Below are 72089 nucleotides of genomic sequence, written 5' to 3' on the forward strand. Positions count from 1 at the left end.
TGTGCTATACAGGAGGTCTGCCTAGAGGATCACAATGGTGCCTTCTGGCTGCAGAATCTATGAATAAGAATTACACCGAGGCAGTGAAATCCTGGCCCCATTGATATGAATGGGAGTTTGGGGATTGACTTCAGTGGGGCCAGGATTTCACCCAGGAAGTAAAATTTTGCAGTGACTCCCAGGATTTATCATTCCACTGTCTCAGAGAGCCACAGGGTAAGAGTCCAAAGCACACTACTGAGTAATGGTCATGCATAACATAAGTAATAAGATGCTATAAAATATTATGAGCCATTGACTTCAAGTGGAGTTACACCAGAGATGAGTTTGGCCCAGCTTTCTTAGGGCCCAATTCTGCCACCCTTACTTGCAACAATCATCACCTTAACTCCAGGAACAGTCCCATTAAATTAAAAACAGGACAGTTCCTGGAGTTAGACAGCATTCAGTGTGAGTAAGGGCAGTGGAATGTGTCCCATAGTACTGCCCATAAAAGCAGCTGTTTGCATTCTTGCCATTAGCCAGAATTTCCTCTCCCACATTGCTGCGTGTGTGCTCCCACCCAGAGGTGGCTGCACTTCAGTGGTGCTGTGTAGATGACAGCGTGGTATAATACATTGCATGTGAAGTCCTTAGGGATCTTTCAGGATGGAAGACACTACATGAATGTAAATTATTAATTATTATCATTACTAATTACCTACCCCCACTGGCAGATAGCTTCTTTATGTTACATAGAAAAATGCTCTCCTCTATTCACTGGGCTAGTCTGGGTGGGGTTATTCAGTGCAAACAAATAGGAGGAAATAAAATTAAGCAAAGAAACCGATAAAGGGTTCAAGAGCTGGGGAATAAAAGGAAGAATGGTAATAATGGGGAAACCATCTGAAAACTCCAGCAAGTTGTATGTGGGCGAAGTTTGTGAGGGGTTTGCGTTTACCAGAAGCATCGTGAAGCCAGATAGGAACTAAAAGTAAATGAATCTAGAGAGATGTCAACATCTTGGACTTTACCACAACCCATTGAGTAAATGAAAAACAGTGGAAGAGGAAGAAAGCTCAGAGAGGAGCATTTAGCAGCTTGTTTAGAAGAGACTAGAGAGACAAGGCAGAGGAGGAGGGAGAGAGACAAGCTTTCACGTGTAACCCTTCTGCTCGTCAGAGTTGGCAGCAACAAGGGCCGGGTTCAATATCTTAGGGGATCCATTCCAATAACACAATGCAAACCGGCTCGAGCCCCCACCCAGCTACCTGGGACAAATATATACCACCCCCGCTGAGCGCCTCCAAGAGGCAATACTTCCCCTCTCGCAAGCACATAGTCTGAGTGTAGCAAAAAGCCTTTTAATAACAGAGAGAAACAATGTGGCATTATGTTGGGGAACCACCACCAACAGGATTCATAACACAACCCATGAGCAAAAAAAACCCACCCCAAGCAAATTGGGGCATGCCCTTTCCCTTTGGTTCTTGAGTCCAGCAACCCAAAATCACCCAAAGTCCCAAAAGTCCAATGACCCAAAAGTCTCTGTCCCTGGTCAGGGCAGCCCCAGAGTTCGAAAGTTTATCTGCAGAGCTTTACCTCCCAACCCGGGTGGAGATGGGGAGGGGGGGGAAGAGAGAGGTAAGGGGCACCTTACATGATCTGAAGCTGACCGCCCCACAGCTCCATAGGCCTTCGCTCTGCTCCACCAGCCGCCCCACGAACTGCTTCGCTCGGCTCCGCTCCGCGTCCCACAAGCAGCTCCCGCCTATGAACTGCTCCACCAGCCTGTCCACAAGGCACTCCAGCCATCCCACAAACTGCTCCACAATATATCTTCAGGCTCCCCCACTACTTAACACCACATGCAGTGATTTCAGCTCTTAGTCAGTTCAGCTCTTTGGTGAATTCAGCTTGTAGAAGGGGAGCCTCAGTGCTAGTGCACCATTAGCCCAAAGTGAGCTCAGCAGCCTGTAACTAGACTCCTAATAGAATCAAAATTAGCTTGATATTCCACAGTGGAGAGAGGAGGAAGTGCAATTAGCATGTAAGGCCCTCACCAAGGGACCCATGCCACCAAGTATTAATACTTGTCCCTAACCTCTCTCAATTCACAGAGTTTTGGAACCCATGACCCTTGCCTAGCGAGTGCTACTTAGTTGATGGTGAGTCCCTCCATCATAACAAAAGGCCAAGTACAGTTCCAAGCACAGTTCCCATAATCAGGGTAATAACAATTTATTCTTCCTGCCCCAGTAACAGAGATACTGGGGATCCCACAGCAGCCAAAGTGACCATTTGGGCAGCTATGGCCTCATTCTAGGTGGGGTGGGTGTGCCTATGCAAATGAGATCAGCCCCTGAAGTTCTTTTCCACAACTTGCCACACCTCACCACCAGATGTCAGAGTGGAGCTCATCCTGACACTGCTTACACACGCTTACCCAGAGCTCTTTGTCAGGTCCGGACTTAATGTAAAATTGTTATGGGGGAGGATGAAGTGGATGAGTTTGGTGATGTGTTTGGGGTGGATATCGGAGGGTTGTCTATTGTATTGTAAATGTTTGAGGGATGTTGGCGAATAGGGAAGTGACATCCAGGGTGGCTAGGATGGTGTTCTGCGGGAGGTTGTTAATACCGCAGAGTTTGTAGAGGAAGTCAGTTGTGTCCTAGAGGAAGCTGGCCCTTTGTGCGGTGAGTTGTTTAAGGATAATTTCTATGAGTCCTGCTAGTCCTTCAGTAAGAGTGCTGTGGTCAGATATTATGGATCTGCCTGGGTTCCCTTGGTTGTGCATCTTGGGAAGCATGGAGAAGGTTCCTGGGGTGGGTACATGGGTGATGAGTTTGTAGACTCTCTCTTGGAGTTATTTGGGGAGGGTTTGAGGATATCCTTAAATTTCTGGATAAATTGTGGTGGAGGGTCTTCTTTGAGTTCTTTAGAATAGGAGGTGTCAGAGAGTTGTCGGCTGGCTCGAAAGCTTGTAATCTCTCACCCACAGAGATTGGTCCAATAAAAGATATTACCTCACTCACCTTATCTCTCTAATATCCTGGGACCAACACTGCTACAATTACACTGCATATAACAAATGCTAGTTAATTAAGACTCACAGCTTCACAGTGTTGTTATGCCTGTTTCACAGACAGGGAACAGGCACCCAGAGGGCAAGTCATAGACAGAGGACTTGCCTACTCGGTGAGTCAGCAGATGGCAAGATGGGGTGTGAATTTTCAGGGCACTAACTTGCCAGGTGGACCCTGCTACAGTGCACTACAAGTTTCACAGGGTGCTTTGACACACTCCCATTTCAAAGCAGTATGGCAAAGCACACTACAGACCTTTTAGTGTGCTGTAGCAGACCCACCTGGCAAGTTAGCATGTGGCAAGCTAGCACACTGTAGATTCACACCCTGGCTTGCCACAAACTAAAGATATGTCTAAGGATATGTCTACACTACCACGGTAAATCGGCCTAAGTTACGCAACTCCAGCTACATGAATAACGTAGCTGGACTTGACGTAGCTTAGGTCAACTTACTACGGTGTCTACACCATGCAGGGTAGATGGGAGACACTCTCCTGTCGACTTACCTTCTCATTCGAGGTAGAATACCAGGGTCAACCAGAGAGCGATCTGCAGTCAATTTGGCGGGTCTCCACTAGACCCACTAAATCGACCCCTGGTGCATCAATCGTCAGAGCATCAATCCAGCGGTAGTATAGACGTAGCCTAACTTGCTGCGTAGAGGTGCCCAGATTTGGGAATAGAATCCACAAACCCTGACACGCAGCCCCTCTGCACTAACATCACCTGAGAAAATCAGCATGAGGGCTGTATCTAAGCACTAGGGTCCATGGATTTAACTGACTATATAATTAGGATGAAAATTAAAACAAACAGGAAATAGGATGCTGAACCAGTAAGATTCAGCACAGAGCAGCAAGCCCTGAGTGAAACTGATTGGGATGGTGCACTAAAAGCGTGGGCTGTGGGTGAACCACGGGCTTAGGGAAGCTAGCCCCCAGCCTGGCCCACCCCTTCTGCCTGAGGCCCCTCCCCCCTTCCACCTCACCAAGCCCAGAGCCCCTCCCCCCCAACAGCCACCAGCCCCCCACCAGCCATGGGTTGCCTGAGCACCCCCAGCCCCAGAGTGCCTGGCGGGCGGTGCACAGCCCCCGCCAGCCCCAGAACACCCGGCAGGTGGCACGTGGCCTCCCCCTCAGCCCTGGAGCACTGGGCAGTGAGGCCCCAGCGCTGGGCAGCCCCATCCCATCCACCTTAGCCCCAGCTGGCTTTCCTTCCCAGAAGAGGAGCAGCCTGCCTGGGCTGGGGCCAACTAGCAGCAGGAAGGGGCCTTGGGGCGGAGCGTGGGGAACCACGCAGGGCTGTTTGGGGAAGCACAGCCTTCCCTAGCCTATTATACCTTCCACCCATGACTAAAAAGGGAAAGGGCACATAGGATTAAAGGTAAATTCATACACGCCTAAAGGTTACACATGCCATCCAGCCACCAATACATCAGAGGTAAGCAAAGACCAAAATAATAAGGAAGCACATCAAATAAGCAACAGCAGCAAAGCACCCTAATGCTTTACCTATGTGTGCAGAGGAGGTCTGCAAAGATGACAAGGTGATGTCATCTGCAAGAGCATACACAAGCCTGATAAGAAAAGCCAAGGAGGCGCATGAAAAGAGGATTGCACAAGAGAAGCTAAGGTAAACAATAAATTCTTCAGCAGGAAATGTTCCAAGCAGAAACAGGTCAGTGGGAGTCTACAGTTTCTGCAGATAAGAAATGTATTGAGAGAAGAGGCAGAGAGACACAGCTTAAAAAAAAATGGAGATCTTTGCCTGTTCGCAAACAAAGGAGAATGCCTGAAACAGAGCATTGTTTCCACTACTTTGTACCTGAGTTAGTCATTTACACCTGATTTTGGCACAGTTTACACCCATTGGACCAAATTCTCTGCAGTTGTAAGTGGACAGCCCTCCACTGGCTTCAAAGGAATTTCACCCATTTATACCATCGGATGATTTACACTTGTGCAGAATGGTGCAACTAATAATGATACCTAGCTCTTCCATAGCATTTTGCACCAGTAGATCTCAAAGTGCTTTACAGAAGCATTCCCCTTTTCCAGACGGGGACACTGAGCCACAGAGAGGGGAAGTAACTTGCCCAAGGTCACCCAGCCAGCCAGCTGTAGAGCTCGGAATAGATTCAAGGTCTCGCGTCCCAGTCCAGTGTTTTGCCCCATAGGCCACCCTGCACAACGCATAAGGCAGTGGAAAACCAGACCCTATATTTCCACCTGATGCCTTTGGGGGGCACACTTTGTCAAGCCTGCATGCAGGAAGCTGCCTGTAAATCACAGTTGTATTTTACCTAAGCGTATCATTCCATTTTTGCATGTCAATCGCTGTCAAAATACCATTTTAAATAACTCTAAGTTTCAGGTAACAATAATATCAGGAAGGAGCTCAATAAGGAGAGGGAAAAGAGGAACACCCACAGCGGGATTAAAGTTAAACACGATCAATGACAGCTATCTAGATTGTTGTTTGATTCAAAAATCCCTTAAGCATTAACATGTAAGACAGTGTCAGCTGCCATGTTAATTTCATACTAGTTCTTTCTAAGTCAAGTTTGCTTTCTAAAAGGAAATATCTCCAGAGCCTCAATTACCTTAAGCAAGGGATCCCAGCAGGAAAAGGAGCATGTTAGACATTCTTGAAACGTCAATAACCTAACTCAGTTGTTTTATTATTTTTATGGCAGCAAGCCCAGCAGGCTCCAAGGCCGACATGCTTGTCTTCTTCAAAGCATACAGGCTCCAGTTCTGCTCTCACTCCCACTGTTTTTACACCAAAGTAACTCCATTGACTCCAGTGAAGTCACTCCTGATTTACACCAATGTGAGTCAGGTCCAAAGCATGGTTTTAGCTATGAAAAATGACGGTAAACATGGCACAGTTTATTCTTGGTCATTGACGCCACAGCAAATTTATGCTGCTCACTAGTAAAAAGGTGCTTTTTTCCTAATTGCCAGCACCACACTGCCAACCTGGGATCTGAAAGTCAAGCTGGGTTCTTTCCTTCTCATTCATCATGGCTTCCAGCGCAATAAAGGCCCAACTCTGCCTTGGGTTACAGTTGCACAATCAATGTGTCCTTACATTTGTCCCTGTGCATTTTAGTTAATAACTCCATTGGTGATGTGTAAATCTTAACAGAATCCAGCTCACTCTTGGCTGTGCGGTGCTACTAGGATTTAAAAAGGAGTAAACATTTATTTTTGTCTCTGAAGTCAGTAGAAGTGACTGGATACACACAGGGGGCAGGTCTGTGGTGTAAAGAAGCACAAGTTATACATATTCATTTCATTTCACACACATTTCTTTGTAGAATCTCACTATAGTCTGTAGCAAGAGATTATAATTATTTGCAGTGTTCGTTGGAATCAATGGTTAATTAAAAGCTGTGATTGTAACATATACTGTCAAGGCAAAGATGTCCATCAACTTCAGTAAGCTTTGCCTTAGGCCCACAATGAGTGATTTACTGGTCCCGCAGTTATTGTGCATACAAATTTGGCAGTTATGTGCTCAGCAATATTTCACATGCAGACTCATTGTATCAGTCGCCAGTACAGGGGAAGTGCATGTGTTTGACGGATTGCACAAGAAACTGGCAAAGGGCCTCAAACCAAAGATTCTTACAGTCTACTCCACAAAATTACATAATCTAATAACAGATCTGTCTCCCAGACCAAGTGCTTAGTAAAGTACTCTCCATGTTCCACTAAAAGTCTTTCACTACCCAAATATTTCACCAGCATCTGCAGTAAAACAGAACTGTTGAAAGGAACAGTTGACCATCTATAGTCCTAGAGTCCATGGAACCCCTTTTTGAAGTCTTAAGAGGCGCTTATGTAGCCTAAAGGCCAAATGCTGGCACTCTGCCCTGGTGAATTTGACTCACTACTGATTCAAGCCTCCCAACACTACTATTAGTATATAAAAGGATTTGGGGCTGTTTGTGTATCTTAGGGTCTGGCTATGTTAGGCAAATGTACCATTGCAGGGATGACCAATGCAGGTAGGCATTGCTTCACAACACTTGTAGTTGTGAAGCAATGCTCACAAAAAGAATGTGGTCCAAGGAATGGAAAGAGAACAAATGCAGCAGGTAAAATAGAAGCAAAGAAAATAACCTTGAGATGAAAGGGTTAGTGAGTAAATGAGCTGAAATTGAACAAGGGGGACTATATGACAGGAGGGAGATCAAAGACAGGGAAGAAGAGAGGAAATTAAAAAGGCAGCATGTAATAATAGACAGTGTGGACCCAATCCTACATCCACTGAAGTCAAGAGTCTGTGTGATCAGATCCTATGTGTGTAAGAAACTGAAGTGCAGAAAATGATCTCATGTTTGCAAAAGAGATGTTGAACGCAAGCAATTAAATATAAATGTTATCTAAAAGCCACATTTAAAGTTGATTGTGCTCAATATTTCAGCCTGAAAAACTCAGAGGAAAGGAACAATTAATATTAATAGTTGGAAAAAAGTTTACAAAAGGAGACAACCATTATTTATTTCAGCAATAGCAGTTTTTCTGAACTGGGCTGAGTTTTGTAGATGCAGATTTTAAGCACAGAACTTTTAGTTATACGGTATTTTTAATAACAATCTTATTTAAATTGCTTACTTTTAGTAATTTTTTAAGGCCACAGCAGTAAAAATGTACATCCATTTCCCTATACACTTTGATTGATTGATTAATTTCACTGTCTCCACAAAACATAAACCTCAGTAACCTCTCTAATTACAGCAAATGACCAAAAGTCAGTGGTCTAGCTAGAAAAATTCTACAAACAAACAAGTCAGGACAAAATTTAGTAAGGATTCGACTTTACAGCTGAATTTCCAAGTTTGGTTTGCTTCTGAAATGGTTCATTGAGGAAATGCCTTAATACTTTATGTTCAACACAGCGAGATTAAAAAAAGAAGCCTCGTTGAGACTCTTATTAATGCCAGTGGTATAAGAAGCAAGTATTAATTTAAGTGAATAGTCAGCTAATCACATCAGCCACACCATCAGAGGCTCATTCACCTGCACATCTACCAATGTCATATATGCCATCATGTGCCAGCAATGCCCCCCTGCCATGTACATTGGTCAAACTGGACAGTCTGTACGTAAAAGAATAAATGGACACAAATCAGACGTCAAGAATTATAACATTCAAAAACCAGTCGGAGAACACTTCAATCTCTCTGGTCACTCGATTACAGACCTAAAAGTGGCAATACTTCAACAAAAAAACTTCAAAAACAGACTCCAATGAATGAGAGACGGCTGAATTGGAATTAATTTGCAAACTGGATACAATTAACTTAGGCTTGAATAGAGACTGGGAGTGGATGGGTCATTACACAAAGTAAACCTATTTCCCCATGTTTATCCCCCCCACCCCCCACTGTTCCTCAAACGTTCTTGTCAACTGCTGGAAATGGCCCACCCGGATTATCACTTCAAAAGGTCGTCCGCCCACCCGCCCCCCCCCCTCCCCCGCTGGTAATAGCTCACCTTACCTGATCCCTCTGGTTAAAGTGTGTATGGTAACACCCATTGTTTCATGTTCTCTATGTATATAATTCTCCCCACTGTATTTTCCACTGAATGCATCCGATGAAGTGAGCTGTAGCTCACGAAAGCTTATGCGAAAATAAATTTGTTAGTCTCTAAGGTGCCACAAGTACTCCTTTTCTTTTTGCAAATACAGACAAACACGGCTGCTACTCTGAAACCTAATGTTACTTTGGGGTTTGGGGGAAACTGGGTTTAACAACTCTTTCAAGCCTTTTATCTTAATGTTAGCTTTTCATCATATGTTGAGCATCATATGCCCTTATCTTGCAGAGAGCATTGTATAGAGAGACACCTGGGCCTACACAGAGTGCCATTTGCTCCACCCACACCAAGCTCTTTATAGGATCATCATCCAAGGCCTCCTCTACACTACAGCGTTAGGTCAACATAAGCTGCCTTGTGTCAACCAAGCTGTGGAAGTGTCTTCACTTAAATTTGGCTCCTGCTGGCGTAACTGCCTCTCTGCAGCGATTTAGTAACCAACCCCCCAAGCAGCAGAGAGTCACTGTCGATGTAATTAGGTCGACGCAGCATCTGCGTAGTTGACATGAGCAACGTAGCATCTGTTATTGGCTTTCAGGAGCCAGCTCATAGTGCCCCATGTTGGCAATACAATGGATACAAGCACGCCTGGGGAGGACACACAGTGCCGACATAAGGAGCCACAGGTATGCATGCACAAGCAATCAAATAACTGCAGTGGCTATATGTTGAGGTAAGTTAGACCAAATAGTTTTGTAATGTAGACATGGCATAAGTGCCCAATCCGGAGTGAGGCTGAGCATCTCCTGTGAGCAGCTCAGCAGCCTTCCCCTCCCAGTGAAATGAATGGGGATTGAGGGTGCTCAGCATTAGACTTCAACAAGTTCTGAGCCCTTAAAACTCCTTGCAGGGGAAGCCCCAGGGGACCCAATAGTAGCCTGACCCCAAAGTATTAGAGTCAGTAGGGGCAGAAACAGGCCCCACATGCTCAGGGACTGGGTGAGCCAGACAGCATCCAAATATGGAGAAACTTGTGGGAGGAGGTGAGAGGAGCAGGAGAGCTTCCTGAGATGAGCATCACAGAGCATCCATAGTGCAATGCAATCTGGCCCTGCCCCTTTTGGGGTAGGCGGGGCCTCCCTCTCTGCCCCCCTGTTTAAACATGAGCCGGGATCTGTCCATGAGACAGGTCTCAGATGCCACCCACCCCAGCAGAGAACTGTGGGGGGATGCCAGCAGAGCCATAATGGGGTGGTGGCCATGAGGGCCCACGCCCCACACAAGACTCCTGCTGGGGTGTTGGTAATGAGGGTCCCCACATATGGAGGAACCCACACTCCAAGGGACTGGGGAGGGGTGACCAGTGTTCCCTCCAATGGGGTGTTTCCTGTGTGTGGAACGAATGACTGTCTGAACTCAAGTTTAACTCCGGGAGAACCCTTCCCTCACTCTTGTGCCACAGTGGTAAAATAAGAAGTGGGTAAACTAATCTTTTTGGCATACCAGGCTATGCAGTGGTACAGTAGATTTTACAGGCCACGATGTCTGAAACTGAGCTGTTGCTGAGCGTAACCAGCCAGTAAATAACACACACCCCAGTGTTGGTGGTTGGATAGCCAGGATTTGCTGATCACAAGAGAGTAGGAATGCTTCATTTCTTACAGGACAATTGGGTAAACCCTGTTTACCCGCATTTACCCTCAACGACACTCTTACCTGCCTCCATGTACTCTTTCCTTCATTTCTTCTTCTTCCTCCCTCATTCCCTACCCCACATTCATAATTGCTTCCTTTCCATCAGTCACTCTCGCTCTGTTACTCTGGAGAGGAAGGGAAAGAATGAGAGAACCAAAGTGAGTGATGAGGAAGAAGCCAACCAGGTAAGAATTGGTTGTGTGCTCCCGCTCCCCTCAAGATTGAGGGACTCCTCCACTATCAGAGCAGTGAAGGTAGCAGTCAGTGTGTATTTGCTTGAGAAGGTAGATGAGCAGGCACAAGGCAGCAGGCCATGCCCCATCAGGTCCACTGCACTCTTCTCTTTCTCCTGCCGCACACAGCATCTTCAGTTAGGCTGGTGGTGGGCAGGCCCTCCAGAATCATAGGATTTAGAGATGGATGGGTCAGTTCATCCCTCTCAGAGTTATTGTTGCAGGCTGTCTCTGCATACTCAGACATGCCGGTCTGCATCCACTCCATGTGGGTTGTATTTTCAGTATTGCCAATCCCCAGGGTTCAGAAACAATGATTATAGTTATTGTTTATAAATGATTAATACATTTCAAGCTCTTTTTCTTTGCTTTTTGGTTTGTCAGCTTTTAAGTTGGACCCGGGTCACATTTTCAAGCTTTTCTCTACAACCACAATGGCTAGAAATTATTTTTACATGAAATAGGAGAGCATCATCTAATCACATGACTCCAGGAGCTGAGACTTCAAGGAAAACACCCAAATACCAAGAGACTTGCAATAAAATTGTTAGAGTTGGCAACACTGTGTTTACAACTTTTCTTCCCAGACACAAGGACTAGAAACACAATTTTTAAAAATGAAAGCTGAGATTCTGATGGGATCACATGACTCCAGGAGGTGGGGGATTGGGCATGTGCCTGTAGTGTCAACACCTTAATCCGGCCCTGCCCCTATCTTCTGTTCTATATGTATCCCAGTCATATTGTTGCCTTACATAGTAACATAGGAATTGGCAGATTGGAATAGACCTGAGTTAATATCCAGTCCAGTTCCCTGGCTCTGAGGGGATGTCTACAGTGCATTCAGGAGGTGTGACTGCAGGACATATAGGCATACCCGAGCCAGCTTTGATTTAGCTAAATCAAAGCTGCCTAGCTGCTTGAGTATATACCCAGGGTCCTGGGGGAGTGGTGTCTGCCCGTTCTTCCCCTCATGCTGCCATGGCTTCACTGCTATTGGTACTTGAGTTAGCTAGATCAACACTAGCTTGGGTATGTCTACATATGCTGCAGTCACACATCCTGGCTATAACACAGACATACCTTGACAGGGGCCAGAACCAGATGCTTCAAAGGAAGGTGTAAAAACCCTGCAGTAGCAAATGTGGAATAATCAAACACACACACACACACCCCTCATCCTAATCTCTAATAGTTAGCCATTGGCATAAGCCCTGTAGAACAAGGTTAAATATCCCTTCCAGAATGTGTTGCCATTAAATTCTGATATATGGATAACTCTGGATATTCTAGTTAAGTAACAAATCCCTTTTTGAATAGTATGTTCTTGGCCTCACTTACTTCCTATGGCAAGAAGTTCCACAGTTTAATCACCTTTCATACTGTAACTTTTGCACCTCACCTTTGATTATCTGGGAGCATTTATGTGCAGGATTTACATCCGCTATGTCAATATCTTTTAGCCAGGAGAGCAGAGAAGGTTCAAACAAGAACTGTGGTTCTGAAACTTCTCTCTGGCATCTATACAAGAAAAATATTCACCCAGGAATGATTTGGCTACCTGCCCAGCAGGTGCAGGATGGCTGCTTAATGTGCCTTTGGTAGACTGAAGGGCTACAGGTGCTATTTACTGACTAGATTGGATCTCAGCAAGGTGAGCTTCCCTGTCATTACAGCTGCATGTTGTGTGCTGCATAATATCAGTCATTTATTATGCCCACTAGCATAGCCTTGCCTGTTGTGTTTGATGTATTTGTAGAGCCAATGCTATATAAAAATACAGGAATTATCTCCAGTCTTCTCTGTATTCACCCCTGCTGAGGTGTTTAATACTGCTAGCGAATCCAAGCTGGGTCTAAACAACTCTCCTTTGGCGCAGCTAGCTGGCTGTCTGTGACAGCATCACAATACTGCCAAGTGTTATGTATATTTAGTACCTGCCCTCATTCAATATGCACATCTTTATATGACAGGTTTTAATAGAAGCCCCCTCTAACCGCAACACGATAAAAAGCCAGGATTGATTTGATCATCTCATTATTTAGCTATGCTGCAGTAGCCCCTCGAGGTGTCAGCCAGGTTGGGGTCTCAGTGTGCTAGGAACCATACATACAGTGAATATCAGGCCTTGCTCAAAGAGCTCCCAGACTGAAGGGCAAAAAGCGTCTCTTGATTACTTACAGTCAGGGAACTGTTTTCACTGTACTGCCCATTCTGAAGCAGCAGTTCTTCAACTGAGGTCTGCACGGGGCTGGCAGATCACATGGCCCTGCCTAGCTGCTAAATCACATGAAAAGATGGCTGCAAATACACTCAATACTTTCTTCATATTCCTGTTCCATGTGAGCAATTACTGTAGGGGCCCCAGGAGTGTTCTGCGACTGCACATGGGAAGGGAGGAGGAACATGTGATCACAAGTGTCCCCAAGACACTCTGCTCAGCTGTGGGCTGTGCTGTGAAAAGGTTTGAGAACTTCTGCTCTAAGAAAGAGCACTTCCTATCTCTCTTCTTGATTGTCAAGATCAGCTCTCTCCTGCTGCCCGCACCTGTCTGTCCCAGAGTTTGGGACTGGAAGTGGGAGGGGGTTGTTTGTTTTTTAAACCGCCGTTGCTGGCTGAATTGCCTGTGATTTAAAGTCACAGGAGAAAGCAATTCAATGTAATAGAAGTTGCCGTTTCCAAATGTATATCATCAACTATAGATGCTTCCATGGAGAGGAAGGCTTGTATTGTGGTTAATGCACAGGACTGCATCTTAGGAGACCTGGGTTCAAGTGCTCAGCTCTGCTACTCACCTCCTGCACCATTTAACCTCCTGCACCTCTGTCTTCCCTATTCACATTTTAAGTTCTTCATGGCAGAGGCTGCCTCATGTATACGTACAGCACCCAACACAAAGAGGCTCTGATCTCAGGGGAACACATAGGTGATTCCATAATCCAAATAATACATTGTGCATACACCAACAAGCACTGTGATGGAGAGGGGACTGGAGGAGACAGCTTCATAATAAATGAATCCAAGTGCACCACTCCATCTGAGACAGATTAATTAACCCTTTAATGCTAGTAGGTCAGGCGTCCCCGGTCCAGGGCCATCCTTTGGTATATGCAGCATACGCAGCTGCTTAGGGCACCCAAAAATTTTGGGCACCAGTGGGACGGCAGGTAAGAGTGGGTCGGCTCTCGCACACCCAGCGCACGCTGCAGTCTCCTTAGGCAGGGGCTGTATTCACAGGACCGAATTTGCCAGCCCAGCACATTCAGCATGAGGGAGAGGGTATAGGGGTCTCTGCGGGGAGCTGTGACTCTCCGCCACTGTGAGGTGGGCCAGGTGATTTGGTATCCCTTCTCCCCCCGGGCTGCCGCAGCATCTATTGCATACGAAGCTCAGTGTGTATCAGCAATGGGGGGGGGGGTTCTTCTGGGGGTCCGCTGGCTGTGCCCCCTCAACACACTGAGGTCAGCGAAGCCGGCTGGGGACCGCCTTCAGTGGAGCCCCTGCCTCCCCCGCTCATCCCTCAATATTCCCCCTCAGGAACCCCCACTTTCCCCTCCACCATCCCTCAATATCTCCCCTCAGGTAACTTGGGGGTATACAAGACAAATCAGACTCTTTAAAGGGGTACAGTAGTCTGGAAAGGTTGAGAATCCCCTCTGTAAATAGATCAATGGTATTAGCCAGTTTAATAAGCTGGGTTTCCAAGGAGCAGAGAAGTAGATATTGGTGAAAAAGGGAAAAAAGTTTATGAAAAAGGATGCTGATGTTGAAGTTTTGGAGACTTTGTGGAATTTTATGAATGGTTCATGCACAGCTCTAGAGAAGAAAAAAACCCCAACCCTACTTCTAGAAAGACTTTCTTCATCATTGGACAGTCATTGTAATGGCTAGCCAAACCTGGCATTACAATAAGAATATCATCTGCAAAAATTACTGTAAGGGAAGCATGTTAATCAGTTCATATCCAGTCAAGATTGCAAGTGATCAGAAGTTATCATAATCTGATTACTCAGTTGTCTATGTAAAATGAATAGGTGATGGAAGTTCAGCGTCATAATTGACATTGTTTATCAGAAAGGATGAGTGACAAAACCTGGAGAAAGAAAAGGAGTACTTGTGGCACCTTAGAGACTAACCAATTTATCTGAGCATGAGCTTTCGTGAGCTACAGCCTGGAGAGGGTCCTTCTGTAACAAGGGCACATTAGGTTGGAAAAGAAATTAGCTTGTCTCTGTCCATGCTGCACTAATTTAAGTGGATAGGACTTCTGTAACATTTCTGTCCTACCTTAATCTAGATGAGATGATTCTGTGCTGGCTTCATTTTGGTCACTTTGTGCTTTACCTAGGAATAAAACTAGGGTCCTATTTTCCCCACTGCTTGGAAACCCATCTTATTAAACTGGATAATGCCATTTATCTATTTACATTGTAAGGTTGATATAGAGTTGTAACTAACATTAAGACTGACACTCATTATACATTTAAAACTAAAAAGTGATTTTGTAAAAATGACATGGGTTTCCAACTCTATTCTGTCTCAGTCAGGGTGGAGTGCCTTGTGAGGTGTCTCTACACTAGCTCAAGGTCACAGACTCACGGCTATCCTAGATTAGTTATTTTAAATAATATTTCTGATAATCTGACAATAATTTAAACAGTTATTTCTTTTAAAAAACACCCTTATAAGTTATAATGTCGTATCAAAAACAACTTTTGGGGTCACAAAAAATAAAACGAAAAGATGAAATAGAATTATCTATAAAAGCACAGAAGAGTTCTATACTTAAGTTTGTACGTCATGAAAACAACGAAGTTGATCAAGATCATCAAGTAATTGCTGAAGAAAATTTTTATGCAGACGAAGTTTGAGAAACTCAACAAAACATGGAACAATCATTTGAAACAGATGCAGACACAAAACAAGAAATTTCAACAGTTGAAACTGTACTAGCATGGGATATAGATGACATTGGCTCATGGCTCCAATCTTTAAACAACAAATTACACACCATTATACGTGAGAAAGGCCCTGTGAGAATACAACCTCTGAGGTGAGCCAATCCGCCGATAAGCGCAGGATCCACCAAGGCAGAGGAGGAACTTTGTCACATAGGGTTAAAAAATCAGACAACTCTTGATGCCCAAAATCAAAGATTGGTGGAGTCAGAGAAGCAGCATTGGCGTCATGTTCTTGAACGTCTATTATCTATTGTTGAATATCTATTGACAAACAATCTTGCTTTTAGAGGAAGCAATGTCAAATTATACCAGCCCAAAAACGGCCATTTTTTCGGCCTTGTACAACTGCTGGGAAAATTTGACACAGTGATGAATGAACATCTCCGAAGAGTAACTGAAAATGAAATACTGGATCACTATTTGGGACCAAGAAATCAAAATGAACTGATTATTCTAATGAGTGGTAAAGTGAGAGACAAAATTGTTTCATTGTTTTCTTTGGCAAAATATTCTGCCGTAATTCTAGATTGCACTCCAGACATAAGTGATCAAGAACAGATGTTGTTAGTAGTGAGATTTGTTGACATTAGTGATTCAGCACAGATTCTAGTTAAGGAATCATTTATCATATTTTTAGAAGTAGAGGACACTATAGGTTTTGGACTTCTTCAAGCTCTCCTTGATGAACTAAAATGAACAGAGTTGTCCGTAATGAACATTAGAGGACAAGGCTACGATAATGGTACCAATATGAGAGGGCGCATTTCTGGTGTGCAAGCTAGATTGCTGGCAGAAAATCCATGAGCCTTTTTTGTTCCATGTGCATTCCACAGCCTTAATTTGATTTTGTGTGATATGGCCAAGTCTTCTGTAGAAGCTATTTCTTTTTTTGGTTTGCTGCAATGCATTTACGTGCTCTTTTCAGTTTCCACTCAACGATAGCAAATATTCAGAGCACATGTCAGTGGTATTACCATTAAGCATCTATCTGAGACATGCTGGGAAAGCAGAGTAGAAAGTGTAAAAATGTTGAGTTAATCTGAGGAAGTTTACGAAGCACTGGTTGCTATTTCAGAAGAAGCCAGAGATCCAAAAGCTAAAAGAGAAGCACAGTCATTGGCCTCTGAAATATCCAGCTTCAAGTTTCTAACATGTCGTAATCTGGTATGACATTCTTGTTAAAATCTCAAGTGTAAACAAAATAATGCAGAGTCCAACGATGCAGCTTGATTCAGCACTTACTTTACTAAACAACACACAAGACTTTTTAGTGAAATATAGAGAAACTGGATTCAAAGCACAGGTTACAGCAAAAAAGTTTACAGAACCAAAATTTCCATGTCCAAATGTGACAAGAGTTTCGAGGAAATAAATGGCAAGTGGAATATGAAGGAGCAGATGAGCCCATAGAAGATCCAGAAAAGAAATCGGAAGTTGAATTTTTTAATGTTGTGATGGATAAAGCAATATCTGCCACTGATGAAAGGTTTAATACCTTAAGAGCACACCAAGAACAGTTTGGATTTTTGTATGACATAACTAAATTCAATGAAATAGGAAAACAAGAGTAGCTAATGACAAAGTGCAAGAACCTAGAGAGCCTCTTGAAGCACGGTGATAGTTTCGATTTAAATGGACTTGAACTGTATGAAGAATTGAGTACATTGTCATCAATGTTGCCACATGTAAGGTCAGTGATGGACATTGTACAGTTTATTCATACTAGCAAACTTGTTGACATATATCCTAATGTGTACATTGCCACTCATATTCTACTGACAATTCCTGTAACAGTAGCATCAGGAGAATGGAGTTTCTCAAAACTAAAGCTCATTAAAAACGCTCTCGCTCTACAATGAGTCAGGAACGCTTGACTGGTCTTGCTATTCCTGCAATCAAACAAGACATCAAATTTATTGTTTGTCATAAGATGACATTATTACTGATTTTGCAGCCAAAAAAGCCAGAAAGGTTTCTTTTAATTAAAAAAAAATCCTTGTTTCAATACCTCTTCATAGTAATTTCCAGTAAAATGTTGATACATTTAAAAAATTATATTATTTGCATCATTCTGTCAATAAATCAGAATTTTTTCTATAGTGCTACTTCTTTAGTGCAAGTATAGTCCATCAGCAGTGTGCTTAATTGTTTAAACTGTTTTTAATAAAGTGCATGTGTCAAGTTTTCCAATACGGTAAGCTTATGTTTGTGTTGCTAAGAGCAAGTCGGGCATAGGGGCACCAATTTAATAATACTGCGTAGGGTCCCATAAATCCTAAGGATGGCCCTGCCCCTGCCCACTGTTGTTCCATGCTAGAAAAACCCAGTTCCCACTTCAAAGGGTTAAGTGTGTCCTTAAAGTTTCTGATTGCCTTTGTGTGTGTGTGTAGCATCCCTGCTTGCTAATATTTGCCATCCTAACTGAATGGTTTGCTTTGGTGGAGGGGAGGGAAAGGAAGAGATGTGGGTCAGCCTCCCACTCCCAGGATAAATGTCTTGGCTTTTCCAGAGGGAGTTGGTGGCTCCCAGAAGAACTGCCTGTTACATGTTTCTGTTCCAGAAGCTGTTTTTCGTGCGCTGTCTCTGACCTAAATAATAAATGGGTCACTGGGGCATAGGGGACATTTTTCCGAGATTGAGGGGAAAAGCCACTGCAATCCCTTCACAACACGTGTTTCTGAGAACAAACAAAACACTGTTCCCAGGGGTCCTGTTCCTCCTCAGCAGCCTCTGAGTAACTCTGAGATCAATAGGGGTAACTTGTGTCCTGCTGGAGAACAAGGGGGCCCTTACCAGGGCACCCGACTTGTTTAGAGGGAGCAGCAAGGACAGAGTAGCGTAGGAAAGGGGCAGGGATTTCTTCAAGAGCCTAGATCCACCTCACTTACCCCTGGACAATAATGCTGGGTGCAGGATAGGGTGACCAGACAGAACGTGTGAAAAATTGGGACAGGAGGTAGCGGGTAATTGGCGTCTATATAAGAAAAAGCCCCGAATATTGAGACTGTCCTTATAAAATCGGGACATCTGGTCACCCTAGTGCAGGAGCAGCTCATGAGGACAGGGCTGCAGGCTCAAGCACAAACCCACTTCCTCAAGCTCCTCTTCCAGCATGTGCCAGGACAGCACATGTTGTCTGACCTGCCTGAGCCATCAGTGGGAGCTGCCACCCTGAGCAGCATATGAACTGCTGGGGAGGGGAAGCAGCTGGGGTGGAGGAGAAGAGACACAAAACAAGAAATCAATTAAAAAATACATTAGAAAACATTAAAAGAAAGACAGGAAGAGAAAAGAGGGAGAATGGAGGCAACTGTCTGAGGAGACAGTGGGATATGGGTGGTGATGACACCTGCTTAGACCGTAAACTCTTTGGGGCTGTTTGTAAAGCACCTAACACAATGGGGTCCTGCCCTATGACTGGGCTTCTTAGGCACTACATGCCAATCCACCTGGAGTTGGGGGGTCGGGGGGAAAGCTCTGCCAGAACCACTGAGGCAAGATCACCAGAAGAAGAAAGTTTAGTTTCTAAAGCAGTGGTGAGCAACCTGCAGCCCATCAGGGTAATCTGATAACAGGGCCGCCCGCAGCTCCCAGTGGCTGTGGTTCACCATTCCCAGTCAATGGGAGCTGCAGGAAGCAGAGCAGGCCGCAGGGACACGCTGGCCGCCGCTTCCCACAGCTCCCATTGGCCAGGAACGGCGAACCGCAGCCACTAGGAGCTGTGAGCGGCCGTGCAAATGTAAACAAACTGTCTCGCAGCCCGCCAGCGGATTACCCTGATGAGCTGTGTGCAGCCTGCAGAGTGCCCACCTGTCAAGGTTCCTCCCCCACTCTGAACTCTAGGGTACAGATGTGGTGACCTGCATGAAAAACCTCCTAAGCTTATCTTTACCAGCTTAGGTCAAAACTTCCCCAAGGTACAAAATATTCCACCCTTTGTCCTTGAATTGGCCGCTACCACCACCAAACAAATACTGGTTACTGGGGAAGAGCTGTTTGGACACGTCTTTCCCCCCAAAATACTTCCCAAAACCTTGCACCCCACTTCCTGGACAAGGTTTGGTAAAAAAAGCCTCACCAATTTGCCTAGGTGACTACAGACCCAGACCCTTGGATCTTAAAAACAATGAACAATCCTCCCAACACTTGCACCCCCCCTTTCCAGGGAAATGTTGGATAAAAAGCCTCACCAATTTGCATAGGTGACCACAGACCCAAACCCTTGGATCTGAGAACAATGAAAAAGCATTCAGTTTTCTTACAAGAAGACTTTTAATAGAAATAGAAGTAATTAGAAATAAGAAATCCTCCCTGTAAAATCAGGATGGTAAATACCTTAGAGGGTAATTAGATTCAAAACATAGAGAACCCCTCTAGGCAAAACCTTAAGTTACAAAAAAGATACACAGACAGACATAGTTATTCTATTCAGCACAATTCTTTTCTCAGCCATTTAAAGAAATCATAATCTAACATGTACCTAGCTAGATTACTTACTAAAAGTTCTAAGGCTTCATTCCTGGTCTATCCCCGGCAAAGACAAAATATAGACAGACCACATACCCTTTGTTTCTCTCCCTCCTCCCAGCTTTTGAAAGTATCTTGTCTCCTCATTGGTCATTTTGGTCAGGTGCCAGCGAGGTTACCTTTAGCTTCTTAACCCTTTACAGGTGAGAGGAGATTTCCTCTGGCCAGGAGGGATTTTAAAGGGGTTTACCCTTCCCTTTATATTTATGAAACCACCACTGTTCTAAAGCATCTTCAACACACATGATCCAAGGCTGGGAAAGAAAGACAAGTGAAGGCCATGAACTTCCATCTTTTACAGTCACTGATTAAGACCTGTGAAGATGTAAGAGAGAAGAAGTAACTATAGGAGAGATTAAGGCGCAGAGCCTCAAAGGTATTTAGGCACCTCACTCCCCTTGGTTTCAACCTCGGTGCCAGCTTTAGGGATCTGAGCCTGAGGCTTGCTGCATTAAAGAGGATAATGCTGGACCAGGTAGTTTGGGAGTGACAGGATGGAGGTACAATCAATACCAAAAAACCTCCAAAATAGAGAGCCAGTCTGCCCCTGCAGCGGGGCTATGCCCCAGCGATTTCAGTGGGGCTGCAGTCTTGTGTAACATAGGGCAAGATTTAGGTCAGTGTATTAATCCACACAGGTGTGCTGTGAGCAGGAAGCAGCTGGCTAAATTCTCACATGGTAAAGCAGGAATCTATTAAAGAAATGGATGTAACACGAGAGCTCTGGGCTCAACAACAAAAAAAAGACACAATCCCAGAAGGATATGTACAGTGAGTAACCAGAGCAGAGGGGCTTGCAAAGGCCACATGGAGATATCCCCACAGCAAAGAAGAGGAGCAGAAAAAATAATGAAGGCTTAGGAAGCATTTTAATTAGGTCATGCCTGTGATCCTTAATAAAGGCATGGGCTGAAGAGTCAAATCTGCCATGTGTTATCAGATAGCTGAAGTAACATTGAGTCCATAAACAGACCTTGAATAAGGCAGGATTCTTGGGATGTAGGCCACAGAATCTGAGGGGACCTGGATGGGCTGAGGTAGGCAGCAGTGCATCCACCAGCTGCCTGTTGGGGTGGGCCGAGTTGCCTCACTTTGGAGAAAGATGGACTCTGGAGTAAGAAGAAAACATGATTCTGTCCTAGGAGTCTGGGTGCAAGTGTCTGTCTGGGGGTTTAAGGGAGTGGGTGGGGCCAGGATACACAGTTTGAAAGTCGAATCTGTAATCTGCCCTGCCTGGAAACTGGGTCACGCTTTGCATCTTTCTCCATGTGACTGCTCCGTGTTTTGGAGCTGCTTAAAACCCTGTTGATTCTCCTTGTGTCAGGCACATGGGCTGCGATAATGATGATTATGTTTTATTTATCAAGCGACTGTTTCCTTTGCTCAAGCAACTAAAATACAACCACAATCCTCAGGAGACCATAGCATATGCCAAATACACTAAAAAGAGCGTTTAAAAATATTTTTAAAAAGCAGGGCTCAATTCCTGAAGTGAAGTCTGGATTTCAACACCAGGTAGTGTTTGGATCCAGGATGTTGGCTCATGCTCATTTCTAGTCTTCCAGAAAGAGTGGAGAGATGGGCTGACAATGATGGTCTGTGCACCTTTCAGTCTCCAAAGATAGCAAAACTAATGTGAATTATTTCAAGTTTGTACAGGTTTTGGAGTGAAGCAAGGGAAGAGTGGGAGAAGTTAGGCCAGCCTTGCACATTTCTGCTCGCCCAATCACCTAGGGCAAGTAGTTGTTATTAATGAATGAGTACAGTCTCACTAGTAGGTCATTACCATTAAGTGAAGGTAGGAGAGTTAATTGGGTTTGGGCTGGCATGTCTTTCACGATGCTTTCTCAAGGCTGCATTTCACAATACAATGATCTCTTGGAGGAAGTAGTTTCGCCTTCACTAAGGCTAAATTCACGGCTGGCACGAAAGGGGACAGCTCACGCCCTAAGTCAACAGCTGCCCAAGCATTTGCTATGGAGACCCCCTCAGATGGTGAATTCATTCCAGCAATAAATTGGCAGCAATCCTATCCTATCACACTCCAATGGTTGGAAGTTGAAGTTACACAAATTTCAGACTGGAAATAAGGTGCAAGTTTTTTTTAACAGTGGGAGTAATTACACCCTGAAAAAAACTTCTCATGGGTCTAGCTTTTAACCCTGTGGGTAGGTGTAACAATGCTGGTTCTGGCAGGACCCAACTGAGAGTGCCAATTCAGGACAAACTGCTTAAAACAGAAAAGGGAGTCCTTGTGGCACCTTAGAGACTAACCAATTTATTTGAGCATAAGCTTTCGTGAGCTGCAGCTCACTTCATCGGATGCTTAAAACAGGGCAGTCACAGCCCAAGGCTGGGGTTTTTCCACCTCTAAGGCAAACCAAATCAGCCAGACAGAGAGGACTGTGGTTTTACCCCACTGGCTAACCACAAGTCACACAAGCAATTCCCTTAGACACTCCAGTTTCCCAGTATCACCACCAGTGCCACTCGTTATGAGGACAGATGGTTATAAAAACCAATACCCCAGTAAAAGAAAAAAGTTCTCTCAATCCCAAAGGACCAAGCCCCAGACCCAGGTCAATATACAAATCAATACAATAATACAAATCACACTGTTGCCAATCCTTTAAAATCTAAAGGTTTATTCATAAAAGGAAAAAGATATAGATGAGAGCTAGAATTGGTTACATGGAATCAACTACATATAGTAATGGCAAAGTTCTTGGTTCAGGCTTGCAGCAGTGATAGAATAAACTGCAGGTTCAAATCAAGTCTCTGGAGTACATCCACAGCTGGGATGGGTCATTATTCCTTTGTTTAGAGCTTCCATTTGTAGCAAAGTCCCTCCAGAGGTATGAAGCAGGACTGAAGACAAGATGGAGGAGCTGCAGCAGCTTTTTATATTCTCTTGCCATCCGGTCTGTCTTTCTTTGTTCCAAAGACAAGCTGTCCATCACATGACATGGAAAAACCTCAGTTCTGTCCATAGGCATGTCCCTGCATACCTTGTTGAGTCTTAAGGCGAGTCTGCCTTCTCTCAGTGGGTCAATTGTATAGCTGATGGTCCTTAATGGGCCATCAAGCAGGCTAAGCAGAGCTGACATCAACTTGTCTGGAGTGTTCCCCAGAAGCATAGCACAAGTTTGAAATATAGACAGTATAGAGCCAATATTCATAACTTTAACTATAAAAATGATACACATATATAGACAGCATAATCATAACCAGCAAACCATAACCTTGTCTTAGACACCTCATTTGACCCCCTTTGTACAAGATTTGGTGCCACTACAGGACTTTGGTTGCAACAATGATCTATACGGTCCCAGCTTATATCAATAACATCACAGTAGGCACTTGCCCAGCATGTGGGAGGCCCAGGTTCAATTCCTTCCTCTGCCTAACGTGGATGCCCCAGGGACTTGAATTTCGCTCTCCCCTCTGCCAGGTGACTGTCCCAACCACCAGTCTATGGAGTTATTCTCATTCTCTCTGGCCCACAGACTACTCCATTATTTTATACAAAGTGGAATAGCTTGCCCCCCTCAGACAGATCTGCTGGAACAATTTTCACACATTTCCTGTAGTGCAGGGGAGGTGCAGCATTCCAAGGGAACATGTGTGTTCATGTATCCTCTTTTAGACAAACAAAGTCTTTGAATTAGACAGAGGAGTTGGGTTTTTCTACCAGGTGTTTCCTCTTCCTTCATGATTTGAGACAAGAGCATGACATTAAAACTTTCACAACCCTTTAATTAACTTTTGGAGCATTGGCTGGCTTCCCCTAGTGACCCTGGATGAGTGCATGGGTGTGGGCATGCACTTTAAGAGCAAGTCTTTTCCTTTTAGGCTGATTTCCGTGACCAATCTTATAAACCTCGTACATTGTGTATGTGGCACAGCTGGAATAAGTCCCTAATTAAACTTACGTGATAAGAAAACCACAGTATCTCAGTCTCCTTCTCTTCTGGAATTAGGTTACCAGAACTAGAGTGGACATACTTTCTATGGGCTAGATCCAGCAACTTTATTGGGAGGCATTCCATTGACTTCAACAGTAATTGGAACAGCACAGATTTAACCAAGCTCCAGTACTGCAAAGTTTCTTTTTGAGGCCTTCAGAGGAAAGCCCACCATCCTACTATAGAAGCTGAATGTAGATTTGTGCTAGAACTGGTCTGCCCAATTCAGATAGGGCAGTGAAAACTAGTGAGCTGACCTATGGAAATGGACAGCTAAAAGTACCCCAAGGCCTCCAATTTCATTTCAAGTAGGGAGTCAAGATCATATTATATCTGACTTGAAAACAGAGAAGGTAACTCTGTCCCTTAGGAGCCTCCACTGGGGAAAGAGAAGCTGCTGAATTTGTCAAAGATTCTGAATTCCAAATCTGGAGAAAAAGAAATCAGAGGTTCCCACACTGGGAAAAAAATATTGCAAGTGTGATGCAACTTGGAAGTTGCTCAAAGAAACACAACACTCATTCCTCTGAACCCACAACCCCTTTTGAGAAGTAGCCCGGCCTCTGAACTCAATGCAGTGCCCCTTTCTGGGATGAAAAGGAAGTGCTGAATCCAGCTGAGCTGCTGGAACATAGGAGGCAGACCTAGCAGACAGACTAGATGTTCTGGAGCTATGGATCCAATAATGGATGTTTTAACCAGTATGCTGGGCTCCAGTTATGCACAGTCACAGCTTGACCTGGGCATAATCCACCCCACACCTCAATGAGATATAAACAAATTTTGGAATACACAATCTGCCAGTACACACATTAATAGTTGAAAGAATCACTAGCACTTTCACCCCTTGATCCTGATTTAGCACCTTGCCTCTTACAGGTACTTAGCCACAATATAATATTTACATGCCACTTCTCCACAGACCTTCTTGGTTAACTACATACAAACAGACTTTCAAATACCACCAGCCCTGAACACCCTGGGTTTCTTCATCCACAGATTAGGTACAGTGCAGGTCACACCAGAGATTGCATATGTTTCCTCTGTGCTGCCACACTAAAATGCCTCAAATCCACCATGGCTGGGCCACTTCTAGAGGTGAACAGTAGTTCAGTCCTCATATGCAGTCAACTCTTGGCCTCTGAGACTGCTAATCAGAGCTGTTATAACAGTGTTTTTTGTAGAGGGAACTCCTGTCCAGTAGGCCCTGAATCGAGACAGACAGACAGACACACACACACTCCCCCCGCCAAAAATTAGTTCACCAAACAGTCATCAGATAACAATAAGCACTCACCTACTCCTCTAAATCCTTCCATAGCAGGATCACCTTGCTTCCATCCCAGATGGGAACAGCTATCTCCAGCAAAACCATCCTCCCTTCTCCTTCGCATTAGTGACTGACAGATTGTAAGATCTTCAGGACAGGGAGCACATTCTATAAAGTGTCACATCAATAGACAGCAACATAGAAGTGTTGCAGATACTTCATAATACTAATACCCTTAAGCTACTTGCGGAGAGGGACAGATTTGGATAAGCAGTTCCAAAGTGAAAGGGTTTATATCCTAATCCCTTGAGCTAGCCAATCCTCTACATAGAGCCTGCAAAGACCTTTAAAACATTTTGGCAGCTGCCTAGATAAAAAGGCAATACTTGAATAGATCACCATCATTCTCACCAAACTGCTTACAGAGTTACCGCTACCCAGTAACCACCCTTCCCCTGCCTCAGGGAAGTCTTACAGGTAATGTTCATTAGCACTGCCTCCAGCCACACCTGTGCTGCTCTATCTCTTCAAAAGGCCTACCCCCTGCATAGGCCTGGCCCTTAAAAAGCAACGTTTGAAAGGGGGCTGTTGTACTAACTGCTGATCAGAGCTGTGTGTTAGATGGCAGATGAATGCTTTGTAGGCCTTTCTCAATATAGGATATCCCCACACAGAGCCCAGAACTGAGGCAAGACATTGTACTTCCCAGTTGTTACAGGAAACACATGTCATTTTGAGGGTAATCTGTTTTAAGACCATACTTCTCTCTTTAAGAGACCCAGGGAGTGAGAGAAGCAAAGTGCAGAGGGATGGAAACTAGAGAACCAGGAAAAATAAGAGAGTTCAACTGACAAACGGAAGAAGGTAAGAACAAAATAATTTCTGTCAGGTTGCCTCTCAGCTGTGTCCTTCTATCTGCTCTGGGTTAGGTACCTTATCATGGTAACTGCATGGCTGTCTGTTTCTTATTGTACCCAGAAATCCAAGCTTGATTGCCTCTTCCTCCCCCCCGCTCCCCACCTACTTAAAAGTATAAAACACAAAGGTTATTATGCAATGTCGCTCAAAGGCTATTGATCAGGGAAAGGGAGTCCCATCTTCACAGAAATCTATATGGAATTGCAGCATTTACATCTGTGTGGCTTTGGCTATATTCTGCAGAATCCTAATTAAGTTTTTTGGCCTGTTTGGTTGTAAAGATCTTCTCCAATGTGCTGGACGCATTATTGTCTCTTTCAGTCTGCAAGGCTAACTCATCAGTGCTGAAAGAGGTGCAAATTTGTTGCCCTCACACCTCCATGCTTCTATATCAATGGTATGACTTTCAGTATTATGACTAGAGTTTTGTCACGCTCACAAGGGAGACAGAATCTATATGACCCAAATTGATCTGAATGTTGTGCCTATGCAAATGCAGAGTTTCTGTTTGAGCCAGTGGCATACAAGCTCCAACAGGGAGGTGTGATCAAGTCCTTTCTTTCTCTCAGGTCCCTCAGCACCAGTTTGCTTCTCCTCCATCACTATTCTGTCCCCAACGTGTTCTCTAACCATATCCATCTCCTTCTGGGCCTGGGTGAAAAAGATGGACCTTGCAGTGGGCCGTGAAGATTATTAGGTTATTAGAGAGCAAGGGCATGAAACAGTAGAGAACAGCCTGCCAGAAACTCCCCTATCTCTTAGGCTGCTAGGGACACACCTGAGATACCCCCAGTTGCCCTAACTGTGGCAGTAAGGATCTCTTAGATCAGCCCCAGGCCATTTACAGCTTTATGAGTATGTCTACACAGCAACTAGATGCCCGTGGCTGGCCCATGCCAGCTGACTTGGACACCCAGGGATTGGGCTGTGGGGCTGTTTCATTGCTGTGTAGATGTCCAGGCTCAGGCTGGAGCCTGGGCTCTAGGACTCTGTGAGGTGGGAGGGTCCCAGAGCTCAGGCTTCAGCTTGAGCCCAGAAGTCTACCCAGCAATGAACAGCCCTGTGGCCCCAAGTCAGCTGGCATAGGCCAGCCACGGGTTTTTCTTTGCTGTGTAGGTGTACCCAATATGTCAAATTTCAGAGTAACAGCCGTGTTAGTCTGTATTCGCAAAAAGAAAAGGAGTACTTGTGGCTCTCTAAGGTGCCACAAGTACTCCTTTTCTTTTTGCCAATATGTCAAAAACTCTCTAGGCCCCAAGCCGATACTCAGCCCTTCCCATTCCCTTCTGGACCCACTGCAAACATCAACTCCCCCTTTTCTTATAGTTCCTAACACCTTGGCCGCTTTGCTCCCAGGTCAGTACAGGATCCTTGCCAAATCCTGAGAGACCCATTCCACTTCCTCAACTGTTTAAAGGAGGACTAGATTTTCTTTTTAATGTTTCCTTCCTACTACTGTGCTGACCTCTCCTGGCCATACTGCCCTCGTGGTGATGCTATGGCAAGCCAGGTGCCTGCTACCCACCACACTTCCCCTCACTACCTGATAGGAGGCACTATGCGTGGCATGAAACAATCACTGATGCAGTAGAAGTCCTGGGAAACATCAGACCTACAAAGGGTAGCACTGCAGGAAACACTGAGTCCCAGCTTCATAATATCTAGTTCCCCTCATGACATAATGGGGTGATGGAGGAGTGGGGGGCTGTGGGGAAGAGAAGGAGGGTAATGCATTTTGTATCAGTTACATACAGGCTTGTCTTTCAACGACAGCAGCTAAGAGTGCTGGTGGAAAAAACTGGCTGAGTTCCTTCTCTGTCCATAGAGGTATCTTTGTAATAGCAGAACTTCCCCATTGTCTCTTCCCTTCCATCCATCCAGACACTGTATGTACAAGCAAACTAAAGTACAGAACAGCACCAGTGATATCCCTGATCACCAGTCCATACACAATGTAGCTGCAAGATTGTTCTCCTGGTTTATTGCACTGACTTCTTCCCTTTGAATCCGTCCACAGGCTTCCCATTTTTCATCAGGTCATGTTCAAGGCCCTACACAATCCTGTCACCTCCCTACTTATCAACTCTTCTTACTGGATCACCTCTCCTGCCCTCTGCCAGTGCCAACCTAGAGCCCACACTTCCCAAACAAACCCCTCCATGCCACCTTCTCGGCCACCTCTTATGCTTGGAACCCCCACTACACACAGCCACTGTAGCCTTCTCCTTTAAATCCCTCTTTGCAACCCATCTATGCTGTGATGCCTACAAGAAATTACCTGAGCCAGTGTTAGTTGGCTCGTGGGCCAGTCCCAGATAGTTGATATTTGTATACAGAGATCTTTGCCAGATTTATGCTTCACTCTCCCTTGGTGTGAGCTCTTCAGAGCTTATGATATAGGCGGGCAATACCTAGTGCATTGAGTGCTATCCTAATACACAGAATTTCCCTAATACTGGTGACCAATAATGTACATATGGCATAACACCTGCTGGGTAGCTTTAGTCCTTTAGGACTAGAAATGAGGGCATTTCATCTCTGAGTATTATGGTATTTCTTACAGTGGAGTGGGCCCATGGTTGCATGAGGCTTTATAAGAAAGTTAGAGATTGCCTAAGAAGTGATGTTGAGCTTTACCAAGATTTTCAGTCAATTTGTATCTGAGTTTGGTCAGAGGAGAATATGGGATCCTAGAAGTTTACTGGCAGATGAAGTCAAGGAGTAGTAACTTAGTTTTTGCCAACTTAGAAATATTGGGCCAGAACCTCAGCTGGTGTAAACTGGCATAGCTCCACTGAAGTTAATTGAGATTCACTGATTTGTGCCACCTTTTCACCCAATATTTCTGCCTAATACAGCTAATTTCAGCTAACACAGACCCCACTTACTATATAGGTAACTATTGTGATATTCAAGGAGCAGGGATCTTTCACAGCAGTGAATACTATTTATTGGGCAGAATCCTAAATATCCAGTAATATTTCAGCCTAGTATGCTGATTGCAAGGGTGTTTTGTGTACTCCTGCTGTGAAACTGTACTGCTTCAGTCTAATAAAGAGAAAACCAACGATATAAAATGGAAGATTTCTGGTGAGAACAGTGTTCTTTTGACAGTGTTAAAGCTATCTTTGTAATCTGGTGCTGTCAATGGGTATTTGTTCATTTCTCCACTGGGGGATGGGGAGCAAAGTGCTCACTCTCTGGTGGCATGATACATATTTATTTTAATGATGGATCAGGTATGGCTTACTGCTTTTGATGAAAGTTCCATTGTGTTCTGTAAAGGGATGTGCCCTTCTTGAGAAAAGACTGGCTTTCCAGATTTTGTCATTCTACTGGGTTAATCCACATAGAGGGGATATGTTCCATTTCATGTGGCCTATAAGGTAATAGGTGTCCATCAAGTTTGTTTTTTAAAGGTCGGTACTTAGTGGATCATTGTGATCTATTTTTAGTGGTCTGACTAGTTAAGCTGATGTGTCATGTGTAACATCATTACTGGGTAGAATTTTGGATTTGAATATTTCTACTACATACCATATGTGCAAATCCTTCCTCACCGCACAGCAAAAATATAGGAAAAAAGGATGCTTACTCCAATTAACTGACTTTCATCCTGCCAACTCAGCTACAATTCAGATGTTTAAAATATCATCATCCGTGTCCTGGATCATGAAAATGTCCATCAGATCACTCTTCAATGTAACTTACACTATTACATACACTTGTCAAAATTGCCAGCATCACAAACTATCAGAACAGTTTTTTGACTGCCAGAAAGTCAATTATACTCCCAGAACTCAAACTCAAATTAATTTGAAGATCCAAGTCCAAAATGTAATGACGTCTTTTGCAATATTATCTTCTGACCTTGCTCTCCACCTTGTATATTTCTCCTGCTTTACAGATTGAACAAGATTTATCAAAAATGAAAACACAATATATTAGCTTCAATAATCCGAGTCTTGCCAACTCGTACAAAACAAAAGCAACTGTCTTCCATTCTGGGGCTGCTGTCACCTGGATAAGAGGAAAACATATTTGGCATGAATGTAATGATTCTGTTATTACTCCTTGTCTCCATCTACCAGTAAAACTCTAGGATACATATTATCCCCCTCCAAGCAAACTTTAAATACAAATTAACTGCAAACCATCATCAAAATCAACACTTCTTATACCATCTCTAACTTTCTTGTAAAAAGAAAAGGAGTACTTGTGGCACCTTAGATCGGGCTATTTCCAGCACAAATCCAGGTTTTCTCACCCACCCCCCCCACACACACACACAAACCCACTCTCCTGTGGGTTTGTGTGTGTGTGTGTGGTGGGGGGGGGGGGGTGAGAAAACCTGGATTTGTGCTGGAAATGGCCCAACTTGATTATTATACACATTGTAAGGAGAGTGATCACTTTAGATAAGCTATTACCAGCAGGAGAGTGGGGTGGGAGGAGGTATTTTTTCATGCTTTGTGTGTATATAAAAAGATCTTCTACACTTTCCACAGTATGCATCCGATGAAGTGAGCTGTAGCTCACGAAAGCTTATGCTCAAATAAATTGGTTAGTCTCTAAGGTGCCACAAGTACTCCTTTTCTTTTTGCAAATACAGACTAACACGGCTGTTACTCTGAAACCTTTCTTGTAAAGTATCATGCAACTGTGGAACCCATTTATTTTAGAAATACCATAGAAAACTCAGCTGAATAGTCCTGATATAGTTAGGGGTTGTTGTTTTTTCCAAAAATAGACCGGATTAGCATGTATGGTTTTTTTTGTTTGTTTGTTTCTGGACCTATTATAAAGGCCATCATTTTCCTTGTGTTCTGAATTGATTGAGATTAAAATTTGCTGTTTCTCCTTTTTATACACATGTACACATGGGTTTATGTGCCACTAAGAACATAACAGCCATACTGGGTCAGACCAAAGGTCCAGCTAGCCTAGTATCCTGTCTTCTGATAGTGGCCAATGCCAGGTGCCCCAGAGGGAATGAACAGAACAGGAAATCAGCAAGTGATCCATTCCCTTTCGCCCATTCCCAGCTTCTGGCAAACAGAGGCTAGGGACACAATCCCTGCCCATCCTGGCTAATAGCCATTGATGGACCTATGCTCCATGAACTTATCTAGTTCTTTTTTGAACCCTGTTATAGTCTTGGCCTTCACAACATCCTCTGGCAAGGAGTTCCACAAGTTCACTGTGCGTGGTGTAGTTCTTGGTGGTTCTGACTGCAAGGCCTTTCTTCTGTAATCTAACCCTTTCTCCCTCCTCTTTCATACCCCATTCTTGGTTGCCGTCACTCACTGCATCTTTACTAGGGCTGTCGATTAACTGCAGTTAACTCACATGATTAACTCAAAAAAATTAATCGCAGTTTTAATCACACTGTTAAACAATGAAGTGAGCTGTAGCTCACGAAAGCTTATGCTCAAATAAATTTGTTAGTCTCTAAGGTGCCACAAGTACTCCTTTTCTATTTTTATTAAACAATAGAATACCAATTGAAATTTATAAAATATTTTGGGTGTTTTTCTATATTTGCATATATATTGTATTCCGTGTTGTAACTGAAATCAAAGTGTATATTTTTATTATAAATATTTGCACTATAAAAATGATAAACGAAAGAAATAGTATTTTTCAGTTCACCTCATACAAGTACTGTAGTGCAATCTCTGTTGTGAACATGCAACTTACAAATATAGATTTATTTATTTTTGTTACATAACTGCACTTAAAAACAAAACAATGTAAAACTTCAGCACTTACAAGTCCACTCGGTCCTACTTCTTTTTCAGCCAATCACTAAGACAAACAAGCTTGTTTACATTTACAGGAGATAAGGCTGCCCTCTTCTTATTTACAATGTCACCTGAAAGCGAGAACAAGTATTTGCTTGGCACTTTTGTAGCCGGCATTGCAAGGTATTGATGTGTCAGATATGCTAACAGAAGTCTTAAAAGAGCAACACTCTGATGTGGAAACTACAGAACCCAAACCACCAAAAAAGAAAAACAATCTTCTGCTGGTGGCATCTGACTCAGATAATGAAAGTGAACATGCATCGGTCCATACTGCTTTAGATTATCGAGTAGAACCCGTCATCAGCATGGACCCATGTCCCCAGGAATGGTGGTTGAAGCCTGAAGGGACATATAAATCTTTAGTGCATCTGGCATATAAATATCTTGCAACACCGTTTACAACAGTGCCATGCAAACGCCTGTTCTCACTTCCAGGTGACAATGTAAACAAGAAGTGGGCAGCATTATCTCCTGCAAATATAAACAAACTTGTTTGTCTGAGCAATTGGCTGAATAAGAAGTAGGACTGAGTGGACTTGCAGCCTCTAAAATTTTACATTGTTTTATTTTTGAATGCAGGTTTTTTTGTACATAATTCTACACTTTTAAGTTCAACTTTCATAATAAAGTGATTGCACTACAGTACTTGTATTAGGTGAATTGAAAAATACTTTCTTTTTTTTTACAGTGCAAATACTTGTAATCAAAAATAAATATAAAGTGAGCACTGTACACTTTGTATTTTATATTGTAATTGAAATCAATATATTTGAAAATGTAGAAAACATCCACAAATATTTAAATAAATGGTATTCTATTAATTTGTTTAATCACGTGATTAATTTATTTAATATTTAGGCAGAGATCATGAAAATTACTCAATGCAGGCAGATTCTTGTGCCCACACAGAACCCCATTGACCTTCATGGGGCTCCACATAGACACAGAGTTTGCTCATATGGGAAAATTTGCAGAATCTGGGCCTCTGACTGTAAATTCTCTATTACAGGGAATGTCTTTCTTTTTTTTTTTCTTCAAGCACTTAACACTGTTCTGGGGGCTGTACGAATAAGTTATGCATTTTTAAGTCACTCTGCATTTTGCAGTCTAATGGAATAAGAACATGGATGGAAATTGGGAGATATGGGTTTGGCACTTTATTTCTGACATTGAGTGAATGACAGTGGACAAGTCGCTTAACCGCTCTGCATCTCTAAAATGGGAATGGCCCACTTGAGATCGGCTAATGAGAGAGCTTTATGTTCAAATATCATTATTCTGTGTCTCCTCTTCTAGTTCAATGGGTGTAGAGAAAAAGCAAAATTGCTTTTACTTCACAATTTTCCATATGGCCCAATAGGGCAGAAAACCACTAAGGACAAAACCACTTATACGGGAAGGGGAATGAATCCTATTTGTAACAGTGGGCTTGGGTTTAAATTTTGCCCATGTTCCTATGGAGCTAGTAGTTTATATACTGTCTTGCTCTATTAAAGCAGGAGGCAGGCAATGGTTTTCAGTTTAACCGTGTTAAAGAAGCTATTGAAATCTCTTCTTTGGAAGCACAAAAATCCCTTTGCACCTACCTCACTAAAAAGCAGGGTATACACCTTTAATTACTAATAGGTGTATCTGACTGGAGAGGCTGCAAACTTGCTATTCAAGTTTTTGTTTCCAGAAATATTAGACAAACCTGTCTTGAAAAAATGGGCAGTGCTCCCATTGACCTTTTTTAAAAGGCAACTTTCTTCTGAACTATTTTTACACTGTAACCTTTGCTTTAAAAAAAAAAAAAAAAAATATTCAGCAGTAGTGTTTTCTGGATTCCTGCAGTATCCTGGTTGGCTCTGGCCTGGGATTTTCTCCTGCTGACTTGGGACCAAATCTTGCAAGAAGTTGAGTGCCCTCAACTTCAGTTACTCAAATGGGGAGCAAGGCACAATTGGGCATTTGAATTCCAATTCACATGCCACAACAAACATTTCCTTGTATGTAGTTTGTTTTTTAGACACCTAAATGAAATGTTCATGCTTTTTAAAATGATGTGCTGACCACTTCTGGAAATCTGGCTTGCACACCTTAATTCTTCACGCACACGCACAATGTAGTATTAGTCAAAGTAACATTATCTTCCATGAAATCATCAAGGCAAATACTTGTACTGTTTAATAACAGAACCAAAACTGCATGGTCATTATCCCACCAGTATCAATGATCATTTTCACAAGTCCAAAAAAATTACTGAAAGTTTGTGGAGTGCTTTTAATAACCTAAATGCTAGTGCCAAGTAAATCACCAAATGTGATATATAAAAACGTAGATTGCACTGGTGATCCATGAGTGAAATATCTACTAAATTCTCAGGATAACTGATGGACTGTAAATTAAAAGATAATGCTGCACTGGTCAGTTATCTTACCGCTGTTGTTTGTTTTCCTGGGTATCTATCAATTCCCCCTTTCTTGCTCTGTCCTCGCTCCTAGACAATGGTGCAGAGCTGCCTGTTTTCTAGTGTTAGCATCGGAGTTTAACAAAGTGTCAATGTTTGAACAAAACAAACCCTTGTTTACATTAGCTGTAGCTTGAATAAGGTAAACAGTAAAGATCCTGTTATTAATGCTGAATACTACTTACTTCCTTAAACATAATTCAAAATGAAGCTGTCTCTTAGCTAGGGATTGGGAGGAGTGTCTTACAGCAGAAGTAAACAATAGTTGGCATGGTTTTAGTGCTTTTAAGTCATTTAATTTAAAAAAAAAAACACGATACACGTAATAAGCCTGGCAATGCCTTAGAAAGGGGCTGACAGAAGAACATGCGAAGCAACAGGACATAAGCAAGGGTAACGGTCCTTAAAAGAAGGGGTGGCTATCTAGTCTTCCTGTATCTATGAGCTGGGTTTTGAGGAGTGGAGGAGTCACCTATCTATTGTCTTGTAGCAAATTTATTTGAGGGAGACAGTATGGGCAGGTGCCATATTCCACTTATGTGTCTTGTTATCAAGTCTTAGACCCACATAGAGTTGATGTGATATTTATCTTATCCCACAAAAGTTTCTGTCCATAGCACCTTTCACTGTAGAAGTTCAATGCCTTTTATTTACTATTTGCATTGTGGGAGTGCTGAGGAGCCTTTGTCAATTGCACCAGGTGCTGTACACACAAAGCTAGCTCACCAGGAGCTCCATTTTACAGTAAATAAATCAAGCCCCCGAGTTCAAATATCTTCTGAAAACTTGCCCAGGGCACCAGTAGGAGAGTCAGAACTAGAACATGGGAAGTGATTCCCAGACCCCTGTTCAACTTTAGCTCACATATTATACCACCACTTGTAACATGGAAACACTGAATCACAAAGCTGAAGTAATGAAGTGCATGTAAATGGCAAGAAACTACCCTGCATCCTCCCTTGCTATGGCCCTGCCTCTCAGCGGGGCTAGCGCTGCCTCTAGCTGTCCCCATGGTGGGGAGGGGACAGTGCCCCTCCATTCTCCCCATACTCGCTTGAACAGGGAGGCTGTTGCTCCCTTCCTGGGGCAGATCCATATGCAGCCACCTTTCCCCCTCAGCCTTGTTCAGTCCCAAGCCCCTAACTCCCAGGTCAAGCCGCTGCCAGGGAGCAGCCAGGTGAGAGGTCCCCTTTTCCTCGCCCAGCAGGTCCTTGTTCTCTCCCCGCTTCTGCCCTGGGAGCTTCCCTCTTCGGCTCCCCCAGAGGCAGCGCCTAACGGCATCGCACCTCCAGCTTCTGCCCCAGCTCTCCCCTTCCCGCCTCCCTCCCCCCGTGCCTCTGTCCCTTCCCAAGCCCCTCCCTCCCCTCAGCAGCCAGCGCTGCGCCGCTTGCTCCCTCCTCCCCGCAGCGTATAGGCGTAGGGATGGGAAGGCCCCTAGGGCATCACGCATGCGCCATAGCGCGGGAAAGGACTGGTGAGAGGCCTCTGCCAACGCATGCGCCTCTGCCGTGAGTATGGAGGGGGTACTGCTGGGCGTCGTCCAGCTGTGCGCATGCGCGGTGCTCGGGCTGCTTATATAGGGAGCTGCGGCTCTAGAAGATCGCGGAGGAGCGTTGGAGCCGGAGGAAGGGCACGGAGCGGCACGGCACGGCACGGCACGGCACGGCACGGCACGGGAGTGGGTGAGGAGCGCGGGCCTGATTCGCCCGCTATTCAGCCGGTCCGGGACTGGTAGGAGGAGCCGGGCCCCTGCCCAGACCGCCACCCCATGAGAGGGCGCTCGGCGGGGTCCTCGCGGGGCACGCCGGCCGCAGCTGGTCCCGGGGCTGGGGACGCTGCGCCCCCCGGGGAGAGGGCAGGGCTGTGGGGGCGCCGGGGACCCCTGTAGGCGCATCGCGCTCTCTGCGCCTGGCTCGCCAAGGCGGGGTGAGGTTCCCCCGGGGCCGCTCAGCTCTGTGCCGCTTTCCGCTGGCCCGGCACCCCGGGGAGCCGCCTCGAGGCCCCCTGCTCCGTGTGCCCCCTTCCCCAGCCGCTGCGGGTCCCAGCCTTCCTCCAGCCTGCTGTGTGACAGGGACACGGCCAAGCTGAAATCGTCAGTTAAAAATAGCCTGGAGGGGGGCTACAGCTGACCCCGGGGCGACTGTAAAATCGCATTTCCGTGTTGGTTTTGCGGTGGAAGCAAACCACGGGCGGGGTGGGAGATATTTTAAATGTTGTTTTATTACAGTAATCCTACAGTCAGGTAAGAAACCCAGCAGATCCGTGAATAGGCTGCTGATGTCCATTTAAATTAGCCAGGGCTTTCCCTCCACTTCCTTTTGGACTCGCCTGTGTCTCCCTGTTAAGATATTTCTGATACTCTTATGTGGTTCTTGGCTTAATTCATGCCATTATTATTCGCAAAGGCAACACTGTACTGTACTGCTTTCCATCTGCTATAACTTAATTGTGTTGTGTATTATTCAACTCTGAAGTAGTCTGGAATATGGTTTTATATGTAAGAAATCCTCTAATACTTGCATATAACACTGTTACCATTCCTATATCTTGCTACAGGATCAAAAAACCTGAAAATGGAAACGGTTGTTCGCCGCTGCCCCTTCCTGTCACGGGTATCCCAGGCTTTTCTGCAGAAGGCGGGCAAGTCCCTACTCTTTTATGCTCAGAGCTGCCCTAAAATGATGGAAGTGGGGACCAAGCCTGCTTCCCGTGCCCTGGGTACTTCAGTTGCTCACTGCCAACAAGCTGAAGAAACAACCCCACCCAATGACAGTCAGTGTCAATTTTGTGTTGTTTTTTTATAGCTAGTTAATGATGTACAAGCTATCATACCCAGAAGCTTATTTATTTTAATCTAATTTTAAGCTTCAACATTTTAGATTCTACTTACAACTGCATTTATGTTTAATATTAGATCACATCCTTTTCTTTACATTTGTCAGGTTATGAGAGGTTATACAGTAGAACCTCTCAATTGCCCCTAATTTTGCTTTCTCAGTGACTGGCATGAACACTTCAAAAAGACTGAAATGTTTACCAGTAAACATCTCAAAGTGTTGTCCTTACTCAGTGTTGCTTATGTTCTTGTTCAAACACTTCAGTTTTTTGTTTTTAAAAAAAGATTGGTCTCTGATTTTAGTCTGTCTGGTTTGTTAAACTTTGCTTTGAAGGTAAACTACTTAATCCTGTAAGATTCAGTGCCTTGCTTGTTGCACTTAGAATAGAGTTATGAGTTTGGAATTCTAAACTTTTGGATTTGGTAACACGTCTGAATCTTGGCTTTATTGTAATATAATAGAAGTGTAAATGAAATCAGTTTCAGTGTGTAGCACACACTGAATAATTGGATGGCAAATTGTGGGAGGGGAAACATGGTTGTTTGAGGAACACACCACCTTCCAAAAAACTAGGAAATGCAGAGAATGCTATAACGCTCACCTTTTGCTGTGGGAGCAAAGGTGAAAAGCTATGCAGTATAGAAGAAGCAATGTTGCCTACACAAGAGGAAAATGAATTGTGTCCCTGAAGCTGTTTCAAAGCAGACAGTAAATTATTACAGGACAACTTTAGGTGGATATAATCTGCTCTTGTCAGATAACTTGCATCCTAGGTGCATTATTCTACAACATTCCATCTTTTTAACTTGCACGTATGTGCGCTACATTAATATTCACTGGTAATGACCATAGGGTCCCTTGTTCTGTAAGATTTCTGGGGTGTCATTTTTATTCAATTGTTTTTCACATTAACAACCCTTGAGTTGTTTAATAAATGCTTCCTGCTTAAGTAGACAAGGAAGAACTTTTTTTAAACACTTTGGGAACTGCCCAGCCAGAAGGAAACTTCTGGAAACTGTAACTGCCTGAGCTGGTGTACTCCCCAAGTATTTTGCTTAATCTTCTCAAACACTTGTTGCTTAAAACTTAACATATATGGCTTCTTTGAAAGTAATTGGACTATTTTAAAACTGAAGTTCATACTCTGCAAACTCTAGTGTAATGTCCGAGAGCAAAGTTCTACTGATCATAACTATGTAATTGGTGCAAATCCAGGTCAGTGGCATTCTCAGACCTCTTATGATTTGTGGCTGTTTATTGACCCTTGCTGAGAAAATTCCCTAGAGAATTTATAACTGGAAATAGTAGGGGAGAAGGGGCAATTGGGAAACTGTCAGCTGAAAACCATTTAAATTGAAATTAAACTCATCCACAAAGCACACTGACTCCTCATTTGGGGAAGAGGCAATAGTATTGCACTCCAAGAAAATTTGGATTTAAATGTTAATCAGATACTGAAACTTAATATTGTGTGATAATGCAAGTACAGATGGCTCAGTTGAGCAATTCTGAATGGTTTGTGGTTTAGTGTAATAGATAGATGTCAGAGAAGTTTTGTTCTTGTGCAATCAGATCACCCCAGTTTCTCTTTTTTTAACCTGTCTTTTGTTTCTCCTATCCAAGAGGCCAAAAATTCCAAAGATGTGTCCCAGGAGAATCCCAGTGGATCCCAGCTGCCTATTAGCCATCCACCTGCTGTTACTAGCCAGAGCACTAGTCAGAGCTCTGCCACTAAATGTCCTTTCCTGGCAGCTCAGATGAACCCTACGAACAGTAATGTTTTCTGCAAAGCCAGCCTAGAACTCCAAGAGGATGTGCAGGAAATGCAGGCTGTAAGGAAGGGTATGTTTTTATGTATGCTGCAATAGACCGTGAAATCTAATCTTTTATAACACTTTGCTTGCTAGCACTAGTCTTCGAGATAAAACCCGTGTCTGACATAATTGCTACCTTATAGGCCAGAGTGAGGGTCATGGGACACTGCAACAAAAGGATTTTATTGCAGAATATAGGGATTTTAATTGTGCTCATGCAGTGCTGTTTATATTACTCACTTTGTTGTGTAATCTATTTTATACCAACTCTCTGTCTACAGATGTTTTTGGCAGCTGGCTTTAGTGAGAATTATGTTCGAGTTGCAAAACAAATATATGTCAAGCTACAGCACTCTGAGTTAGCTCTAAGAAATAGCTCTTGATATTGCTTATAAAAATTCAATGTCTTCACCAAAAAGTCTTACCTATATGTAGAACACATTAGCATTGCTGCCTACATGAACATATTCAAAGAATTAAGCAGCTACAGGCTGGAAAGCGCAAAGCAGGACACTAAAGACAAGAAGTAATTTAATAGAAACCACCTCCCTTCTGCCCTGGACTGTCTTCTCCTTAGTGTTTTGATTGTAGTAGTGCCTAGCGGCCCTGATCAGAAATTGGTGTCCCATTACACGTGTCACTATACAAATAAGACTGTCCCTGCCATAAAGAGAACAAAGTTGCTTTCAGAGTAAAGTAGTTTTGTCAAAACTCTGTTAAAGGAAGGCTTTTCTTTCACCAATAATAATGAAGTCTTGCCGTTTCCTCTGGAAGAAATCCATTTGTTCCTTACCTGTCCACTCCAGCTTTTCCAGTCTGCTGCAAGTCCTAGTAACTATGATCCATGTCAATAGAACAGAAGCTTGGAATAATAGAGAAACGCTTACCTACAACTAAAGCATGTGTTTGGCTCTGGTAGCCTACATATCAACTTCTTATGCCAACTGAATTGGTCCCAGGCAATTATTGAATCTTCTCAATTGGCCCTCAATTTTTGTTAGACAAGATTTGATTTCACAAGGTCTGAGGAAAGTATACGCTGCGTTCTCTTCAGCTTCTGAGCCTTATGGCTCTGCTTTAGTGTCTCAACTAAGATTTTTTTTATTATTATTTTAAACAATTTAAGATATTGGATTTGTAACTTTTCATGGCATTCAATCTTTCTTATTTTTGATATAAGATGGTGTGAAACTGACTTTAATAATCACTGGGTTTCTTTTCAACATCTCAAATATACAGAGTTTACTAAAACACCAGTGAATCCCACTGTGATGAATAGCAAGACTTCGGGAGAAGAGCAGAATAGCTTGCTGAAGAAGTTCCAGGATATTATGTTAAAGCAAAAACCAGAAAGAGTATCTCATCTGCTTCAGGATAACTTGCCAAAATGTAAGGATCATTCTTGTTGTTTGACTAACAAAATTAATTAATTTGAATCTGCTATTAGTCTCCTAAATCCATTTTTGTAGGGTCCAGCTGCAGACAGATCTTTTGACATTCAAAAGTGTTAATTCTTTCTTGTATTTAATAGCCTCTCTCCTCTTCTAGCTGTTTCTACTTTCCAGTATGACCAGTTCTTTGAGAAAAAAATTGATGAGAAAAAAAAGGATCACACGTACCGTGTATTCAAAACTGTGAACCGAAGAGCACAGGTCTTTCCCATGGCAGATGACTACTCTGATTCCCTCATCAGCAAAAAAGAGGTGTCTGTATGGTGTAGCAATGATTACCTAGGGATGAGTCGCCACCCTCGAGTGAGTGGAGCTGTTATGTAAGTAGTTCTCTAACTTAAATTAAAAGTAAAATGTTTGGTAACCACAAGGTATGCAGTGATCTACAGGAAACTATACAAAACTACCTTCCCTAGAACATACATTCTTTTGGGGAAAAAAAATTTGAGCTTGTCATAGCTTTGAGTTAATGATTAAATTCCTTCTGCTGTGTAAAGGGTATTGCTTTTTAGCACATGAATATCCTCCCTTCTCACTTGTTTGGCTACTAAGTGTCATAAAACAATTTTAAAATACAGTTGGCTCTAGTGCTGCAACGCTTTAACTGGTGAACCCCTGATATTCCTTCTTTCTGTATTTGGTTATACGTGGGGGCTTATGGAAAACTGCTGGACCGCATACTGTAATTATCTTAACGTGTCTCAGTACCTATTAAATACAGATAGGTCAGCATAAAGCAGTGGAGTCTTACAGTTTTTGTAAGGGGCACAGCTAGTAACTTTCATTAGCTTTGAGCTCATGAAGTTCCTTGCAAAACTTAGTTTTGCCCTCCAAGGTCCTTATTCAAACTGTAAACAAATACAGTTGCACCTCTTATACCCATTTCTCTTTAACCACTACTGCTTTTATGTAAGTTATTAAGGAATGGCAGTTTGTTATAGAAGATAATGTCCCTTTTCCTGAATTGTTCACATGCTATCAAATAGTATTGATTAATGCTGCTTCCCTTTTGAACGTTTTCTTAAAGGGATACGTTGAAACAACATGGTGCTGGAGCAGGAGGCACCAGAAATATTTCTGGAACCAGTAAATTTCATGTTGATTTGGAGCAAGAGTTGGCTGATCTCCATGGAAAAGATGCAGCATTGCTGTTCTCGTCATGCTTTGTAGCTAATGATTCCACTCTCTTCACATTAGCTAAAATGTTACCAGGTGAGATCTGATGTACTGGATACTATGCAATGTAATACTACATTCCCTGCAAATAAAATACCCTGAAATTTCATTGAAAACTTCTTTCAGATAACTGAGATTCTGACCCTTTTTTTTTTTTTGGTCACTAAATATCACTTTTTAAAAAATCAGTCTTCACTAACTTCTGTTGTGGTGGCACCTAAACACCTTGATCAGGATTTGGGGCATTGTTCTAGATGCCATATAATAATTTCATCAGGCTGCACCTGTATCAGACACAAAGTGGGGAAACAACCGATGACCAGAGTGTCCAAGGTGGTGGTTGGTACATATCTCAGTTCCTCACTTCAATATTAAAGAGAATAAATGGAACTTTAAAGGGTAGGGAAGGACATGTGTTGAAGACAGAATCAACCAGCAAATATCTGAAGTTGAAACTGTAAAGGCAACCTGCTGATATCACAGGGGCTGAGGATTATTGGAGGGATGGGTGGCAGCAAATGACACTCTAGTTGGATGTCTTCCTGCCCAGTTGCTGTAACTCCCTGCTGTTTCCAGAGGCTGGCTTCACTTCTGGAAAAACCTACTGTTTTCCCCACCCCATGTAGCTGCAGGTGGAAGGATAGTTTTTTCCCCTGGTATGGTTAGCACTGGTAAACTGACTCTTTCCAATCCTGTATCTGCTGTTGCTAGAGAAATGTCTACAGTTAAGACTTCTGTAAGTTCCAAATATAAAATTAAATTTTAAAGTATACTACTTTGGGATTGGGTGTCTACTTGCCTTGAGTCAGTTATGCAAATTTAAAGTTGTGAATTCCCAAAAATAAGTGTCCTAATTTTAGAAGTGCTCTAAAGCAAAAATAGAAAATACAGCTATTTTTAGTGGGTCTTAAAATTCCGTCTTAAAAATTGTATGTATTGCAAAGTTTCTGATTTAACAAATTTCTATAGCAACCCCTCTCTTCTGGGGCTAGAACACAAGTTTACCAGCACAATTCCATTTATATAATTTTTAGGTATCTGTACAATCATCTGTCCTCTCTCTCAGTACAGCCATAACCACTAGTAACCTTTGGTTGTCCCTTCAGGCTGTGAGATTTACTCAGATGCAGGAAACCATGCCTCCATGATTCAAGGAATTCGGAACAGCAGAGTGCCTAAGCACATATTTCGCCATAATGATGTCAATCATCTCCGAGAACTACTGAAAAAATCAGATCCATCGACTCCCAGAATTGTTGCATTTGAAACTGTTCACTCAATGGATGGTGAGTCTGCTTTAAAAAGCTTGTATCCTTGGTTAAATAGGTGCCTTACTGAAACACATATGTTGTCTTTGTTTCTTTAAGCTATGAAATATGTATTTACCATGAAAAGCAAGAACTTGCAATTAATTGTGATTACTGTTTTGATCTCAGGTGCAGTGTGTCCTTTGGAAGAATTGTGTGATGTAGCTCATGAGCATGGGGCAATCACTTTTGTAGATGAAGTACATGCTGTTGGGCTATATGGAGCTCGGGGCGGTGGCATAGGAGATCGGGATGGAGTCATGCATAAAATGGACATAATCTCTGGAACACTTGGTATGTGTATCTTCTTACAAAAGTGTGTAAAAGAAGGTCACGCTGCAGACAAGATGAAAGAATAAAATGAACTCAAATGTCAGTAAACTGACTTTTTCCTAGAAATTGAAGCATGGGATTTTTAAAACAGCCTGACTGACTTAGGCACACCACTTCCATTAACTTTCAAAGGCACTTGGGCTAAGTCACTTAAGCTGATTCAAAAATGCCATCTGAAATGGTAAGTTAGCAAAATGACCCTAGTGGCATAGTCCCTACTCCTCTAACAGAGAATTCATCTGTGAGAAAGTTAATTGTGGTGCAGTACTCTATATTTAGATCTTAACTCTCTTTTGTGTAAGGTGGAATGTTCCTAATCCAGAAACCCGAGATGGGAGTTATGTAAGGAGATTTGGCGAGAACTGAAAGAACCAATAAAATTCTTTTGGATGCAATGCAGACTGTTTTCTAACTATTAGAGTTCAAATAGTTTAAACAGATTTTTCACAGTTTCCAGCATGTACTTAAAATATAGAGCAAGAGTTGAAACTCCACCTTAGAAAACCATGTGGTGGGGGTTTTGGTTTAAGAATTTTATTTGCAATCTCAAACATCAGCATGATATAAACAGGAAAATAGTGCAGTAGGGTTCAGTTTAATTTGGCTTTGCTTTGGCCTTCAACTCTTGGGTGGTATCATTTTGAAATGGTGATTACTGTACATGCCCAGTAAATTGCATGAAGCACATAAATAAGATGCAACTAGAAGACAGGAGTGATGGTTATTTTAGGAATAGATTACCCACATAAACCAGCTGAAGAAAAAAGCAGAGGTAGTGGAGTACAGATAATGGTCCTGAGTGTTTAAACTCATTGGAATATATTTTACTTACTCCAATACGTACTGAATTTGTTTATTTTTTGGGTAGGACGTAGTTTTCTTCACTGGCATTAAAATACAGTGCAAGAGTCTTTTGTCCCAGGAATCATAGTAGGTGCTGTTAGTAGGGGGGGTGTGTGTGTGTGTGTGTGTGTGTGTGTGTGTGTGTGTGAGTGAGTGAAACAATGCTCTTGTAGCGGTCACAAGGTTTCTTCATAACAGGGTGGGAGTTTTCTGGGGTGTAGTGGAGTAGACTAACCTTGTTTTTTACTAATTCGTAAATACTAGAATAAAATTGAGGACCCTTATTGCGTGCTAATTATTGGAAAGACTTAATTGTGTTGCTGATAGGAAAGTCAGGATTTGGAGTTCTAGTTCTCAAATGTTTGTCAGAATGATCTCTGATTCCAAGAAAGTGTAAGTACAACTGTCAGATCCTGGCTTGCAGTTATCTTTTCTAAAGGATAGAGTAAATCTTGACTGTTTCTTCTTTTCAGGCAAAGCATTTGGTTGTGTAGGCGGGTACGTTTCCAGTACAAGTTCTCTGATAGACACCGTACGTTCCTATGCTGCTGGCTTCATTTTCACAACATCTCTGCCACCCATGCTGTTAGCTGGTGCGCTTGAATCGGTCAGAACTTTAAAGAGTGCGGAAGGGCAAGTTCTTCGACGCCAGCACCAACGCAATGTTAAACTCATGAGACAAATGCTGATGGATGCTGGACTCCCTGTAGTACACTGTCCCAGTCACATCATTCCAATCCGGGTAACTAAAGATTATGGTATCTTTTCTTTTTAAGTTGTTCCACAAGAATAAACTTGTTTGTATTACAGAAAATTCCTGCAACTGAATCTGACTTGCATTCTTACACAGCATGCTAAAGTGCATAGCTTATTTTAGGTTTATGAAGTATGATGTAGGCTGAAGCTGAGGTTTTTCCTTAAATTACTAAAACCTGCTGTTTTTTGGATGTGTGGTTTTTTGTTTTTAATTTTGCAGCAGGCTGTTAGCCAACAAATTGAATTGGCAAATGCTAAACGTTCCATTCACATTTAATATGAAATTACAACACTAATTTTTTTTTACAACAGTCTAAATTTAAATATCTTCAGGTGTACAAAAATGCATACTAAAGGAATTATACATTGGAAGTACTCTCCTAAGAATAGTAGGAGGAGGTTTTAAATTCTCTTCTATACCACGTTCTGTTCTAATAAGCACAGGGAGGACAAAATGACTAAATTCTGATTTTTGTTGGTAGTCGATACTTAAATTGGAATCTTCCACAGATTGTGGTTTTTAACTAATTTTTCAAACCTAAAAGGTTGTTTTTGTTTTCTGATCATTACACATGCACTGTTCCAGTTACCTTGAACTTGACCATTTTGTAAATCTAGGTTGCAGATGCTGCTAAAAATACTGAGATCTGTGACAGACTGATGAGTCAGCACAGCATCTATGTCCAGGCAATAAACTACCCCACAGTTCCCCGTGGAGAAGAGCTGCTGCGTATTGCCCCTACTCCTCATCACACACCTCAGATGATGAATTATTTCCTTGGTGAGTGAATGGACTTGGACAGAGTTAACACGAAAGCATTTTATGCGATCTTCATTCTGAAGACTTACGCTGTGATCCCTGATCTATTGCTAATTTAAAGAAAACATCTACACTTTTGCTAGGCCCAGCTGGGAAAGGTCACCTTGGAAGAAGGTGAACTATTGCTACGAATGAAGTGTTAGAAAGTGCTATCAATGTTTCCCATTGATTTGCCTTTGAACATGAGTGGTGGTAGCTAACTGTCTGAAAGCTACAAAATGCTGCAGTACAGAAGCCCAGAGCAGTACTAAACCAGTCTTCAGCCATCTTTTATGGTTTATACACATTCTAGTTTAATGTTTGGGGGTTGTTGTTGTTTTTTGTTTTTTGTTTTTTTTTTTTAAATAGAGGTATTGTCTTATAGTGGGTGCTAGTTTAATAGTGCTAATCCATGATTTTGCAGTTTCCATAAATCACCTGGTCATCTGTACATTTAATCAAGATTCGTTGCAGCAAAGCAGCCTAGTATCTCACCATTTCAGTCCTGATTAATCTGTACCAGTTAATAGCTAGAAAATGAGATTTGGGACTCCTGGATTTTCAACCCAGTGAGTCTGGGCAGAGCTGGGAAGTCTGCGCAAGTGAGCCTCCCAGCCCAGTTGACCGAGTTAGCATGGCTCACGCTAGTACTCTAAAACTAGCTGCATAGACAGCACTTTGAAGTTGCAGCTTGGGCTGGAGCCTGGGTTCCATAGATTTGTGGGAGGGGGGCTTCAAAGCCTGAGCCACAACTTCAAAGTGCTGTTTATACAAACCAAAGTCTGACCTGGGCTGGGAGGCTTGCTTCCATGGTTTGTGTAGACAGACTGTGCTGGCCCTGGGAAAATCTTCCATGATTTCAGGTTAGTAAACTGTAAAATGGGGTAACAGCTACCTCGTGGGCATGCTGAAAGGCTCTAAGTGCTCTTTGATTCTCTGAAGAAAGGCAGTTCCATTTTATTATGGAATAAGAGTAATGGGCTGTGGCTAGACGGATAGGTACCTTTATAACTTTGAAGGTGAACTAGTGTCAGTATTTGAGAGCTCCTTCAACACCTTTCTTCGCTAAGCAAAAGTTGTCAGGCATTTCAAGTAGGTTGCTTTGTTTGTTTGGGTTATTTTTACTTTCACTTCACCTCTAAACATTGCAATTCATCATTTGCAGCACTCAGTGTTGGGAAAGAGCTGTAGGTACTGAAAGCTCATTAAAATCGGAATATTCTTAAATGTCTTCCTTTTGTCTAACAGAGAAACTGATGGCTACATGGAAGAATGTTGGGCTGGAGTTGAAACCACACTCTTCAGCGGAATGCAATTTCTGTAGAAGGCCTCTGCATTTTGAGGTGATGAGTGAAAGGGAAAGATCCTACTTCAGTGGCATGAGCAAACTAGTATCTGCTAGTGCTTGAGAGTAACCTGTTAACCCTGTTGATGTCTAGTCCTCTTGAATATCCAAATAGCCTTGGTAGCCTTTTTAAATTGCATATTAAATTATAACATTTTAATCAATAGTCTAAACACAGCTCTGAAAATAAAGTTCAAAACAGTATGTCCTGCCTCTGTCCTTTTAAACTCATTGCTGTTGTATTAGCCTCTACAACTAAGACTGTAGGATTAGTGGTCAGAAACATGAAGTGGAACAAAAACAATCTCAGTTCCACCTTAGTATGTAGTTTCTGATTTACCAATAGATTATCTTTTGCCATTGTGGCAGTTTCAGTGAAAGTATCATTAAATGGTACATTATATATGTAAGACTTTTTTTTTCTTGCCGTTAGGTGAAAGGGAAAGTTGTAATGAGAACTAGTGTGGCTGCAGACCTGACACTGCATAGGTCTTTCTGAGTTCAGGGCCCTGAAACAGATTTATGAGCGTAGTGCTCTATTTCTTTACAAGAACTTTTGCTAGTCTATGCAGGGGTTTTGTTTTTTAAATCTTAATCCTGTGCCATGTCACTTCCTGAGGTGCACCTCACGATTTAAAGTAGAACACCCCTATACAGTAATAAATTTGGAACACTCACACTCTCTTCCCAGCAGTACCTTCCCTCTGTCCATGAATCAATGGGGGGAAAAATAGCTTGCATATTGTCCACTTGATCACTTCCCTGAGAAAATTACACAGTGCTTTTTCCTTTTCACACCTATGCAATTACCTTCTCATGGAAATTTGTACAAAAACACAGTAGTCAAGTTTCAGTAAATAACAGTGTCAAGCATTTTATGAACATAAGTTTGGGATTGCTGACTAGATCACTTCAAACCCTGTATTATATGTAGTGATATCAAGCAAGCACAGCCTGGTTGGGGAGGGAACAAAACACACAGTAGGTAGCCACTCTATGGGGCATGCACACACCTGACTCAGGTGTACTTTTCCCTTATCAGTCAAAACTGCTACCTAGTTCATCCCATTCACTTAGAAGCAGTGATGCATGCAAGTACAAAGGTCTCCACCTAAATGAAGAAAAACTTACAATTAAAGCACTCAATTTGTGTTCTCTAATCTAAACAGAGTGCAGCCGATCAATAGTATAATAAAAAGCTCACTTACCTACCACATATTGATAGATATCGCTGTCAGTAGAATACTTGTGGCACCTTAGAGACCAACCAATTTATTTGAGCATAAGCTTTTGTGAGCTACAGTTCACTTCATCGGATGATGTAGCTCACGAAAGCTTATGCTCAAATAAATTGGTTAGTCTCTAAGGTGCCACAAGTACTCCTTTTCTTTTTGCGAATACAGACTAACACGGCTGTTACTCTGAAACCTGTCATTAGAATGTTGCTGTATCCACCTCTGAAAACAAATACTTGACTTATCTAATATGACTCACTGGAAAGCCTTCATGAACTATGGCATAAACAGATTTACAATAAACATTAGTTTAATATACTGGGTCATGGATGGAATTTAAAGTTGTCTTGTAATTCTGGACAAAAGAAAAATCACAACATTTCACCATGCAAACAGATACCCATGGAAGCTAGATTTAATTCTTTAGGTGAGCTGTCTAGAAAACCCACTTATCTTCCTTTTTCCTGTGACAGGGAATAACATCCCTCACTCTAAAACTGAATGTGAAATACATATCTGTGACACAAATTATTTCAGAGTACAGTCAGAGCCTACTATCATGGAAACAAATGGTGGTAAAACAAATTACTTCAATGGAACTGGGATTCACTAATCAGTGTAGCTTGTACAGTGTCTGCTTTTTTAATAAAGTAATATTCCACCAATCATTTTTACATTATACAACATCCAAAATACAGTGTGGCCAGCAACACAGTCCCCCTTCAACACCATTGTGAGTCATTGAGTCAGGTCTCCATAGGAAAGAACATCAGTTTCTGTGGAACCAACACTGCTTTTGGCAGGACAGTGAACTTTCATTGCCCTTTTCCCAGTCATATACTGAGTTGGCCTAACACTTCTTAGTGTTAACAAGTGTAACCCTTCTATCAGGTGTTGTCAGCAGCAAAAAGGGCCAGGTTTATTAATCTAGGGATTTCTTCAGAAAACCTAAATAATAGCAGCTTGAGCCCCTGGCACCAGGGCAATGCTCTGGAACTACACCATACGAAGCCAGTCCAGACTCTGGGGTAGCATGCGTCCTCTCTCTGAGCATGCGTCTCCAGGGCAAGCATCTTACACAGCTTCAAACATTCCTGGGTCTGACCTCAGAGCATTCAGAATCCCTTCCACATCATGCACCTCCTGCAGTGAGTCCACCTGTGCAAGGCTCCTGGGGAAGCCAGAGGGCCCTGCACCTGAACTCTGCAGTCAGATGTGACTCTCAGCCAGCCAATAAAACAGAAGGTTTATTAGTTGACAGGAACACAGCGTAGGACAGAACTTGCTAGCACAGAAATCAGTGACTCAGCCAAGCTCATCTTGGGAGGAGGGGAGCCCAGAGCCAGAACTCTGGCCCTCCCCCTGCACCCTAAGCCAGCTGAGACAGACTCGCTTCCAGCTGCCTGGCCCCTGCCCTGCCCATTGCTCCTCCTCCCGCCTTTGTCTCGCTTCCTGAGCCAAGAGTCACCTGGTCGCATCCCCCTCCTGGGTCTCGGGTTACGAAGGGGCAGCCATAGTATGTGTGCAGGCAGTTGGAGCAACCTCCCACAAAAGTCACACACCCTTAGTCCCACCACCTAGACATTGGTGCAATAGCCAGGGAAACTGAGGCACACACCGCATTCATGCAAAACAGTAAGACACATAGGCTCACACACACCATAACAAGGGAAAAGCCCCACTGTGTCACAGCCCCCAACCTGGAAACCTCCTCTGGGCACCCTTGCTAGACAACATTCCCCACTCACCCACTAGCTCCAGAGTGTTAAAACAAGAAAACATTATTTAAAGGAGGCAATCAGGCAGGGGGATGGGACAGTAAACTTGAGGAAGCATGCAATTTACCAAATGAACAGCAAATATTAGATAAGACTCCCCGCTCTCTGAGGTTTCTTGGCAATAATCTTAACCTTCAGTCCTCTCACAGTTGTGAATGGCTAATGCATTCTAGCCACTTTTCTCCCCACCCTCTGGCTCCCCATTCCTAGTTTGTTGTCCAGGGTTGGCAGAGTCCTGGGGGGAAAAAATCCAGCAAGTCCATCTCCAGCCCATAAGGGCTGTCTCAGCAGCTCCAGAAGCTCTTCCACCTGACCCAGCTGAGGTAAGTTCAGCTTTGATTGTTGAGTAGGGGGGCCCATCCTGTAGTCCCCCAGCTCAGTGGCTACTCTATGCCACTTCAGGCCAAAACACCTGCCTCAGTACTGCCTCTGGGCATCTGCCACCTCAAAGTTCCTTCAGCTTTATACCAAATCTTCAGAGCAAAAAAATCAACAGTACACAAAGTCCTGAAGGCCCTTTCATTAAAGCCCTTTTCTTCTCATTAGCCTTGCCAAGCCTCCCTTACCCAATTATGCCTGACTGCAATCTTGGTCAGGGTTAACCCTTACTCCAGGCAAAGTTGGTTCAGTTCTGTTGTTCTTGCATTGCCCCGCAAGGATAATAGCATTGTATTGCCCCATAACTGAAAACTTAACTGTATTTTAACCAAAATGCCCCAAACTGTCACATAATTGAAATGCAAATGAGGCCTGGCCCATTTAGCCATTTTCCCTGCTCACCAAAAGATTCTGGCAGACAGACCCCTCTCCTGTGGAGTCCCTGTCTATTGGGAGTTCTCGCGCAGCTCTGGGCTGCTCTTCTCCTTGGTCACCAACAGGTGTCAATAGTGAGTTCCCTACTCTCTAGGGCTTCAGGCCCCAGGGCTTATATAAGCTAATAAGAGAGTCCAGAGTTTTGCTGTTCCTTGTAATTACATTCCATTACAGTATACAAGCAAATAACAGAAAACACAATATGAAAAAATGTACCATGTAACCTTAATAGCTGACACCCTATAGATGACTATTCTCAGTCAACTGATAACAAAATGGGTTTAAAATGGACAATATTTAAATAGAAATAAGTATGTCCAAACTTGACAGACTATGATTTTCATTTATGAACACATATGTCAAAGATGGTAACAACCATTTTTATGCTGATAGACTTGGTGCTTGTAAATGCAGGAGAGAAATATGAGACAGACAAGCCACAATAGAGACGAAATCTGCAGAAAAATATCATGGCTTGTGAATGTGGAGAACTGCAAATAGCATGCTGAAGAATAGGAAGGATCAACTTTTCTTTGAGACGAAGAGGAGAATAAAGAAATATAAATGTCATTGTTCCTGTGCAAACAAAGCTTGGAAAACAAGGTTGCATAAACCAGGTTATATAATTCATTAGTTTGGTTTACAAATAAATGGGGGAACTAATTGGAAAGATATTAAATTACCAGACTAAAAGGCCCCGGGAAGGACCAGATCTCAGGGAGAGTATTTATGAAAATCTAAACAAATGTTGGGAATGTCTATGCAACAAACAACCCACTCTGTCTCTCTTAAGTAGTTAAACTTTAAGAAACAAAAATGAGTACAGGTGCAGGAACAAAAGCTGAATGCATGTGAAAAAAAACCACACTCTGCATCCCACTGGAAAAAGGAATATGCTTTATGTAAACAAAAAAAGAATTAGCAATGCAAGGTGAGTGTGTGCTGCATTATTGACCCTAGGTAGCACAAATAGGTTGCTTAAGTGGATACCACAAAGTTAAGTAACAGTAGTAAGAGGGAAGGAGAGAGAGGAAGATTAGCCATAGAGGTCACAAAGGAGGAAAGTGGCTGAGCAGAGATACGGATGTGTAGGTGGACAGTGATGCAGCCATACCTTGATTTGTGGTCTTGCAGAAAGCCACGGGAGAAAAGAACCCATCCCAATTCTTGATTCTGGAGAGGGTATTTGTTTCACTAGGCATTGAGCCGTGTTCTTCATGAAGGATTATTTGGGCTGTTTCAATAACTTTCTCTTGAAGACGGTTATCACTGCTGAGGCTGATATTCTAAGGTGGACTGGAAGAGGGATGTCTACTAGCCATAGTTTGGCTGATGGTGTGACAGTTTGGTTAGGCTTTGAAAAGCAAGGTGACAAGTTGTGCCAGAGGGGGTAATTTTGTTCCAGGACAAGAGTATAGGTGATGTAGATGACACAGAGTGCTGACATTCCACTGTATAGCTGAGCAGATTCTTACTGGGTCCCAACAATATCAATTTAAGCTTTTATTTTGGGATAAACCAAGAGCAGGTGATGGAGAGATCAGGTTGGCATTTTGCTATAACTGAGGCGTCGTCTACATGGAAAGGTTGTACTGGTATGACCTAATGTGTGAATTTAAACCTCATCAAACAGTGCAGTTCCACTGTCTTGGACAAGTATTTCAGCATCCGATGAAGTGGGTATTCACCCACGAAAGCTGAGGATCTGCCACGTCTAAATGTCACTATGGCGCAGACTTTGCATGAGTCACGTTATTTCGGGACTCGATCCAAGCCATCTTTCATGTAGGCATATGCTACATGCAGTCACTCATCTAGGAGAGACTCAATGTGTTTATGTTCCCTATTCCTGTACTCAGCTCTTGGAGAAATATTTCTCCCTGCATGAGAGACCATCAGGGACTCAAATGGGGAAGCAGTAGATGTGATATATCTCGATTTTAGTAAGGCTTTTGACATAGTCCTACATGACATTCTCATAAGCAAACTAGGGAAGCGTGGTCTAGATGAAATTACTGTAAAGGGGGTGAAAAACTTGCTGAAAGACTGGCTTAAAGAGTAACTATCAATGGTTTGCTGTCAAAACCATGGGGGATGGATCTAGTGCGGTCCCACAGGGGGTCAGTCCTGGGTCCAGTACTATTCGATATTTTCATTAATGACTTGGACACTCGAGTGGAGAGTGTGCTTATAAAATCTGTGGATGACACCAAACGGGAAGGAGTTACAAGCACTTTGGAGGACAGGATTAGAATTCAAAACAACCTTGACAAATTGGAGAATTGGTCTGAAATCAACAAGATGAAATTCAATAAAGACAAAAGTGCAAAGTACTTCACTTAAGAAGAAAAAGAAATTAAATGCACAACTACAAAATGGGAATAACTGCTGAGATAACAGAACTGCAGAAAGGGATCTGAGTGTTACAGGGGATCACAAACTGAATACAAGTCCACTATGTGATGAAGTTGGGAAAAATGTAATATCATTCTGGGGTGTATTAACAGGAGTGTTGTATGTAAGACATGGGAGGCAGTTTTCAATTAATGTCTGAAAGCACTTCAAGCTCCTTAAGGTGAGGGGTGATATAAGAGTACAAATCACAACTTTTAGTATGAATAAAAAAGTTACTGTTAGAATTCCAAGTAAGTTTGGAAAGTTGAAGTTGTTTACCTCAGTACATCATTCCAAGAATGCATCCAGTGACTGACAAATACTTTGAGCCATGTAGAATTTGTCCACTGCATTTAAGTTGTAGATTAAAGGTAGTCTTTTGGCTTGTCCTCTTGTCGATGGCAGTTATATTGCTGAAAAAGTGAAAACATTAATGAGAGCACTAGTGAGGGAATCCTATGTAGAATACAGCAAACAGATGGTTTAATAGCACACCACAATGCTAAGCCACAGCCTCTGGCAACACCCAAAAGAGAATATCCTGCCTCTGGGTGGCCGACTTGAGCCTGAGAAGGAGCCAGAATTTATCAATGTATATTGCCAAAGAGCCACAGTAATATGTCAGCAGCCCCCCATCAGCTCCCCCCACACCCGCTCCCAGTGCTCACTGGCAGCCCCGCTGCTCAGCGCCTCCCCCTCACTCCCCGCACCTCCCTATCAGCTGTTTTGTGGCCTGCAGGACTCAGCTCAGAGGGAGAGGGGGAGGAGCGAGGGCATGGCAGGCTGAGGGGAGGGGGCGGGAAGGGGTGGAGTGGGGGCAGGGCCTGTGGCAGAGCCAGGGGTTGAGCAGTGAGCACCCCCTGGCACATTGGAAAGTTGGCACCTATAGCTCCAGCCCCAGAGTCGGTGCCTATACAAGGAGCCGCATATTAACTTCTGAAGAGCCACATGTGGCTCCGGAGCCACAGGTTGGCCACCCCGGGCCTACCTGATCAAAGCTGCAGGAGGAATTTGGCTGAGACACAGGGGTTAATGGATGCATTTCCCTTCTGTCCCCGCCCCCTTCCTCATTCAAATGGCCAAGTCTGAAAGAAAATGAGGTGACATATTCACTGCCCAGCCCATGGTTCACAACAAGTCGGTAGAATGAACTTAGAATAGCCAGTGTTGAGAACTGCAGTATGCTTTGTTGCTATTTCAGAGGTTGCCTTTACATACAGTGTAGCATAGGGAAAGTGGAGAGCGCTTACAGATATTTTCAACAATGTCTGTCTTCATGCGTCATTACCTTCTATTGTGTACACAGCTTGGTAACCGTCTGGAACCACACAATCTAAACAAGCCAGGCTTCGTGCTCAGGCCTCCCACACAAAATGGGTGTTGCCGCTGATCTTATTCAGGCCTGTCTTCCCAGTGATTTTAACCTGGTGGGAGAGCATGATATAACCCAACAGTCCCCAGAGCGTGTTCTACCACAGTCGAGTCTTGTGTGTTTAGATGACACACACACACGAGTTAATCAGGTTACAGAAACATGTTACTGTAATACCCAAGCTGCTGTATGGTTCGGTGACATGGGTTATAACAACAGGGGATGTGTCCTATCGACACGGGCAAGACCAACCTGTGCTAGACAACACGAGCGGCCTGACGGAGTGCTAGCTTTCTAAAGTGGGTTGGCTCCAACCCCAAGCGTACACGAGGCCAGAGTAAAACACAGACAACAAACAATTAGGCAGCTGGTGTGCTTGTACAGCACCTATCCCACTGGGTCCTGGTCTGTGACAGGGGGTCCTGAGGGCTACAAATAACAACAAACAACACAGGAGGTTCCAGAGAAAAGAACGAGAGATGAAACTGTCTCCAAGACTGAATGTGTGTCAAGTTCATGGAAGCCAGTGATGTGTCAGTCATCAGACCTCAGCCTGAAGCACACACACACACACAGAGATGGTATTCAATGGAAAAAAACCTATCCGTAGCTTTGAGAGCAGGTGTCCAAGGCACCATGCGCCATTTCTGATGTTATCCTCTGTTGCATCACTCTTATGGCTCGGTGTTAAAACCTCCATGTTGTTAATAACAGGATTGGGTCTCTTTAGCTATCCAAGAGCTGCAGTGTGGCCCTGACTGTGACCACTCCAGTTTTAAACCGGTGAGGCTATACTGCCTCCAATGGCTTTATTCCAGATTCACACTAGTGTGAGTGACTGGAGAATCAAGAGTTTTATATATTGCTTCTATACTTTTAAGGCAATAGGAATTTGAATCAAGCACACAAGAAGTAGTTAGGTTACATCTAGATAATAATTACTGGGGTAGTCTGTGATTCCCTTCAGTAAAAGAAAAGCAATGCAGCTGTATTCGGAATAGCAAGAAGGTGCCTATCAGAATTACCCAACAGCCTGAGACTGAAAATCAGTGCCGGATGCATGTGTTTTCCTTTATGCATTATTATGCAAGGGCCTGGTGAGGTGATTGTTAACGAGCTGCATCTTTGCTATTGATTAACTTAACACAATCCAGTGTTCCACTTCCTCACTTCAACAGGAAGCCAAAATATCACTTTAAGCTTGGCCAATTGCTGGTCTTTTCTGGGAGGAAGGAAGTGCCATTGAGCAACCATTGAAAGGCTGTCATGTGACCAGAGAGCAGAGCAGAACCTGCATGAAGCAGAGATTTTCTACACAGAGTCAGCTGGGATTTGTTTATAGTCCATTAAATGTCAGCTCAGCTGGTCTTTAAAGCTGACATGCAATGGGACCAAAATGCCATTGAGAGAGTAAGTCTTGCGGCTAAAGCACAGGGGATCTAGGGTCTATTTCCAACTCTGCCACAGACTTTATTGTGTTACCTTGGCTGAGTCACTTAATCTCTCTGTGGCTCTGTTCCCCATCTCCAAAATGAGGTTAATAACATTTCCTTTTTCTGGCTCCTCCCATCCTGATTGGGGGTGGGGGGTACCCATGTGATTAGTTAACCCTTCCTATTGCTCTGGGCTGAGACTAAAATTATTCCTTCCCTTCCACTTAAAGGAAGTATTTATGAAAAGAAAAATATGCCCTGGCTGTGTAGGCTGCGTAGAGGAGACTAGCACCATCTGCAGCAAAGGAATGTGCCGGACATGGTGCCCAACAGGACAGAGGGGCAACGCCATGGGATGTGGTGCCCAAAGGGCCAGAGCAAAATACAGGACTGAGTCAGACAAAAATAAAACAGAAAAATATTCTGAGAAGTCAGCTGTGTCTCCCCTTCCTCTCTGGGTGCTTCCCCTTGTTTGCTGTTGCCCTGGTGTAATGGCACTCCATTGTTCCACAAGTGAACATGTCACCGACCAGCTCCGGTGTTAATGAGGCTATTCAGCAATATAACCATGCCAAAGCGCTTTCCTGGCTGGCGTAACATCACTACAAGACAATGTGTTTTCCACAACATGAGACAGTGGGTCAGATTCCGTCTTCTCCATCCGGAGCCAGCCTTCACAACTCAGAATGAGCCTGCAGAACAATGTCCCGCCCCCATGATCACACCCCTCTATATACGATGAGCCTTCAGAGACTGAAGAGTCTTTGGGGTAATTCCACCCACCCCCACCTCCAGTCACACACGTTCAGCTCGCCACCAGCACTTTCATCACTGAAGTGGAGTCCGGCTGTTTGCGCTGTGCAAAGCCGTCAGTATTTCAAAACAACAATCCAAGGGCTGGTTCTCCATGTAAGGGTTGGAGGCTGCAAGGTTTTTATGTGCAGTCTGATAAATGTTCTCTATCCTTTTCACCAGTTATTTAACTTCTGAGCCACAGAGGCCAGCAATATGAACAGGAGTTAAAATAACGTAATTAGATGAGCAACCTAGAGGGAAGGAGGCGATCCCCTGGTTACACATTGACCACGTGAGCCCAGGTCTTATGATAACCAGCAAGAGATGAACTTCAACAATTCCATTGTGCTTGGCACTGTCTTCAAGTGGTGTTGCAGTCTCTCAGCTCCTCCTCCGCATCTGGTTAATGCTTTGCAGAAGGAGAGAGGAGGATGCAATGGCAGCTGGAACAAGAGACTTCTAGAAATCTCCAGCTGCTCTGGGCCTCCTTCCAGACTCCTCCACTTACCCACACATAGCAGGAGCACCCAACCGTCTCAGAAGGCAGAAAACAAAAATTGGGCCTTGTGCCTCACCCTTCACTTGAGGCACGTGTGAGATAGAGCTGCAAACCTCTTGTCCTGAGCCTGCATTCCTTGAGCTCCCTACACTCCGACTGAAGACTAGGGGAGTTTTATGTAAGTCGGACAAGCAAGATTTGGCCCCATACATATTTACTGCGGCCTTAGAGGGCAGGGCTGTATTCTGTCCTCGGCAGGGCCCACAGAACTCCCCCTGAACTCAATAGGTTGTGTTCTGCCCCTAGTTACAGCATTGGAACTCTAGTGAAATCAATGGGGCTGCATGTGTGTAAAAGGATTTGACCTACATGGTGTTGTACAGACGTTTTTGAGAGGAGGGTGGGCAGCGTATGTGGCCCACCCAAGGCAGGCAGTGTAGTCCAATGGAGAGAGCATGAGTGAGAGGCAGGAGAAATGGGTTAGATCCCCACTTCCACCAGTGACTCAGCATGGCCTTGGGTAAGTCATTTAAAGTAACGAGTGATACCAGCACCTTGGGGCAGTGACTGCCCGTTACTTGCAAAGTGCTTTGCCATCTGTGGATGAACTGTGCTAAGCATTATGAGGTTAAATCTAGTTTACAATATAGAGGGGCTGATTCTGGTCTCCTACTGACCCGGAGGGTGTATAAAACATGGCTTGCAGGGGAGTCAGTCCTGATCTACACTGGGGTAAAAGCACACAGAATGAGAACCAACATTTCCAAAAACTCCCGTATAACCACCAGTATTAAAAAAACCCCAACCCTGTATTTGATCCCAGTGTGGAGTGGGAGCCGTAATCTTGCTTTTTAGATGATGGAACAGCAACAAGGCTTTTAAAATTAAATTGCAAATAGGACATGATCTCATGTTTAGAGAAAACAACATTTTACTACACGAAAGGAAGGAAGGTCTTGTAGTTAATAGAGTGGGTTCAATCCCAGGTTCTGACACAGATGTCTCGTGTGACCTCGACAAGTCACTTAATCCTTCTGTGCCTCTGTTTCCCATCGGTAAAATGAGGATACCAACACGTCCCTTGTCTGTCTTGTCTACTACAATGGTAAGCTCTTCAGGGCAATGTCTGCACAATTCCCAGCACAATGGGACCCTGATAGTGGTTATGGCCTCTAGGTGACACTGTCACACAAATCGGTTTTAAAACAAAGCCTCCTATTAGCAGCGGTGCCATTTCTATTCCTCTTGTTTTCAGGCTATTGTAACTTTCAGGTTTAAAAAATCAACTCTTTGGGATGAACTCGCTCCTGCATGTTGCCGTCCCAAAGATCGTTCAATCAAATACCCTGCAGCTTTTTTTATTTACCACAGAAAGTAGGAAATTGGTGTTTTTCAATCATTAAGAAAACTTTTCAGGTTCATTAAGTTGTCTTGGGTAACTCAATAAAAAAAACTCATCTTTAAAATCTGAAACTCACAATAGCCTTGGTCATCATTTAGATCTGCAGACACTTATTCTCTTTGACATTTTAAAGCTCACTGATTAAACATAGCAAGGTGCAATTCATAAGAGGGCAGCCAGCTAGAGCGCCACACCTGCAGTAAAGGAATGCTACTGATTTCTAAAACTGCAGTCACCGCAGGTGCTTATTTTGACTGTAAATCAGTTTAAGGACTCAGTAGGCAAACAGAATGGTTCTCTTTTTGGTGCTGTCCCTTCCTATTCCTAGGTGAGGGAGCCACCTGGTGGCCACTTTCCTCCCTTGATTTCCAGCTGCACTACTTTTATATAAATAAAAGTCTCTCTTGCATTTTTATAACATCCCTTATAGCTGTTGGGACCATATTTCTCAGGTGAAAATCCAGGACCACTGGACAGGGTGCCAGTGTGTCCGAGGGAGTTGAATCAGTTTTTTCCTATGCAGCCCACTCACCATTTCCATGTCCCTGTTCTCCCAAAATCATGCTGCCCTCTCCTCCAAACGAGTCCCCATCGCCCTCAGAACATGCTGTTCCCCTACCTGGTTGCAGCTGGTACCAGTGCTGCTGCTGGCCTATCAGTGCTCCTCCTTCCACAGTCTCCAAGCTCCTCCAGGGGGAACAGTCCCTCCAAACCAGCACAGGCCCAGTAAACAGGGACAGCTGAGGGCTCTAGGCATGTGACAATGGAAAGCAATCACAAAAGGCATGGGTTTCTTCTAATACTGAACAAAGAACTTTGTTACAATAAGGGAAACTACCTTATCTGGCTCTCCTTCAGTGCAAAACTTCTGCCTAGAACCTTTCCCAGCCCTTCTCTTGACTGACCTCCTGCTGCAGATTTAAAGGGCCAGGACACAGGGTTCTCGCAGCTGTGTCCATATTTCAGTGGGCCATTCAGAGAACAGGTTCCTTGCTTGCTCTGGGAACACACCAGGTTCATTTTGCTATTTCTTCGCGAGTGACATGATTTCGGCTGGGGCTAGTGACCGTCTGACGATGACAGGAGAAGCTCCATCCCTCCCCCAAATTCCAGCCAGGGCAGAGCTGAAGAGAGGGAGGGGAAAGGAGACAATTGTACCAGGGTCCCAAGCTCTGTGTGGGGGTGAGCCCACAAAGTCTACATAAATAAAGTGAAATGGGGTGGTGGGAACGAACATGTTGTACAGGGGCCCCAAATTTCTCTCGACAGGCCTGCCCGGGTGGATCCTCTCTGTGACTTGACCACCTCCTGGGACAGAGCACCCATCCCAGGATGCTTTGGGAGGCAGGCAGCACATTCCCTGCAGAGTGACATCAAGACAGCTGATGTTACAAATCTCGGGCACTGTCTCAGGGACTTTACTTGTGTTCTTTCCTGCTGTTATTACTCTAAGGCCTTGTCTATTGACCTACGGAAGAGGAATAAGCTATAGTGCGGTAAGACCCCTTTATATTGGTAGGTAAATCTTCCCTCGAAGAAGAGGACAGCGGTCTCCCATGGGGTAGGAGGGGCGGGCAGACCCTTAGCTGATCCCAGTGGTGCTGGGCTGTAGTCAATGGGGCACACTGCCAGGTGCTGGCAAGTGAGGAGGAAGTTTGCTCTCCTCATACCATTAGGGATTCACAAAGGAATCTGTCCCCAGGGTCTGCTCACCCCAGTTCAGGCCTTTGCAGTCCCCGTGCACTTATCCCCACCTGTGCACCACCTAAAAGGACAGGGCTGCATCACAACCGCTGCCACGGCCAATTCTCACTAGAGCACAGATTCCTCCCCGTGAAATCTCCAACAAAGCACCCACCTCCCACCTCTGCAAGATGAGGGATCCCACAGAGACTCTAGTCCTCAGAGGGATTGTTTGCCCCTGAAACTCAAGCTTGCAGGGTCAGGAAGAGGCCCACCCACCCAAGCCTCAAAGGGACGGAAGGGCTGTGAGCTGCTGGGGTGGCTGTGAGGGGGAGAGGGAAAAAGAGGGTGAAGGGTGGTGGAGTGTAGGAGTGTCTGGAGGGAAGGTGAAGGGTGGTGGGGTGTAGGGAGGAGCTGAAGGTCTGGAAGAGGGAGGGTGAAGGTCAGTGGGGCGTGGGCAGGGGCTGAAGAGCTGTGAGGGGGAAAGATTGTGGGGTTATGGTGGCTGGAGGGGGAAGGGCTGTGAGGGGGTGTTAGGGTGACTGGAAGGCTGAGTGGGGGTGCTATGGAGGAGGACGGGGAAAGCACTAGAAAGCTTTTCCCCAAGCAGTGGGAAAGGCGGTTCAAAGGGCACAACTCCCCCAGGAGGAGAGATGAGAGAAACTCCGGCCCAGGCGCAGGGAGAGAGGTAGGCAAGGCTGGATTACAGGCAGGCAGCACTTGTGATGTTCTTGGGAGTCTCATGCTCTTGGGGTTTGCTTTATTTTTTCCTCAAAGCCCTGGCTCATGAAGTCATGCAGTTATGTGAGAGTCTGCTTTGATTTCAAACAAAGTAAGTTGCTAGCCCTTTGGTTGCAGAAAAAAGCTGGCAGACATGACCCACTGAAGGCTCAAGACCCAGGAGATGAATAAAAAGCTCCTCACCATTTATTAGATGTTCAAAATCTCATGATTTTCAAGCCCATCTCATTACTTTTGGGGGCCTGACTCGGATTTGAACATGGCGGGCTGGTAATGTAAAGATTGAGGCTTCAGTACAAGGGCCACAGGCCTCAAGTCTCATATGCCAGTCCTGTGGTGACATCAAAATCTCAGCTTCCATTGGGAAAAATTATGTTTCTAGCCCTCCTGGTTGCAAAGAGAAGCGTGAAAGCTGATGCAGAGATATCTGCCTGCGTCTGCAGACAGCCACCAGCAAGGAGGAGCAGCAGCCACCAGAGCTGGGAGGAAGATACCAGGACCCACCCCCACAGAAAACTGGACACCTGCTCTTCCTTTGAGCTGAGAAGAAGGCAGCCTGAGAGATGGGAGACCCAGTTGGTTAGGAAGTCAGAGTAGAGGACCCAGGAGGGAAAGGAAGGAAATGTCAAAGAAGGAAGGGAATTATATATGGGAGTTTGAGGGGAGATAATGATAAGTAATAGGATCAGTTTGAGCTAAAGGGGACCGAGCAGCTGGCATCGAGCCCAATCCCATGCTCAGCCTCCATCTCCACTAAGAACTGTGCAGCCTTCAAGGAGAAAACCTGGACTAGGTAAGGTAGGCTGACACGTTAGCTTTTCTTGTACACAGCTGAGGGGGGCGGGAAAAACACTTGGAGAAAAATCAGTCACCAAGAACCAATCCATTCATTTCCCATGCTCAGTCCCCACACCACTACCTAGATTTGTGTGAATTCTTCGACCGTGAAAAATAAGCTTAGTACAAAACAATAGGGTAACGCTCATTACTTTATTAACTATTTGGCACCCTATAGAACGTTTGCTGCTTATCCCTGATTTCACTATTTGTTTTCTATAGGCTTTGTGTATTTTAGGGAGGGAAATCTATTGTTTGTCAAATGGCAATCCCTTATGCTTGTTATATTATGCCCCCTTTCATGAGTGAGCCCTTGGGGAAGAAGGTTAATTTTTATAGATGGCCAGTAAAGGAAATGATGTAAGTATTGGTATAGTCTGATTGTGTGAAGCCCCCAGAGTTTGGTGAGAAATGGGTCTGGTGCATTGGTGCTTTTGCAGACTTCATGCCAAGTTGATTTCCTGGAGTTCAGCTGCTGTAAATCTACATAGGACCTGGTCCTCACTTTCTGCCCCAGCTGCTGAAAGTTGTGCTGCTGTCCATTGCGGTCCTTGTGAAAGCTTGTCTAGAGTTTCTTTCTGAGGAGAAAGCCATCACCTTCAGCCCCCAACTAAAACCCCTCCAACGCATCGTCAAGGATCTACAGCCTATCCTGAAGGATGACCCATCACTCTCACAGATCTTGGGAGACAGGCCAGTCCTTGCTTACAGACAGCCCCCCAACCTGAAGCAAATACTCACCAGCAACCACACACCACACAACAGAACCACTAACCCAGGAACTTATCCTTACAACAAAGCCCGTTGCCAACTGTGTCCACATATCTATTCAGGGGACACCATCATAGGGCCTAATCACATCAGCCACACAATCAGAGGCTCGTTCACCTGCACATCTACCAATGTGATATACGCCATCATGTGCCAGCAATGCCCCTCTGCCATGTACGTTGGTCAAACTGGACAGTCTCTACGTAAAAGAATAAATGGACACAAATCAGACTTCAAGAATTATAACGTTCAAAAACCAGTCAGAGAACACTTCAATGTCTTTGGTCACTTGATTACAGACCTAAAAGTTGCAATTCTTCAAACAAAAAAACTTCAAAAACAGACTCCAACAAGAGACTGCTGAATTGGAATTAATTTGCAAACTGGATACAATTAACTTAGGCTTGAATAGAGACTGGGAGTGGATGGGTCATTACACAAAGTAAAACTATTTCCCCATGTTTATTGCCCCCCCCCACCCCCCTCTGTTCCTCAGACGTTCTTGTCAACTGCTGGAAATGGCCCACCTTGATTATCACTACAAAAGGTTTCCCGCCTCCCCCCCCCCCCCCCGACCCGCTCTCCTGCTGGTAATATCTCACCTTAAGTGATCACTCTCGTTACAGTGTGTATGGTAACACCAGTGTGTATGGTAACACCCATTGTTTCATGTTCTCTGTGTATATAAATCTCCCCACCGTATTTTCCACTGAATGCATCCGATGAAGTGAGCTGTAGCTCACGAAAGCTTATGCTCAAATAAATTTGTTAGTCTCTAAGGTGCCACAAGTACTCCTTTTCTTTTTTCTGAGGAGAGTTTTGGCCAGAGGGGTTGATTGGAGATTCTGTTGGTTAAAGACTCTTCAAGATGAATGTCAGTAAACATCGATTTAATCTTACACACATAAACTGACAAAATATTTCCATCAATAATCAAGATTTTCCAATAGGCAAAGTATGAAAAATGCTGCTTGAGAACTTATTACAAATTGATTTAAAAATATTTACTGTGTATGTTTTGATATGTGATGTGGGCAGTGTGTGTTTTAATGGTTATAAAGTTTTACATTTTTGGAATCTCAACTTGTACTCTCCTTAAATGTTTATTGTCTAACACCCCCCCCCCCCCAATGTCCTGCAAATGTGAAAATTTAAATTGATTAAAATAAAATTCTGAAAAATAAACCTCAATATTATCCATTAAAATGATAGAGACAGACAAAAATCTGCACATAATGGTCTAGCCTCCCATGCATTGTAATAGTTTGATCCAATGTCAGTTATTGGATTTAGTACGCGGATGTTGATGACGTGTAGTATGCAGGGGAGGTCAGACTGGATGATCCGGTGATCCCTTCTGATCTTAAACTCTGATACTACTTCTGCCAAGCCTGGTTCTAAGTATTTATCTGGTCTCGCAAACAAGCCAACCTCATCTTTTAAACATGTCAAAATGATTTCGTGCTGTATTTAGAGCTGGTCAGGAAAATATAATTTTTGTTGTGTGTTGTTGAAAAATGCTAATTTGACAAAACCAGAATGCTTCATGGGAAAGGGTCAGCACTGAAATTTCTTAACTCAACATTTCTGAGGGAAAAAAACAAGATTTCAAAATTGTTGAGATGGGACATTTTCTAAACAGAAAATTCCAGTTTGAAACAACTTTAAAAAAAAATTAAGCTAATAAGAGTAAAACAAATTAACTGGTCAAAATCAGTTTTTGAAATGATCAAAATGAAACATTTTGATTGACCTGAATCACCTACCCAACCTCAACCCTACCCTTTTGTTGTTGTTGTTGTTGTTTAGGATGATGGAAACTGAGATTTCAGTTTTTCATCCTGATTTGAGACAGGAAAATGTTTCAAAATCTCAAAAAAATAATAATTGTGGAACAGAAAAACTCTTTCCCTCCCAGCTCTGGTTGCATTGTTCTAGTTGTATCAGACCTGCAATCAAAAAATAAAAAAATTGCAACTTTTGCTCTACTCCCAAAAAACATTTTTCAACCCATTTACTTTCAATGTGAACGGAAAGCCTGTAGAACACATTTCACAGCAGTATTGAAATCTTATATAGTATCGTTAAGTAACATTAATTTATTTATATTTTTAGTTCATTTCCACATGTCTACTACACATGTGACTACATTTCTTGTCTTGAGGTATGTCTACACTGCAATGATTGCAGTTGGAATAGACATACCTGAGCTAGCTTTAATTTAGTAGCAGTGAAAAGCTGCAGCAGTGTACACATCAGCACGGGCTGTACAAACCCACCTGGGTAATTATTTGTGGGACTAGCCCACACTGAAGTTAGATTAAAGCTAACTTGGGAATGTCTACTTGCTGATTGCAGTGTAGACATACCCTTACACTGTATGTTTTCTGAAGTCTTTTCATTCTAGGTTTGTACAGCATCTGGCACAGTGGGGTGCTGCTCCATGACTAGGGCTGCTAGGTGCAACTGCAGTACAAATGATAACAAACAAAATACACCTACCATGCTCTAAGACCACAATCTCCCTCAGAACTGGGAATAGAGCCAGACTCCCCATTACTGTAGCCTGTACCCGGCTGCAGACCACAACATATCTCCGGGGCTTTGTAGATGAGAACATAAGAATGGTCATACTGGGTCAGACCAAAGGTCCATCCAGCCCAGTATCCTGTCTACCGACAGTGGCCAACACCAAAGGGAGTGAACCTAACAGGTAATGATCAAGTGATCTCTCTCCTGCCATCCATCTCCACCCTCTGACAAACAGAGGCTAGGGACACCATTCCTTACCCATCCAGGCTAATAGCCATTAATGGATTTAACCTCCATGAATTTATCTAGTTCTCTTTTGAACCCTATTATAGTCCTAGCCTTCACAACCTCCTCAGGCAAGGAGTTCCACAGGTTGATGGTGTGCTGTGTGAGGAAGAACTTCCTTTTATTTGTTTTAAACCTGTTGCCCATTAATTTCATTTGGAGGCTTCTAGTTCTTATGTTATGGGAACAAGTAAATAACTTTTCCTTATTCACTTTCTCCACACCACTCATGACTTTATATACCTCTATCATATCCCCCCTTAGTCTCCTCTTTTCCAAGCTGAAAAGTCCTAGCCTCTTTAATCTCTCCTCATATGGGACCCATTCCAAACCCCTAATCATTTTAGTTGCCCTTCTCTGAACCTTTTCTAATGCCAGTATATCTTTTTTGAGATGAGGAGACCACATCTGTACGCAGTATTCAAGATGTGGGCGTACCATGAATAAGGGCAATAAGATATTCTCCATCTTATTCTCTATCCCTTTTTTAATGATTCCTAACATCCCGTTTGCTTTTTTATCTGCCACTGCACATTGCGTGGACGTCTTCAGAGAACAATCCACGATGACTCCAAGATTTTTCTCCTGATTAGTTGTAGCTAAATTAGCCCCCACCGTATTGTATGTATAGTTGGGGTTATTTTTTCCAATGTGCATTACTTTACATTTATCCACATTAAATTTCATTTGCCATTTTGTTGCCCAATCACTTAGTTTTGTGAGATCTTTTTGAAGTTCTTCACAGTCTGCTTTGGTCTTAACTATCTTGAGCAGTTTAGTATCGTCTGCAAACTTTGCCACCTCACTGTTTATTCCTTTCTCCAGATCATTTATGAATAAGTTGAATAGGATTGGTCCTAGGACCGACCCTTGGGGAACACCACTAGTTACCCCCTCCATTCTGAAAATTTACCATTTATTCCTACCCTTTGTTCCCTGTCTTTTATCCAGTTCTCAATCCATGAAAGGATCTTCCCTCTTATCCCATGACAACTTAATTTACATAAGAGCCTTTGGTGAGGGACCTTGTCAAAGACTTTCTGGAAATCTAAGTACACTGTGTCCACTGGATCCCCCTTGTCCACATGTTTGTTGTCCCCTTCAAAGAACTCTAATAGATTAGTAAGACATGATTTCCCTTTACAGAAACAATGTTGACTTTTGCCCAACAATTTATGCTCTTCTATGTGTCTGACAATTTTGTTCTTTACTATTGTTTCAACTAATTTGCCCGGTACTGACGTTAGACTTACCAGTCTGCAACTGCCGGGATCACCTCTAGAACCCTTTTTAAATATTGGTGTTACATTAACTATCTTCCAGTCATTGGGTACAGAAGCTGATTTAAAGGACAGGTTATAAACCATAGTTAATAGTTCTGCAATTTCACATTTGAGTTCTTTCAGAACTCTTAGGTGAATGCCATCTGGTCCTGGTGACTTGTTACTGTTAAGTTTCTCAATTAATTCCAAAACCTCCTCTAATGACACTTCAATCTGTGACAATTCCTCAGATTTGTCGTCACCTAGAAAGGACAGCTCAGGTTTGGGAATCTCCCTAACATCCTCAACCATGAAGACTGAAGCAAAGAATTCATTTAGTTTCTCCACAATGACTTTATCATCTTTAAGTGCTCCTTTTGTATCTCGATCGTCCAGGGGCCCCACTGTTTGTTTAACAGGCTTCCTGCTTCTGATGTACTTTAAAAAAAAATGTTATTACCTTTTGAGGTTTTGGCTAGCTGTTCTTCAAACTCCTTTTTGGCTTTTCTTATTACATTTTTACACTTAATTTGGCAGTGTTTATGCTCCTTTCTATTTACCTCACTAGGATTTGACTTCCACTTTTTAAAAGATTCCTTTTTATCTCTCACTGCTTCTTTTACAGGGTTGTTAAGCCACGGTGGCTCTTTTTTAGTTCTTTTACTATGTTTTTTAATTTGGGGTATACATTTAAGTTGGGCCTCTATTATGGTGTTTTTTGAAAAGTGTCCATGCAGTTTGCAGGGATTTCACTCTTGTCACTGTACCTTTTAATTTCTGTTTAACTAACCTCCTCATTTTTGCATAGTTCCCCTTTCTGAAATTAAATGCCACATTGTTGGGCTGTTGAGGTGTTCTTCCCACCACAGGAATGTAAAATGTTGTTATATTATGGTCACTATTTCCAAGTGGTCTTGGAAGGCAAGGAATTATGACGTGATTGGAATAACAGAGACTTGGTGGGATAACTCACATGACTGGAGTACTGTCACTGGATGGTTATAAACTGTTCAGGAAGGACAGGCAGGGCAGAAAAGGTGGGGGAGTAGCACTGTATGTAATGGAGCAGTATGACTGCTCAGAGCTCCGGTATGAAACTGCAGAAAAACCTGAGTGTCTCTGGATTAAGCTTAGAAGCGTGAGCAACAAGAGTGATGTAGTGGTGGGAGTCTGCTATAGACCACCAGGACCAGGGGGATGAGGCGGACGAGGCTTTCTTCCGGCAACTCGCAGAAGCTACTAGATCGCACGCCCTGGTTCTCATGGGCGACTTTAATCATCCTGATATCTGCTGGGAGAGCACTACAGCGGTGCACAGACAATCCAGGAAGTTTTTGGAAACTTCGACTCCCTCAGGGAACTGATGGGTAGGATCCCCTGGGGGAATAACATGAGGGGGAAAGGAGTCCAGAAGAGCTGGCTGTATTTCAAAGAATCCCTATTGAGGTTACAGGGACAAACCATGCCGATGTGTCGAAAGAATAGTAAATATGGCAGGCGACCAGCTTGGCTTAACAGCGAAATTCTTGCGGATCTTAAACATAAAAAAGAAGCTTACAAGAAGTGGAAGATTGGACAAATGACCAGGGAAGAGTATAAAAATGTTGCTCGGGCATGTAGGAATGAAATCAGGAGGGCCAAATCACACCTGGAGCTGCAGCTAGCAAGAGATGTTAAGAGTAACAAGAAGGGTTTCTTCAGGTATGTTGGCAACAAGAAGAAAGCCAAGGAAAGTGTGGGCCCCTTACTGAATGAGGGAGGCAACCTAGTGACAGAGGATGTGGAAAAAGCTAATGTACTCAATGCTTTTTTTTGCCTCTGTCTTCACAAACAAGGTCAGCTCCCAGACTGCTGTGCTGGGCAACACAGCATGGGGAGTAGGTGGCCAGCCCTCTGTGGAGAAAGAAGTGGTTAGGGAATATTTAGAAAAGCTGGACGTGCACAAGTCCATGGGGCCAGATGCACTGCATCCGAGAGTGCTAAAGGAGTTGGTGGCTGTGATTGCAGAGCCATTGGCCATTATCTTTGAAAACTCATGGCGATCGGGGGAAGTCCCGGACGACTGGAAAAAGGCTAATGTAGTGCCCATCCTTAAAAAAGGGAAGAAGGAGGATCCTGGGAACTACAGGCCAGTCAGCCTCACCTCAGTCCCCGGAAAAATCATGGAGCAGGTCCTCAAGGAATCAATCCTGAAGCACTTACACGAGAGGAAAGTGATCAGGAACAGTCAGCATGGATTCACCAAGGGAAGGTCATGCCTGATTAATCTAATCGTCTTCTATGATGAGATTACTGGTTCTGTGGATGAAGGGAAAGCAGTGGATGTATTGTTTCTTGACTTTAGCAAAGCTTTTGACACGGTCTCCCACAGTATTCTTGTCAGCAAGTTAAAGAAATATGGGCTGGATGAATGGACTATAAGGTGGGTAGAAAGTTGGCTAGATTGTCGGGCTCAGCGGGTAGTGATCAATGGCTCCATGTCTAGATGGCAGCCGGTATCAAGTGGAGTGCCCCAAGGGTCGGTCCTGGGGCCGGTTTTGTTCAATATCTTCATAAATGATCTGGAGGATGGTGTGGATTGCACTCTCAGCAAATTTGCAGATGATACTAAACTAGGAGGAGTAGTAGATACGGTGGCAGGTAGGGATAGGATACAGAGGGACCTAGACAAATTGGAGGATTGGGCCAAAAGAAATATGATGAGGTTCAACAAGGATAAGTGCAGGGTCCTGCACTTAGGACAGAAGAATCCAATGCCCCGCTACAGACTAGGGACCGAATGGCTAGGCAGCAGTTCTGCAGAAAAGGACCTAGGGGTGACAGTGGACGAGAAGCTGGATATGAGTCAACAGTGTCCCCTTGTTGCCAAGAAGGCCAATGGCATTTTGGGATGTATAAGTAGGGGCATAGCCAGCAGATCGAGGGACGTGATCGTTCCCCTCTATTCGACATTGGTGAGGCCTCATCTGGAGTACTGTGTCCAGTTTTGGGCCCCACACTACAAGAAGGATGTGAAAAAATTGGAGAGAATCCAGCGAAGGGCAACAAAAATGATTAGGGGTCTGGAGCACATGACTTATGAGGAGAGGCTGAGGGAACTGGGATTGTTTAGTCTGCAGAAGAGAAGAATGAGGGGGGATTTGATAGCTGCTTTCAACTACCTGAGAGGTGGTTCCAAAGAGGATGGTTCTAGACTATTCTCAGTGGTAGAAGAAGACAGGACAAGGAGTAATGGTCTCAAGTTGCAGTGGGGGAGGTTTAGGTTGGATATTAGGAAAAAAATTTTCGCTAGGAGGGTGGTGAAACACTGGAATGCGTTACCTAGGGAGGTGGTAGAATCTCCTTCCTTAGAAGTTTTTAAGGTCAGGCTTGACAAAGCCCTGGCTGGGATGATTTAATTGGGGATTGGTCCTGCTTTAAGCAGGGGGTTGGACTAGATGACCTCCTGAGGTCCCTTCCAACCCTGATATTCTATGATTATAGTTACCTCTTGGACCAGAATCTGCACTCCACTCAGGACTAAATCGAGAATTCCCTCTCCCCTTATGGGTTCCTGTACCAGCTGTTCCAAGAAGCAGTCATTTAAAGTATCGAGAAATTTTGTCTCTGCAATTCATCCTGAGGTGACATTTACCCGGTCAATATGGGGATAATTGAAATCCCCCACTATTATTGAGTTCTTTATTTTGATAGCCTCTCTAATCTCCCTTAGCATTTCATCATCACTATCACTGTCCTGGTCAGGTGATCGATAATAGATTCCTACTGTTATATTCTTATCAGAGCATGGAATTACTATCCATAGAGATTCTATGGGACATGTGGATTCATTTAAGATTTTTACTTCATTTGATTCTACATTTTCTTTCACATATGGTGCCACTCCACCCGCTGCACGACCTGTGCTGTCCTTCCAATATATTTTGTACCCCGGAATGATTGTGTCCCATTGATTGTCCTCACTTCACCAGGTTTCTGTGATGCCTATTATATCAATATCCTCCTTTAACACGAGGCACTCTAGTTCACCCATCTTATTATTTAGACTTCTAGCATTTGTGTATAAGCACTTTAAAAAACTTGTCACTGTTTATTTGTCTGCCCTTTTCTGATGGGTCAGAATCTTTTTTATGTGAATGTTTCTCGTCTGATCTGGCCCATACTTTGTTCTCTTCCATCCTATCCTCCTGACTAAAACCTAGAGAATCTCTATCAATAGACTCTCCTCTAAGAGAAGTCTCTGTCCGATCCACGTGCTCCTCTGCAGCAATCGGCTTTCCCCCATCTCTTAGTATAAAAACTGCTCTGCAACCTTTTTAATGTTAAGTGCCAGCCGTCTGGATCCACCTTGGTTTAGGTGGAGCCCATCCTTCCTGTATAGGCTCCCCCCACCCAACAGTTTCCCCAGTTCCTAATAAAACTAAACCCCTCCTCTCTACACCATCGTCTCATCCACGCACTGAGACTCTGAAGCTCTGCCTGCCTACCTGGCCCTGCGCTTGGAACTGGAAGCATTTCGGAGAATGCCACCCTAGAGGTCCTGGATTTCAGTCTCTTTCCTAGCAGCCTAAATTTGGCCTCCAAGACGTCTCTCCTACCCTTCCCTGTGAGGTGGGGCTTATGTGAGGTTTATAGGCAGTATGAGGAGTTCTCTTCAGGATCCTGGGCCCGGCTCATCTCCTTCCTTTTTTTCCTTTGTCTGAGGGAGCCAAAGCAGCAATTCAGACCCCAGTAGTAGGGGTTGGGGGGCGGCTGCTCCAGGGAACACAAAGACAACCAGAAAGTGAATGGCGTTACATTCCTCACATGCGGGGAGCAACCATCTGACTTTAATTTTACATTAAGAAAACAGGACAGGCCAACACCGAAGTCTGCAGGAGAGAGCACAGTGTGTGTTTGTCTCCTGGGTTACAGTCTGCACTGAACCAAACGCAAAATGGCAATAAGAATAATATTCCAATAGCTCTTCACAATTACTAACTAAATTTATCCTTACAATACTCCTGTAAGATATGTACAGATCATCCTCCCTGCTTTACAGATGGTGAATCAAGGCAAAGAAGCTACGGTGAATTGACGAAGGCATCAGACCAGTTGGATCTCAGACCCATGTTTAGTCCTACTAGACCACACTGGCTCTCATGCTATTGAG

The 72089-nt window shown here is 43.6% G+C and overlaps 1 protein-coding gene across 4 annotated transcripts; it reads left to right on the plus strand.

Annotated features, from left to right (window-relative positions):
- The first annotated feature begins 22673 nt into the window (after window positions 1–22673).
- ALAS1 (5'-aminolevulinate synthase 1) lies at window positions 22674–47309 on the plus strand. 4 transcript variants are annotated; one of them, XM_043551429.1, is made up of 11 exons: window positions 22674–26134; window positions 37001–37216; window positions 38905–39123; window positions 40335–40484; window positions 40644–40866; window positions 41574–41758; window positions 42829–43008; window positions 43159–43323; window positions 44679–44947; window positions 45580–45742; window positions 47009–47309. In XM_043551429.1, the coding sequence occupies exons 2-11, from the start codon at window positions 37018–37020 to the stop codon at window positions 47167–47169; spliced, it is 1914 nt and encodes a 637-aa protein (XP_043407364.1). In that variant the 5' UTR covers window positions 22674–26134; window positions 37001–37017; the 3' UTR covers window positions 47170–47309. The 4 variants fall into 4 exon arrangements, with proteins under 4 accessions (XP_043407364.1, XP_043407365.1, XP_037760724.2 ...); XM_043551430.1 differs by having other exon boundaries at window positions 37001–37084; XM_037904796.2 differs by lacking the exon at window positions 22674–26134 and adding an exon at window positions 35907–36126.
- Window positions 47310–72089: the final 24780 nt, after the last annotated feature.

This window comes from Chelonia mydas, chromosome 7 (genome assembly GCF_015237465.2).
Source record: "Chelonia mydas isolate rCheMyd1 chromosome 7, rCheMyd1.pri.v2, whole genome shotgun sequence".
In the NCBI taxonomy this organism is placed as follows: Eukaryota; Metazoa; Chordata; order Testudines; family Cheloniidae; genus Chelonia; species Chelonia mydas.

Bases quoted from the DNA above. Each gene is read 5' to 3' on its own strand.
- ALAS1 (XM_037904796.2), top strand. From the start codon at position 35,940: ATGCGCCTCTGCCGTGAGTATGGAGGGGGTACTGCTGGGCGTCGTCCA. The intron at 37,217-38,904 runs GTCAGTGTCAAT...CTCCTATCCAAG, and splicing joins AACAACCCCACCCAATGACA to AGGCCAAAAATTCCAAAGAT. The intron at 40,485-40,643 runs GTAAGGATCATT...CTCCTCTTCTAG, and splicing joins TCAGGATAACTTGCCAAAAT to CTGTTTCTACTTTCCAGTAT.